Here is a 61,505-nt window from a genome sequence, read left to right as displayed (position 1 = left end):
TTATGAAAACAAAAGAATTGGGGGAATCAATTTTTAGTCACATTTCTCTAGTAAAATCTACTGTATTCGTTAGAAAAATGTATTAAAATTGAAACTCTGCAAAAAAAAAAGAAATTTTGAAATTTCACCGACACTTTGTTTTAATTCCTGTGAAACACATAAAGGGTTAACAAACTTCCAAAATGCTGTTTTGAATACTGTGAGGGGTGCAGTTTTTGAAATGGCATCATTTATGGGGGTGTCTCACATACAAGTCCCTCAAAGTCACATCAGAACTGAACTGGTCCCTAAAAAAATCAGTGTTTGAAATTTTCTTGAAAATTTGAGAATTTGCTATTCATATTTGAAGCCTCCTAGTGTCCAAAAAAATGAAAAGGAGGTTGAAATAATGATTGCAACATAAAGTAGACATATGGTCTTTGTTAGTTATTAACTATTTTGAGTGGTATGTTTATTTGTCTCACAAGCAGAAAAATGTGACATTTTGCAAATTGCTAAATTTTCCATTTTTTCACGACATTTTGGTATTTTTCACAAAAAAACACAGACTGTATCGACCCAAATTTACCACTAATTTGAAGTACAATGTGTCACGAGAAAACAATCTCAAAATCACTGGGATAAGTAAAAGCAAAAAAAAGTTATCCCCACTTAAGTGAAACATGTCAGATTTGAAAAAAATGGCTCTGTCAGGAACGCAAAAACTGGCTGTGTCAGGAAGGGGTTAAGGGAATGCTAAGTGATGTCCAATGGCGTCAAGATATTCCATTACAGGGACATGTCCATACTGTGAAAAACAACGCTGAATTGACTCCTCACGTTCTTTCTAGTCTCTCCTTGGGGGTGTTCTTGCAACATTCAAAACTACCTTCTGGATAAAACTAGCTGTGACTTTCTGTTCTTTATGTAAAAACGTGATGAGCTTGTATACACCGAACTTTTTTTCGCTAAGAAGTATGTTCCATCTGCGATGCCAACCCTCCAACTTATTTTGGGTTCGGGGTATTCCAGATAACATTGAGTCATAGATGGACCATATGTCTGGTGGAAAAAGAGGTGCTGACCGGGTAAGGCTTCGTGTGCGATCTCTTAGACGTCCCAATACATATGTCTCCTCAAAATAAGTTAACACGTGGGAAGCAATTGCAGGCATTTCCCCTTTCAAAACTTCAAACGCAGCTGGAATGTCATCTTCCGGTAGAAAAGCAAGTGCTTGTAGGCTCTTTAATTTCAATGCAAGTGCATAATCCTTTGCATAATCAACTGCAAGTCCATGTGCTTGAATCTTTCTCCAAATGTTTTGGGAAAGATGAAAGAGGCAACACTTGTGTGTGCTGCTTGGAAAAACATTCTTTGAAGCTCTGATTGCTGAAAGTTCGAAATCCGTTATTATATACATTGGGGCAAATGGAATTCCCAAATCAGTTCCAATGTCTTGAAGTTCTTCAAAAAATCGTAAATAGCATTCCTCAGTCTTGCTGCTTAACAGTCCATAAACAAGTGGTAAAAAGCGCTTTGATGTTTCATGTGTGCCAACCATAGCATGTATGGAATAGATCTGGCGAAATAATGTCGGGCAAGTCTTGAAAGTTCCGTCCATTACCCAATACTGTGCTTCATGGAGCTTCCTCAAGTTCTCTTCTGTACTAAATAAAAGTACCCTTTCATTACCAACTGAACTGTCCCTTAAAAAAAATTTGGTATCCTCAATGTATTCCAAATTATGAGGAACATTAATGTCCTCCAGGATGGTGGGTTCGGCAGGGCAATCTTCCCTCCTTACCCTTTTTACTATTTGACGAAGGGATTCCCGGTTGGGCAAACACATAGCACTTGTAGAGGGCATATCCGCTGTTACATTTTGGATAATTTGTGATGGTTCCTCGGTGGTATCCCTGGCACGTTGCTTTATCGCTGCCTTAGCAACGGCCACAATTGTCTTCTCCGGTCTGGGAGCATGAGTATGCTCACCGTGCCTATTAAGTTGGTGAACTCCGGCCACAATCGTGGTATTGGCGTAGGCTGAACAAGGGCCTGTTGTTCTTTCTGTGCAGTGCCAATAGACGACGTCTCCCTTCTGCTTATTCTTGGCAAGTAGATAGCCGTTTACGTTGAGTAACATTCCTCTCCGGGACGGAACAAATGTAAATTCGGGTGCTGGTGCTGGTGATATTGTTGCTGCTGCTGCTGCTGGTGCTGGTCTCGATTCATCTGCCAAATAGCTGTAGCTGTACCACAGAATACTTGATCCAAAATTTCAAATATGAATCCGGGACATTGAATGTAGGTATTTTTATAGTGTTTGAAATGGGCGTTAGTCTTTCGAAGTTAGAAAAAAACCTAACCCAATGAAAAGACTTCATTTCAAAAAGTGGGCTGGTTTAAAAAGTGGGCTGGTTTAAAATTAGCCGTTACGACTTGAACAGGTACTGTAATTTGGTTTGAAAATAAAATACGAAAATGCTGAAAATGTTTGATTTTAGTTTAGAGGGCAACTTTAGGGTGCAACAGGGGTGAAGGAGGATGCCAGGTGCTAACCCTAATGAAGGGGTGATAATGCGGGTATCAGTGCTAGCATAGAGGTGAGCGGTACCGCTTCATTATGCTACTTGTGGTACTAAATTACAAGGGACAGTCGGGTGAACACTGGACATCTGTAGGTATCGGGCGCATCATATATATATACAGAAAAAGGGATGTCAGGGTAGAAATTTGTGGTGTCTACATGTACACAGCTATGGGTACACTTAGGGGTGCAGCATTCAAAGTGTTGAACTGTGGTGAATGCGGATGCCGTGGACCCTATTCCCGGCTAAATCCAACCTCCCCAAAGTCACACAGCCTCCCATCTACATTCAGTCGCATAGCTCCACTCTAGCGCTTTGCCTGGCTCGATCATGACTGTGGCACTACAAGTGCCAGAATGACATGGCACTGCGGAGCACTGCAAACACCAATTACACTGTAAAGCATGAAGGATTGCACCCATGGGATCCTTCCATCTGCCTAGCTGACTCCCCAAGCCTAACACTAATGAATGGGTGTGCGGGTATCACTGCTAGCATAGTGGTGAGCAGTGCAAGGGCATTATGTTACTTGTAGTACTATATTAAAAAGTAGAATAGTTTCTGAGGTGTAGCTAAGTCTATATGTATAAAATGGGGTGTACAGGGCAAGATTTGCGGCGTCTAAATGATTCTCCGAAACAAAGAAATCAAGGTGTATTGTAGGTACAGTAACCATGAATACAATTCGATTATAAAAATTCAATTAGCAAATGAGAAAATTATGTGAGCCCAGTAGATATACAAAAGACTGAGGCGCCAGGAGTGTGACACATGCTTTGGTTTAAGCTAACTGTGAATACACTTTGATTACAATAATGACATTAGAAAACTCAAAAGATATCTGACCAAGATATAAAAGATATCTGTCAAGATATACAAAAGACTGAGGCGCCAGGAGTATGACACATGCTTTGTTTAAAGTAACCGTGAATACACAGATTAAAATAATTGGTACTTATGTAATATCTGGGCTCCCGTTTTTCTTATGAGACCGCGTCCCCTCGCGGGGCTCGCTGCGCTCACCACGCTTCGGGCACGGTGGCTCGCTGCGCTCGCCACACTATATAAAATCAACTCCATGCGTAGTTGGATAGTAGGGGTATGAAAAAATGGGGTGCATTTAACATGGGAGCCCAGATAATACATAAGTACCAAATAATTATATTAGCAAAATCAAAAGACATCTGACCCCAGTGTCAAGATATAGAACCGATTTAGGCGCCAGGAGAATGACCCATGCTTTTAGGAGACATGATTTTATAGATAAATTGGTGTAGGCTGGCACAAGACATTTTTATTTATTTTTAAATTTCTTTATTAAAGCGCGCACATATTCCGCAGCGCTTTACAGAGAATATATGAACATACAAATCAGTCCCTGCCTCAGTAGTGCTTACACTCTATATTCCCTTCCACATGTGCACAAACAAGACATCACATCAGTCCCTGTCCCACTGTATTCCCTAACACATGTAGGCAAACACATTTGGATCAAAATAGGTGTAGCGGGCATATAAATGTAGACGGGAGGCTGTGTGACTGTATGGGGAGGCTTGGAAAGTCTGCATTTAGCCGGCAATGGGGGTGCCGTATTTTATGGGTGCAGCTAGGGAGATGGAGGGATCCCAGGGGTGGAGCCCCTCCTGGGTGAGGGTTTAATGGGCGTGTGCGGCGCTGAAGAGTGGCAGGTCATTCTGGCACTTGTGGTGCCACAGTCATGATAGGCCCCGGCAATACGCTGTGGAGCTAGGCGACTGAATGTAGGCGGGAGGCTGTGTGACTGTATGGGGAGGCTTGGGAAGTCTGCATTTAGCCGGGAATGGGGGTGCCGTATTTTATGGGTGAAGCTAGGGAGATGGAGGGATCCCAGGGGTGGAGCCGTTCCTGGATGAGGGTGTAATGGGGGTGTGCAGTGCTGAGCAGTGCCAGGTCGTTGTGGCACTTGTGGTGCCACCAGGGCCGGTGTGAGTCATGTTAGGCACCAAAGTAGGGAAGTATGCCTCTAGGGAAAGTGTGGGGGAGGTCTCAGAGGTTGCACAGCAGCCAGCTGCATTAAGTACAACAGGGATGCTCACAGACATGCTAGAATATTGAAAAGGCCGACTTTAGCGCCCCCCGAGATCGCGGCACCCTAGGCAGCTGCCTACTGGGCGCGGCAGTCATGATAGGCGCCGGCAATGCGCTAGAGTGGAGCTAGGCAACTGAATGTAGGCGGGAGGCTGTGTGACTGAATGGGGAGGCTTGGGGAGTCTACATTTATCCGGGAATGGGGGTGCCATATTTTTGGGTGCAGCAAGGGAGAAGGAGGGATCCCAAGGGTGGTGCCCTTCCTGGGTGAGGGTGTAATTTGGGTATGCGGCGCTGAGCAGTGACAGGTCATTGTGGCACTTGTAGTGCCACGTTAGAATACTGCTGTACAACGGGAGTATAGCGGCGTGTAGATTTAGACAGATATGGGTGGATTTAGGAGCGGTGCAGCGTTGACAGAGTGGTGATGTAGGGTATTAAGGGTGTCATTACCATCATGAATGGGTGCAACTACAGTACAGTAAGATGTTAAGCTATAAACGGTCGACCTTGTGTACGGCGACCTAAATAAGTTCGACTTATAAACGGCCGACCTTTCACGCGTCGATGAAATAGCGTTCGATGTAATGCGGGTCGATGTTATGTTTATCGACCTAGTTGTTGTCGATCAAAGTACTGTCGATTTTTTGTTTTTCGATGTTCTGAGTTTTGACCTAATAGTTATCGATGTAAGTACGTATTGCGGTTCGAACTTCGTTGTATCGACCAAGTAGTTGTCGATATAAGTACTGTCTATGCATTGTGTGTTCGATGTTCAGTGTTTCGACCTAGATGGATTCGATGTAAGTCTGTTCGATGTAATGCATTTCGATCGTCCGTTTGTCGACCTAGTTGAAGTCGATGTAAGCTTAGTCGATGTAAGGTATGGTCGGCGTTCTATGTTTGGCGATCATGTTAATATCGATCTTATGTAACATTCGACCTAAAATGTTTCGATGTAAAGTAACTGTCAACCAATGGAGTGTCTGTGAAATGGTGTCGATCTAAGTTCGTTCGATCTTCCCGTGATCGACCAAAAGACCGTATACCCATCGCACACGATTTGGTCGCATGCGATGCGATTATCGCGTTGCATCGCGTTGATTGTATGCCTTAAGTTAAGGCATACAATCAAAAAATCGGGCGCCCAGATAGTACATAAGTACCAGATAATTTACTCCAGGTAACGCCGGTATATACAGAAAAGTAACAGCATAAGGTCACAATTCGTATGCAATCTATGTACATTCGCTATTCAAGATAGTGCATACACCTTAAGTATCCACGTGTAGCCAAACAACAGTGGCCCCAGGTAACGTTTATATGTAAAGAAGAAGAAGGAACGACTCTCTTTTTTGTTGGGGCACTCTTAGTTATTGATTTTGTCTAATTATCTGTACAGTTATGATTACTAGATTATCTAAGATGAAATATAGATGGGATTGAGGGTACTAGCTCAGGAATAGGGAGTAAAGTGGGTAAATGCTAGTTGCACAATATGTTAGAGGGTGGACTGTTCCACCCCAAAGTGAGTTCTGAACGTTTAAAAATTAGCTTTTATTAGGTATAAGGTAAAATAATTTCTAGACAGACATTTACAGACATTTAACACAAAACATGTAGACAAATTAGGGTAACACTTTGGTGTCTGTGCCCTTGGGGCACTGTGTCCTCCTGTGATACCTCCAATGAGGTTGATTATGTACAAATTCCCTGGTGGAATTGAAACCCCCTCTGAGGTAGGTTGCGTATTTGAGTCTCTATCACTTGCCAGTGGTGGCTCAATCTCTGTTTGAAAGGTCCCTCGTTTCCAGGGGGGACTTGATAATAATAGCGGGGTCAAAGGTTACTAGGTACATACAAGGACAAACACATGGCATGCTATATATCTAACAAATATGGTCAAAGATTACCAGCATGAACTATAAACCCATGTGACTCAATTTTCCTCTTTTTGGCGAGGAAATTATCCACAACGTTTAGCCCAGAAAAACCCCTTTGGGTCTTTTCAACCTTCCCTGAGAGAAAACACAGTGCAGGCATCAATTTCTAGATTAGGTCACAATGTTACATTTCCTGAACAATAATGTTCCCAGCAGGATTGACCTTTGTACAGAAATTGACTACAGTGTATGCAGTTTTATAGTTTATGTGCTAAATGCAACACTACACCATTCTAAAACATAGAGAATTGTGATTGAATCTATGCGCAAAATAAATAAATGCTTAGGAGGAGGGGATCTCTCAATAGGTCGTGGGTCTCATTTACTCATACAAGAGGACATAAAATGCTGGCCTGCAGTGGCCTGGTTACCAACAATCCCTTGGAAGGGTGAGTATTTGGTTGTTCAGCCTCCCAAGCAAACACACAATCTGTCTCACTAAATCACGTGAGAACCGCACAGTAAAGAGGCTGATTAAAGTGAAGCTTCACTAAGTTTACATATTAAATTTGTGAAATAATTTAATAAAAGGCACATCTCAAACACAGGAAAGAGGTAGCAGTATAAACTAACTAATTCTCCAGCAAGGAGACAGGGATAGGGTTGAAGGGAGGCGAAGGGAGGGTGGGTGAGGAGAAAAGGCAAGAGGGGATGAGAGTGGGGTATAAGTTGGGGTAGGGGTCCTGGTCTGCCCAATGGGTATGGGTGGTCCCACCGACTTTATATACCCATAACAGAAGGGAGAGTCTGGTTCAAGGCAGGAAAGTCTCCTTTTCCCCTCTAGCAGGTTATCTGCTCCAACTGCCAGCTGCCACTCGGTAAGAGTGGGCTTTTTTGGGTATTGTGGGGGATGTTGCCAACCTTGTAGGGTATCGGGTCAGGGGTGAGCAATGAAAGACTGCTCAAGGTGATCCTGTATAGTAAGCGGCTGCTGCCCAGCCTTTATACCTGTGGGCTCAGGGTGGAATACTGTTCTATGGGAGAGGTCCCCCTTCTCTCACAGGACCTTCATACGCCCTGGGCCGGTTACCGTCAGTTTGTCGACGGACCTCAAAGGTATGGCGGGTGAGCGGGCTTACGTTGGCGCAACAAGAGGGATATGTCACCAGAGCAGTCAAGTGGGGAAACTGCTGTCAGGGCAGACCCCCGGATTCCCCTGTTTGGATAGTTTCCAGTGCAGGGTGAATCGTGGGTGCTGTGCCTGGATGAGTGTTCCCCGAGCAGGGAGTAATGCCCTGAATAGTATATAGTCAGTGCTGGGACAGGTGTGCTGTAGTCCTCCACATGTGAAACGTCACTATTGGTGGAGGTTGAGCAACACCTATCAATAAACCAGCTAGTAGGAGGCAGATTGTCAGGTGAGCAAGAGGTGAATGGAGATTATGGGAAAAACGGGGGGAGAGGAATAAGGGAACGAGAGAGAAAAGAGGTGGGTGACACAGGTAAGGAGAGGTAGCGGGGGGATGCGGGAGAAGGTGGTACCTTCCTGTGTACAGCGTACACACATGTGGCCCTTGGGGCATCTCCTGCAAGGGCTGGAGGCTGCGCGAGACGGCGTCCTGTGTCTGCACCTGTTTATTCAGCTAGCTGTGCGGGCTGCTTTGTAAGAGGCGGGAGGGTACCTGGGGAATCCCCCTTGAGCGCGGCTTTAGGCTGATCACTGCCCGATGCTGCCGGAGTCTTCAGCAGGCTCAGGTGGCTTCTGCGGGGGACACGCAGTGTTGGTACTGCTTCCCCAAGGTTGCCAGGCGGTGAAGTCCACGAGCGGTATCGTGTAGTCAGCGTAAATGCTGCTGCTGCGGGATACGCTGGGTAGTAGCGTCTATCCCTCTGTCTCTCGCGTGGATGCGGCTGCTAAGGGAGGCGCTTGGTGGTAGCGTCACTCCCTAAAACCACCAACGATCGTTTCACCTATGGGCTTCGTCAGGGTGTGTGTCAAGGGGCCTGTTTGCCTCCTATTTAGCCTGTGGCTGCTGTCGTTTGATTGGTTGTGCTACTGATTCTCCAATGAGTCTCACTTGAATGCTGAGGTTAGCAGAGTAGCTTGTGACATCTGATGGTATATTACAGTATTAAGGGCTCAGTGCCCGTGCTCCATTATTGGGTATATGCGGTATTTGTTGAAAGTAACTCTCATTACTAACGGAAATGTTTTTTATTGGGGTTATTTTGGTAACAAGGGTAGTGCCTTTTAGGCACTATTCGGAGATGGGACAGGGCTGTATATCTCCCCTCCCTGGTATCCTGACATAGGGTGTATAGTTATTGCGGCTTGTATCTAAAGGAGAAGAAAGGCACCCGTGTGCTGTTTATGATGGTTTATCTAAGCCAGCGGGGGAGACCTGTCCTGTTGGAATAGTTTATGGCGAATTTACAAAAGCAAAAAAAAAAAACGAAATACCCCATTCTATGTACAGTGCTTGACGAATTTCTAGTGTGCTCCCTAGGGGCCTCTTTGGTTCTTGACTCTGTGGGACATTATAGCTGTCCTAAGCCTTCTCAACATACCATATCATGAAGGGTTTACCTGTTAAAGTAGAAAAAGTACTTCTACCTGTCTGCTGGTAATGCTAGGCGGAAGGTTAACTAATGGGATTAGTCCCTAATAGGATTATACTAATAACCCAAATTTTGTATAAATGGATGAAGGGGAGGGACCAAGATTTAACCCAGGGGTGTGAGGTGTGCTCCAATAAATGTATAGGAAGGTAATGTAATAACCAAACAAAGGTCCCACTAATATTCAGTGGGATGAGAGTGTATACATGGTGAGTGAAATGGAAAGTGCATGAAAACAGTGGTGCGCAAATAAACACAAAAGCTGACAACCAGTGAAAAACAGGTGGGGGGGGGGGGTTATTTTTTGAGATCACATATGAGTACTGTGATGATGAGGTGCGGTGATACTTATCCAAGATTGGGGTTAAGTGATAGTGTCACTTTACACAGAGAGTGGGCTGCCCATCTCTCCTGTGTGACTAGCCGAAAAATGTGTCTAAAGTGTATAAGTTTGACCCTCCTTATTCATCTCTGATTGTGAGATGAGTATGAGGGAGAGGGGGGGAGGGGGGGGGAGAAAAAGGGGGGGGGGGCATGTTTAGGTGGACAGTGAGAAGGGGTATTATTGATAGCCCCAATTGTGATAGTTGCCGTTTCTGGCGTGGGGAGACTGAGGGAAATGGGAAGAAGGGAAGAGAAAATTATTTAGGGGGACAAGAGAAATAATTTATTTATGTATATTTCCAAGGAAACAATGGTAATAATTATAGAAAGTAATAGCTTCCTGTGAAGATGCTCCTAAGAGACATGAGAAGGACTAGGTGGTATGTTGGGTACTTTAGGGTAGGTCCCTTATTGTCATATATCTATGGCCAGAGAGGAATGAGGCTGGTAGATAGCTGGAAAGAGACGGTTTGGGCCAGATGTGGCATCCGGTTGTCCCCAGAGGGAGCTTGATGGATATGAGGGGGGAAAAGAACAATTTATTGGGAAGCGGGGTAACTATAGGAAGGCTCCGAAGGTATTATTTTCGTTCAATCCGTGTGGATTGACAGTGTTTAGATCGAAAATCCACCTGCTTTCTCTGCGCAGTAATTCCTTGGTAAGGTCTCCACCTCTTATACCTAGTCGGACCTGTTCCAGACCAAAAACTCTTAGATCCAGTGGTGATCCTCCATGTTCGGCAAGAAAATGCCTGGCCACTGAGGTACGTTTTTTAAATTTAAGTGCATCAGCATGGGCGTTCCTGATGTTGCCGGCGTGTTCTAATATGCGCGTTTTGAGTTTTCTGCTCGTCATTCCTACGTATCTCAATCCGCAAGGGCATTCGAGACAATATACGACCCCTATAGTGTCACAGGTCATATATTGCTCTATGATTACTGTTTTGTCAAACCGGTTTGTCACCCTATTGATTTTCTGGATGTGGGTGCACGCTTTACACTTGGTGCAAGGAAAGGTACCTTTGATCTTAGGTTTCAACTTAGCTGTCCGTTGAAAATGGCTTTGCACCAGTGTGTCCCTGAGGTTCTTGGCCCTCCTCCAACTAAATTGTGGTTCTCTGGCGGTGATTTCTCCTAGATCTGGGTCCATCTCCAGGATGTGCCAGTGTTTGCGGATGATATTCTGCAGATCCTGCCACTGATCACAAAAATTGGTGATAAATCTGGTGGCTGGTTCAGTGGTGATCTGTTTTGCAGTTGAGAACAGAAGGTCCTCTCTTCGGCAGTTCAGGGCCTGGTATCTGGCTTTTTTAATTGATCTTTTGCTGTATCCCCGTGCCTGAAGTCTGGAGGCCAGTTCTTCACCTTGGCTGGCATACATGTCCTTGGTGGAGCAGTTTCTCCTGAGGCGCAGGAACTCCCCCTTGGGGAGATTTTTGATGGTCGGGGGGAAATGGGCGCTGCTAGAAATTAAGAGACTATTCGTTGCCGTTTCTTTCCTGTATAATTTGGTTTGTAACAGGTTGTCCTCCGAACGGTATATTGTTAGGTCCAGGAATGTAATTTCATCACGATGAATAAAATGCGTCAGCCTAAGATTCAGGTCATTGCTGTTAAGAGTGTGGATGAATTGGGTCAGGCTTGCATGATCTCCCTGCCAGATCACCATGATGTCGTCAATATACCTGACCCAAGACACAATTTGGTTGGTATATGTGTCGTTGATCTCAGAGAAGACGTATTCACGTTCCCACCACCCGAGGAACAGGTTGGCATATGTGGGCGCACAGGCCGCGCCCATCGCTGTTCCTCGGGTTTGGAGGTAGTACTTGTCGTCGAATGTGAAATAGTTATTCTTGAGGACAAATTCTAACAGTGCCAGAAGGAATTCCCCAAATTCTGTCATACCCTGCATGGTGAGGAAGTATCTTATTGCTTTTAGTCCAAGGTCATGTTCAATGCAAGTGTAGAGTGATTCCACATCCAGGGTGGCTAGGAGTTGACCCTCTTCCAGTTGTATATCATGCACTCTTTTGAGGATGTCCCTGGTATCTTGGACATAGGAGGGAAGTGTCAGGACGTGGTGTCTGAGGTGTTTGTCCAAGAATATGCTAGCTTGCTCAGACAGGCCCTGGATACCCGACACGATGGGTCTCCCTGGGGGGTTCATCAGGTTCTTATGTACCTTGGGGAGCATGTAGAAGGTGGGTGTTTTTGGATGTTCTGAAACTAGAAACGCGTGTTCTGTTTTGAGAATCACCCCCTCCTTGTATGCTCGATTTATGAGCCTGTCGTACATGCTTTTGTAGGTGTTCGTGGGATTAAGAATGAGTTGTTTGTAACACTTTTGATCTTGGAGTTGCCTGTTGGCCTCCCTCATGTACATGTCCTTGGGCCATAAAACTATGTTGCCCCCTTTATCAGAGGGTTTGATTATGATCTCCTCCCATGATGAAATGTCCCTCAGGGTATGTCGTTCTTCTTGAGTCAGATTGGTATTGTAGTTTCTGCGTGTGTCAAGATGACCCATGAGGCCGTTCATGTCTCTGGACACTGTATCAAGAAAGACTTTAATTTCTGCACTAAGATGTTCTTGTGGCATGAAGGAACTCTTTCTCTTCACAATGGATCGTCCGAGTCCTTTGGTTTGGGAAGTGCCTGGGTCCTGTAACTCTTCTAGGATCTCTATCATCAGTTGGTCTTGGGCTGAGAGTTCTTCCTCTCCCTGAGATGGTTCCCCCTGTGCTTGTGAAAGACTGGGATCGGTCTGGGGTAAGGTAGTTCCTCTCTCTTTATTAGCAAAGAACCTTTTTAGAAGTAATTTTCTGCCAAATAGACGCAGATCCTTCTCCCATGTGAAGCGGTTCATCTGTGTATTGGGGGAAAAAGATAGACCCTTGCCCAAGACATCGAGATGTTCCTTCGAGAGTTCCCGTTTGGAGAGATTGATCACTGTGAGAGGTGTATCATTTACTGGTTCTGTTTCCTGGTCCTGGAGGACTGTCGCTGCGGTAGTGGTGGGTCCCAGGTTCTCCAGTCTCTTCTTCTTCTGTCCTCGCCGGATCTTCCTCTTCCTGGGTTTCGGCGGTATCCCCTGCCACTGGGGCCTTCCTCTAAAAAAGGAACCTGGGATCTAAATGTGGATGAGGGGGGTTCATCAGTCTCTGAGACATGCGTTTCTGATGAGCTATAGTTATGTATATATCGTCTGCTCTGATTACGGTTTGGGTTCCGCGTGGTGGAGGTCCATTTAAAGATGTTACCATTTGCAAAGTCTTTCTTGTCTCTCTGATATTTGCTTCTCTTCCTGTCAATTATGGTATCTTCGTACCTCTTGAGTTCTTCTTTGTTACTTTCAAAACTCTTCTGGAACATGAGATCTTTTTCATATGTCTCCAATTTGGTCCCCAACTCTTCTATCTGTTTTTCACAGGTATTCAAAGTGAGCATGCTGTGTTTCACCAGGATCCCCATCAGATCGTTAGAGCATTTCAGGAGACATGTCTCCCATTCCGTCCTTAGAGCATCCGTGGCCAGTTCAAAGGTGGGAAAGATGCGGGGTCGCAAGCCCCTTGGTACTATTTTCTGTTTAAGATAACTGTTCAGTGTGGATATCTCCCAATTAAGCCTGATTTGTTTCTGCATGGAGTTTTTCAATGACATGAGATCATCCTCCCAAGTGGCAGTGTGAGTAGTCCCCAGGGGTGTTGACGGAAAGATATCGTCCAAGTCATCGTTTGTACCCCTTTTAGATGAGAGTTCTTTTCGTAGGCTGAACGCCATTATGGTCTCCTATTTATGAGCTAGTTCCGTCCCTGGGTGGTAATGGTATAATCTGTTTCACAACAGTTAGAGATTGAAGTACCGTGCAGACTGGTCACTTTTAAGAATCCTGGGATCACGTTTATATGTTGTATGATGGTACCGGGGATAAAATCTTTCAAGTGTACCTCTGGTCTATCACAGGTGGGTTGCCCGGCACAGATGCTGTATAAACGGAATCGGTACATCTGTCAGAATGAACTTAGGTCTACAGTCATTAGGTCGACTGGCAGGAAGGTCGACCTGATTTAAGGTCGACATGGGCCAAGGTCGACATGACTTAAGGTCAAATTTGCATAAAGGTCGACATGCGGAAGGTCGACTGGTCATAAGGTCGACATGGGTTTTTCAGTTTTTTTGACCGAATGTCGACACAGTCGACATGGACACAGTTGGCAATGAGAATCGGACCCTCGCTTCGCTCGCAATGCTTCGGGCACGGTGGCTCGCTTCGCTCGCCACAGCTTTAATAACCTCCTCCACGCCCTAGTGGATGGTAGGGCATGAAATACCGCCTGTCGGCACATGTCGGCTCAAAAAACAGTGAAAAACCCCATGTCGACCTTATGCCCAGTCGACCTTCCTCATGTCGACCTTTATGCAAATTCGACCTTAAGTCATGTCGACCTTGGCCCATGTCGACCTTAAGTCAGGTCGACCTTCCTGCCAGTCAACCTAGTGGGGTCGACCTAATGACTGTAGACCTAAGTTCATTCTAATAGATGACCGCTTCCCATATAAACTGGTATGTGATAATCCACAGCAGTGGATTTACCGCCGCGTTCTTAGTACTCGCAGCTTACCCGTTCCCAGGGAAATCACCGCGCTGGTTTCTCCGTGGAGATGCCGGAGGCGCCGCTAGTACGCTTCAGTACTGTCAGCACCTCTGTGTGTAACAGGAGCAGACAGCTGTTTCACTAAGACAAGCTTCGTCAGTGCTACTGGACGAGCTGCACATCACAGGGTTTTAAATCCTTGCCCTGTGATTGGCTAGAAAAAAATGGGTGTGTTTGTCTATCTGAGTTAAGTGGTCGGAACGCTGGAATGGCTAATTGTAATGTGGTTTCTCCGTTGTGTTAGAGAGTACAGATTGTGGTACTTTTGTATTATCTGGGCTCCCATGTTAAATGCACCCCATTTTTTCATACCCCTACTATCCAACTACGCATGGAGTGGATTTTATATAGTGTGGCGAGCGGACGCGGTCTCATAAGAAAAACGGGAGCCCAGATATTACATAAGTACCCAGATTGTAATGTGTGTATGAGACTATGGATGTGGTTTTATTAATTGGATATGTGAAGAGATATGTAATTTAGTTCTAACTTTCATTGTGTGAAATAAACGGGGGAATTGGGAGCACGGACTAATACAGTAGTAGCGCACCAAGTTATTTGAAGATATGGTATCTAAGTGTATCCGCAAAATATGTATGGATCATGGATATCATGGTGTTCTTAGACATGAATGTTCATCAGCTACTACAGGTCTACCAAAACACCTTTTATACAGATGGGGCAGGTCCCATCTTTGCAGGGGATGGCGACGCCGACGGAGATTGAGACGCGCGTGCGTCTCAGCCAGGTGGTGAGCCAGGCTGCTGGCGGATCGCCAGCGCTGACGTTCTGGCGATTCGCCAGCAAAGAAGAAGCCTGCTCCATCTGTACATCAGAAATGAATGGAGCCTATTTCTGTTCCTTATCCTCCTTCTGTGGAGATTGATGGATAAATGGAAAAATGATGTATATATATACACGCTTGATGTGTACATTTAGCAAATTTATATCAGTTGTTACTAATATATGTTATTATGTGTGTGTATATATATATATATATATATATATATTTTTTTTTTTTCTTCTTTCTTTTGTCAAATACCATTTGTGGCAGAATAATTAATGCATATAGCGCAGATGAATATAGTTTTTATGTCTGCTGGTAAGTACTGTGTATGTGTTTATAAAGAGTTGGCGTGTTTTGTTCCAGTATCTAGGGCAAGAAGTGTGAGTGAGATGGGTTGTTGTAGTACCCGTGTTGTGTGGTGGTGCTTATAAGAGAATTGGACTATGCGCATTTACTAATAAATGGGCGGTGAGTGATACTTAGATGGGTAATAGGTACAGTAAGTAACTTATGTTGGTATCTAGGTGGTCATTGTTATTGTTTATTGTGTAATATGGATTTAGATGTGACTTTGGGAATGGGACTGTGACAAAAAGAGAGGGGAATTGGAGAATAGTGGTTAGTTAAAGGTTTGTTGAGATCCTGTGATCGTGAGAGTAAAGTTCTACTAAGTATGCCTCTTGGGGGAGTGGAGTGTGGGGGAATGATGAATTAGTAGCATTTCCATCCACTCCATACACTAAGTGAATATATGGGTGATCCTAACGGTGTACATTGTGTCATTGTGCCTTATTGCCAATCACTTTAAAGGCAACATTGTAATACTTTGTTCTATAAATTGTGCAGCAACCAGAGTGTTCAGGACACTGACTATGATATATACTAGTAATGGAATGGCAAATGCCATCAATAAATGATTTATAAGTCAGTGTTCCCTGACACTTCTCCAGCTCATGTTACCGCAGGGATTATCATCCGTATAGCACACGGGGGAGATATATTGCTCAGCCATATATTGCTCAGTTTCTCCTGTTCATCAGCAACCAGAGATGCACCAAAGAAAATGTTCCTGCGACCAGCGATCACCACAGGGGCAAAAACGGGAGCGCGCACCCGGCGATATATCGCCGGTGCACACTCCCATTGCGAGCAATATGGTCGCTCAGCAACCATATTTCCCGTGATTTTGCACAAAATCGCCCCCGTGTGTACATTCTCTTAAATGTGCACATCTCATTTCTTGTATTACTGACATACTTTCATTATTAATTCCCTATTGCAAAAGTAATACAATTCTTTACAATAAATGTATCCTTCAGGGACACTATCTTGAACACAATTAATAAAAGGTGTATTACTGATACCTGGTTAACCAGTGTGCTGAAGGTAAGCAACACTGGGAGAGATAAAGTATACAATAAAGTTATAGTTCCCTGACACATTTTTCAGTCTACCTACAGTACATAGAGACTTGCACGTTAAGAGGACTCCAAGGGGCACTTACTAACGTGCACATTTATATTCCATTCTTTTGATTAAAAAACTATAAAGTGACACCTTGTACCAACAGTTTATGATATAATTGACACATAACAATAAAGCAGTTAATTGCAATAGTAAAACAATATATAGCGTGTCAAAATGTAATTCTTTATGGTTATAAAGGAGTTTGGCTTAAAAATCTGTCCAATTGAAACCTAAATGTATCTCAACACACACGTGCAATTTTAAAACGCACTTCCCCGCACCTATATGTGTGTTTATATTTTGCTTGTTTTATAATTAAACTAATAAAAGTTAGATTTTAGGACTAAGTTTTTTTTTCTGATTAGTGCACCACAACAAGACAAATATTTCTCTCTATCCCTTTTTTGTGACCATATACTATTTGTCAGTGGTGGCACACCCCAGATTTGAATCCAGTGATAAGGCTTTTAGGATTATAAACAGGGGACCTTGTTTTGTAACCATCTTTAATTGATAAGATACACAGTCTTGTGCGATTGTACCCAACCTCTCTGTCTCCATATCTCGTTGGATCAGGGAGACTATTCTATTCGCTTACAAGCAAGACGACAAGAAGGCACCTCCTATTGTACAGGCACATTCTACTCGGGCAGTTTCCACTTCCTAGGCTAATAAGGCGAAGGCTTCAGTAACGGAGATTTGCAGGGCAGCAACTTGGTCATCAGTTCACACCTTTTCAAATCATTATGCTCTTGATGTTTCTCTTGCCCACTTTGGGAAGCAAGTGCCTCCTGTAGAACAGTCTGGTTGACGGTCTTCTCAGTAATAAATATTTTACATGCAGTATTTAGCCCTTCTGTCTGTTTACTTGGGCTCTCTAGGAAGTATCGGTGAGTATAATTCACCTCTTTACAAGCCTTGCGGCTTTGCAAATGTAACAGGTGCCTACTTGGGTGTAGTGCTTAGCTGCACCCACGGGGGCAGGTCAAATCTCCTAGATGAATATAGGAAAAGAAAAAGATGGTGAAGCGCAAGAAAAAAAAATTATGATAAATGGGGTATCGGGGTATCACAAGATTATATTTTTTATTTTGTTAATATAAAATCTAATAAAACACTGTAAATATATATATAAAAAAAACTAAAAGAAAAGGTTAAATGACAATAGCAAAATATACTAATTGAAATAATCAAATTCAGGTATAATAATGGCAGTACAGCTGGTGTAATGGTTACTGCCTCACAGCACTGAGGTCATGGTTTCAATTCCCACCATGGCTTTAAATGTGCGGAGTTTGTATATTCTCCCCGTACTTGCATGGGTTTCCTCCCACAATCCAAAAATATACTGGTAGGTTAATTGGCTCCCAATAAATTAACCCTAGAATGTCTGTGTGCATGTGGTATCGAAAATAGATTGTAAGCTCCACTGGAGCAGGGACTGATGTGAATGTTCAGATATTCACTGTAAAGTGCAACGTACAATGTATGCGCTATATAAGAAACTGTTAATAAGTATACAGCCTTCTTTTCCACTGCATAATTTGTAATGAAAATTTCCTTAATAAAAATATTCAGTATACTTTTTACTATACAGGGTGTCCTGCATCCTTGTGCTTAGCGTGTGTTATAACATAACTACACATCAACCCTCTAGTGCAGTGTATAACTCCCCTTTCCTTGTTTAGGAGTGAACACAGTACATGTTTGAAGATGTGAGTTAGTAATGACTACACCTGTGTACCAGCTAACTCACATTTTCAAACATGTGCTACGATCATTCATAAAACACATTCTACAGATCCACTGATAGTCTGGAAAATATGAGCGGTTGGTAGAGAGAGGACCAGTTTGGTCACCCCTGGACTATTCATTTACTCATTTGGAATGGAAAGTCCAGGCCTTTAAGACGTTAGCCAATCTTAGGCATGTTGACAAAAGGGAACTCATACTCCCATTGATCAGAAAAACTCATCTGTTGTGGAGACGTATGGTATTGTTCCTAAAGTACACAATAGGCATCTAATGTTCGGTTATATTTATTTTCATTACCTGGGTGTGTAAGTAATAACTGAACAAAGGTTGGCAAATCAACTTCTAAATTAAAACTAGTGTGTAAATCATTGCTCTTCAGCTCTCAAAATCAAAATGGATCCTCTTGTTAGAAGATTTGGGCAATTGCCTTAATTGAAGCTTTACATAGACCAGCCTACATCTGGCATCTGAGGTTTTTTTTTGTAATGTGTGGAAAAATCAAGAGCAATTGCTTCAGTTATAAAGCCACTGTTGTGCTTGCGATACCTACAGCATTGCAGGATCATATTTATTCAAGGTTTATGAAGCTTCTAGATCACCAATTTGCATGGTGGGATACGGTCATTAGGTCTACAGGCCTTAAGTCAACACCTGAAATAGGTAGAAAACGGGAAAGTAGACAGTCAAAAAGTAGACATGAGTTTCACAGGTTTTCTTAACCAACATGTGCAGACGGGTGGTATATCATACCCTACCCTCCACTACGGTACCGTGGGAGAATAAAATAGTGCCTGAAGCATGGCAAGGGGATGTGGAACCGTTGGACAGTGTCCATGTTGACTGTCAACATTTGGGACAAAAAAAAAAATAGGAAAAATTCATGTCTACCTTCCCATTGTCGACATAATGCTGGTGTCGACCCAATGCACGTTGACCAAAACACTTTTGCATTAGGTCACCATAGCATTGCATATTAAGGATTCACAAAACTGCAAGAGATCCATTTTACTGCATACTGGATTTCAAAACACATTTTTTAAGCAAACGATCAAAACCATGTTGCACTGCAGGTGGGGAAAATGTAACGTGCAGAGAAAGTTATACCCCTTTTACACCAAAATCCATTTACCTCCTCCTTGGCTCTGCTGCGGTCTGCACCCACAACCTCCATACTGACAGGACGTTGCTATCAGGAGGTTGGGCTCCCCCACTGTAATAACGGACCCCTGGTTGTTTGACCCAGCATACCTGTTTACACTGCCCCACAACCCGGGTCCTTCCCAGGTTCTACCCGGGTAGGATTCCTTGGAAAATTAACCTGTTTTTTTTTTTTACCCGTGTCAACGAGGCAAACAAACCCTGAGTTTTTGCAGTGGTGTAAAAGGAGTATTAGATTTGGGTGGGGTGTGTACAAACTGAAAACTATATTGAAGTATAAACCCCACAAAAACAAAATAACTCACCCAAAGCTAATTATTTGCACATGTTGCAATGCAGGTAAGGCCAATTTCAGATTTTGTGGTCCTGACGAAGCTTACTGGCGAAGCATACGCCGACCATACACTCCGCAGTGTGCTCCCACTTCCCTCTCCCCCCATGAATGCATTTTGATCTGTTTCTCTCCATTTAGCGGTATCCACAGCGGCGTGCATCCAAGCACTTACACGGCAGGCAGACGCGGTGCACACCGCAGTTCTGATGCCCAGCACACCGGCTGACAGTCCCACAGACTGACTCAGACCACTACGTGCAGTACAGTGCGAGCCGGCTGTGTCATTCTCAGCCGGAGTGACGAGAGCGGGCGCAGCGCTTCTCAATTAAACGCTGTGAATCCTGCTGTCCCGGCTCACAGACCGGACTCAGAGCACTGAAATTACAGCTCACTTAAGCACCATCCTGGTATTGCAGTGACCACACAGCTTATTGCTGTCTCTGGCACTGATACTTTTTTGAGCACACTACATTATAAACGCTCATATCTGCATATGCTTTAATTATACCAGCCTGCTGGGTGAGACCATAAATCTTTGGTTACCCTCACACCACAGACAAAATTGGTATACAGGCACCCTTGAACCTAATAGGTGCTTAAAGTGATACCGCTATTTAGTACTTGAAAACTGGGAAAATATATATCAACCAGTTCCTATTCTGGAAACAGTGAATGCACTAAACACATATTAAAGTGTTGACATTTATACGTATAAAAACATTGTGAAGTGGGACCCCACGGAGTCAAGGATATCTTCATCCTTTTTTTACTTGTCTATGTTTAATGTGTGTATTGTGTCTTATATTTTTGCCAAAAGTTTTTAAAAAATTATAAATAAAGGTTACTTATTAAATTTTCTCTCTCTCGGTGCATCAAAGTGACATCCTTTTCTTGCTTTACAAGAATTTGTCTTTTGCTTCAAACTTATGTCCCGTGATAGCACACCCTCAGCATAAATATTTACGTATATAACACTATCATTTGAGGAGTCACCTTACACTAACTCTACGTATACTCTTCCTGTGCGATTAACCCTGTCCTCCCTTTGTCAATTTCAGATTTGATTGCAAAGCACATTTATTCTGCAATGGACACAACAATGTTAATTAGGCGTAATCTGTTATATGGTCAAACTGTATTCAGTGGTAGTCTCTGTGAAAGGTATATTATAGGATAAGACAGAGGCTTCAAACAAATCTGGTTCCTCAGAAACGTACATTATCTAAACTCGGAGAACACAACATACCAAAGGAAGCAAGTACAATTAGTTTTATTTAACATTAACCATTTTCTATTATAAAATTTGTGCACTTTTATTTTGGGCCGAAAAACCCTAGTTGGTAGATCAGCTCCAGTTCCCTTTACAAGAAAAAGAAAAAAAAAAAGTTAATAAAAAACAAACACCGACTTCCGGTTCCGGCTCCTATGCTGCTGGCAGCAGACTAGGAGAGCTCCGCTGTCTCACCCGGCTAACTCACCGTTACAACCCGCTTCGGCGGAAATAACAGGGCAGACTGCCTAGCCCAGTGGTTCCCAAACTGTGTGCCGTGGCTCCCTGGGGTGCCTCGGGTTGGTGGTCCAGGACCAATTCAAATTATTTATGATCATTTATTTATGGACAAAACCAGTGCTGGTGGCTGCCAATTATAACATGTGTGTACAACAGAAGCAATTCCTGCCCTTTAACACATAACTGAACATAATAGGCACATATAAACACAATCTACTTAATTTTACATATATTTTTTGGGGCCTGGGGTGCCGCGGAAAAATTCTGATTCTGTAGGGTGCCGTGATTTGAAAAAGATTGGGAACCCCTGGCCTAGCCCAAGCTGCCCGCTGACACCAGGCATCGTATGCAAAAGACCCCGGACTCCTCCATGCCCTCAAAGCCGCAGCGCTCGAGGTCTGAACGCAGGGCTGAAAAATCCAACATGGCGGCCGCAATGCATGACACGCTGCAGGACGCCAGAGATGCAGTGCTCTGAGCCTTCAGACTCAGAGCAAGGTAACCAAACCTCACACCGCTCCAGATCCCCACAAGCGAAACCAGGCAAGGGGGGTACCCCTGTAACATACGAGGACATCGTAAAAGCCATACAGGTCACAATGCAGCCCATGATGGATGCGCAGGCTGCTAAGTTTGACAAGGCAGTCCTAGATATAAAGTCACAACTGCAAACAGTAACCAAACGCCTCTCCATCACAGAAAACAGGGTGGGTGAGATATTTCATGACGTGGCTGAACTTAAAAAAAAAAAAAAAAAAGAGACACAGCAACCCTGTCTAAAGATTACCTGCAGGTTATTAACAAACTAGACGACTTAGAAAACCGTTCCCGGAGAACAACCTCCGCGTGACAGGGCTGGCAGAATCTCTGAAAGGAGAAGAACTGTATAAATTTCTGCAGGACACACTCCCAGAACTACTGGGAATCAGTGATATATGTGGGGAGATGGTAGTGGAGAGGACACACCGCATTGGCCCCATACAGAAAGGAGCAGGAGGAAGACCCAGGGTAGTCATATTCAAAGCCCTGAATTATCAATATAAAGAGGCCATCTGGCAGGCGGCCAGGAAAAAAAAATCAGATCTAACATGGGATGGTGTCAGGATCAGACTATTCCAAGATTATTCAGCAGAGGTAACCAGGGCAAGAAAGGCGTTCTCACCGATCTGCACAAGTTTATTCAAGGAGTCAAAGAAATTTGCCCTCCTATACCCAGCCAGGCTACGTGTATTTGAGGGGGACACGTTTAAAGAATTCTCCACCGCAGCAGACGCAGAACAGTACTTGAAAGGAGCATCTAGTGGAGGCACACCACCCAGTCCCAATGTTGAATAGTAAATATCCCCAGCACACAATGACTAAGCATAAGTTAAAAACCATGTACCTGCCCTTGGACAGATGTTCACTGGCCCCGGAGTGGCATGAAACTGGCACTGAACGGAAAGGTTATATAAGCCGCTCACAGCCAGGAACAATGGAGCATTGTAGCCCCAGGGGGTGGCCGAAATACATATTTCTCACCATGACATACTAAACCTTTGCAGTAAATGGCTGATGCTGGAGGCCAGACAGCGACAATAAAGGGCTCTTACACAGGAGAAAGGGCCTGAGATACCACCTATTGGTACAGTTACAGTTATGACTAAACATAGAAGCCAGGGTGAGCAAGGAGTACACCCAGGTGATATACAGTTATTTAGTTATAAGATAGAAATAGTACGGAAGTTCGAGTTAGAATGGTAGACCATTGGGGAAATGTTTTCCCCCGGGTCATGCAAATGTTGTTCATGTGGTTATACATATGTATATGTAAATGTAAGTCTGTCATAGAGATTAGTTTTTCCCCCATGTATCTTCCTCCCCCACCAGGTCCCACCATGCCCCCCCCCCCCCCCCCGGCTTCACAGGGCAGGAATCCTACAAGCTAAATTTATGGGTAATCTTACTGCTGGACTCATACCTAAAACATAGGGTTCCTCATGAATGATCTAAAGGTCGGCACATGGAATGTGGGAGGATTTCATTCTCCAATAAAACAGAAGAAAGTTCTAAGATACCTAAACAAAATGGCATTAGACGTGGTCCTCCTTCAGGAAACACCTGCTAACCCCCGAGGTTAATAAATTGAACATGATGGGCTGGACGGTTGCATCACATGCCTCCTATACCTCCAAGGCACGGGGGGTAGCTATATTAGTCAAACAAAATATACCAATTACCATACATGAGTGTATCCAGAAGGAAGATTTGTTATAACCGACACCACAATATGTTCCATGAGAGTGGTGATTGGCAAAATATATGCTCCCAACGCATATTCACAGGAATTCTTTCAAAAGATCCTGACAAAATTAACAAATTATGTAGGCACACCCCTGATAGTGGGTGGTGATTTTAACTTCGTAGCGTCCGAAACAATGGACAGGAACACACCCCGTGCCTCGAGAACTAGGAAAATTAACCTGGGGATCCCTGAGTTGATGAGGGAATTGCAGGTGGTAGAAGTCTGGAGGGCGTGCCACCTGCTGGAGAGGGACTACTCTTGCCTCTCTGCGGCCCATGGCACGCTCTCCAGACTGGATTATATACTGATGTCCGCTGGTTTGTTCCCTAGAATTGTAGATGCTAAAATGGAAGCCATACATATTTCAGACCACGCTTTGTGTTGGTTCAAAATGTCCATCAGCACAGATAAAGGTCCCATACGTCAGTGGAGATTCCCCTCACAAATGGCCAACTATTAAATTTAGAAATATGCTTGATGCTGCGTGGATGGACTACAAGTTCAACAATGCAGAATGTGAAAGCAGGGACCCCATCCTGTTCTGGCAGGCAGCGAAACCTGTAATAGCGGGAGTCATCCAATCATACATGAAGTCCCTAAATAAACAAAACAATGCAGAATACCTAGACACCCAAACCAAACTCACAGCAGCATACCAGGCATTTACGCTAAATCCCAACTTGGCAACTAAACAAAACTATTACTATCTAAAAACGGAATTCGACAATATATTGTCCAAATTGGAAAATAGGTACACCTTTCATAGGGAAACAGCATTTTATAGATTTGGCAACAAGTCAAGCAGATTAATGTCACATTTAATAAAAGGCAGACACCCAGCCACAGTAATACCCCCTCTGAGGAACCGGCAGGGGGAAATGGTAAAGACAAACGCACAAATCACAGACCTGTTTAAAAAGTTCTATTCTGAGCTATATTCCAATCAGAGAGTAGACATGGAAAAAAAAAACACCAGTTCTGGTCAGACATATCACTACCCCAGATGACGCAGTCCCAGGTCGCCTCGTTAACATGCCCCATCACAACCGAAGAATTACAATCAGCAATAACTAGCCTAAAAAGGTGGAAAAGTACCAAGCCCAGATGGCTTTTCTAACGAATTCTACAAAATACTATCCCCCAGAATAGCAGACCCAATAAAAAACATGTTTAACCCCTTCCCGACATTTGACGTAGATTTACGTCATGGTCGGGAAGTACTTCCCGACACATGGCGTAAATGTACGTCGTGGCTTTAAACTGTCACCGCGTCTATAGACGCGGTGACAGTTTAAACATGTCTGCTGTCCCTGACAGCAGACATGTCCCTGCATGCCCAGGGGGGGCTGCGATGCCGCCCCCCCGTCGGCGATCGCTGTGATTGGCTGTTCAGTGTGAACAGCCATTCACAGCGTTTTCTGTGTCACCGGCGAATAACGTTCGCCGGTGACACGGGATCGGAGGTGATTGCTGTACTTTACAGCACCAACCACTGCGGGGTGTAAGGGTGACACTGGTGTCACCCCACCCGCCCCCAAAGGCCGTGATTGGTTCGTCGGACCGACGAACCAATCACAGCCATGGAGGGGGGTTTAAACTAACGGTGACTGCACTGCAGACGCCATTCCGGTCTGGAATTGCGTGCAGTGCGGTCACCGTGCCCAGCTGCCGCGATATACTGACCAGAACCCCTCTAAATACTTACCTGATCACTGCCTGGATCTTGCTACTACTTGTGACGTCCTGTGCTGTGTTGTGCTGCTGCGAGTTATGAGAGAGAGAGAGAGAGAGAGAGAGAGAGAGAGAGAGAGAGAGAGAGAGAGAGAGAGAGAGAGAGAGAGAGAGAGAGAGAGAGAGAGAGAGAGAGAGAGAGAGAGAGAGAGAGAGAGAGAGAGAGAGAGAGGCCTAGTGACAGAGAGTGCTTTATTTTGTGCTGCTGCAGTGTGATAGAGTTATAGTAGTACGTTTATTTATAAGGCGCCACAAAGTGTCCGCAGCGCCGTACATAGCAAACAAAAAAAAAACAAATTACAAGGTAACGTACAGGGTGTGTAGAAAGATACAGTATAAATAGGGGTATAGCTGGTAGAACTAAAATCAGCATCAGTTCAGAAGTAGGTGTCAAAATAGTCAAGGAGACCGAAGATGAAGTAGAGGAAGGGAAGAACAGGACCGGAGCACAGGTGAGGTAATGAGGTAGGGTGAGTATGTGAGGAAGGAGGGCCCTGCTCATAAGAGTTAACATACTAAAAATAGGTGGGTGGACGAACGAAATACAATAGGATAAGTAGGAACGGAGGGGAACGGAGGCAGGATAGGAGGATCAAAAGAGGTTAGGAGGAGGGATAGGCTAGTCGAAAAAAGTGGGTTTTGAGGGAGCGCTTGAAGGAGGTAAGGGTATAGATAGAGAGATAGAGAGAGATAGAGAGAGATAGTGACAGATTGTGCTATATATTTTTTATATAACTGACTGCTGCCCCCCCTTTTGTGCTGATCAGTATAAATTAACTGATCAGAAACTTTTTGGGGGCGCAGGTTTTTTTTTATATATAGATATACCTGTCAGTGCTGCTGCTGCAGTGTCATAGAGTGATAGATAGTGAGAGATAGAGAGAGAGATAGTGACAGAGTGTGATAGAGACTGCTATATTTTGTGTCTGCTGCCCCCCTTTTGTGCACCCCCAGCAACTTTTTGGGGGTGCAGGGGTTATTTTTCATATATATAACTGTCAGTGCTGCTGCTGCAGTGTCATAGAGTGATAGTGAGAGATAGAGAGATAGTGAGAGATAGTGACAGAGAGTGCTAAATTTTGTGTCTGCTGCCCCCGCCTTTTGTGCTGATCACTATATCTGAGGTGATCAGCAACTTTTTGGGGGTGCAGAGGTTTTTTTTTTTTATATATACCTGTCAGTTGCTGCCAGTTGCACTGTCAGTTGCACCAAAGGTTGTGCACCTGCTGCCCCTCACTGGTAATCAGTGTCGCATCACTGATCACCTTTTTTTTTTTTGTGGGTGCTGTGGGGTCTTTTTTAAATTTTTTTTTTTTTTTTACACACACTGTGATTTTGTGGGTGTCCTGTGGCCACTGTGCGCTGATCAGTGACGTACATCACTGATCAGCTTTTTCGGCACAGGGTTGATCTATTTTTTTTTTTTTTTGATCAAATTCCTGTTGCCTTTGAGCGCTGTTCAGTGACGGACGTTACTGACCAACATCTGTGCTCAATTTTTGGCGCAGGACCTTTTTTTTTTTTTTTGTATAAAGTATTTTTTTTTTCTGCACTACATACACACTACATACCCCCCGGGTTGAAATAAAGTTTGTACCCCCCCCTACACTACACGTGTTGAAACATTTCACTACCAGTAACACAAAAATAAAAATGTCATCCCAAATGTCATCCCAGTCATCCAGAAGAATGTATTCAGCGGAGGAGGCATATGCCATGCTTGCCTCTGACTCTGACACAGCCAGTGATGCAAGCGAGGAATTTGAAGGATTCGTCTTAAGCTCCTCTTCCTCCTCTGGTGATGAGGGACCCCCTCAAAGACGCCCCCGTAGAGCAGCTGAGACACCCCCCCCCCCCCAATAATTGATCTCGTATGGACCCCACCACCAGACAATTTTGAGCCCCAGGTTCCTGAGTTTTTGGCCATGCCAGGAATCCAATTTGATTCCACAGGTCTCAGAGAAATTGACTTTTAAATTATTTTTCTCTGATGATTTTATAAATTTAATGGTGGACCAAACTAATTTATATGCCCAGCAGTTTATTGCTCAAAACCCCACGTCATCATTTGCTAGGTGGACCCCTGTAGATGCAGTAGAGATGATGACGTTTTGGGGTCTGGTGTTTCATATGGGCATAGTAAAAAAGCCAGAAATTAGGCAATATTGGAGTACAGATGTTCTGTACAGCACCCCATTTTACCGTATGGCCATGCCCCGGGCTCGATTTGAGACGATCCTTAAATTTTTGCATTACAACGATAATGCACAGTGCCCACCCAGAGATGATCCCACCTTTGACCGGCTATTCAAAGTCAGGCCGGTCATTGATCATTTCAGTGCCAAATTTGAAGAGATGTACATCCCAGATAAATTCATTTGCATAGACGAGTCCCTTATACATTTTAAAGGAAGGGTTAAATTCCGCCAGTACCTTCCCAATAAGAGGGCAAGGTATGGCATAAAAATGTATAAGCTGTGTGAAAGCACCTCAGGGTACACTCACAGGTTTAGGGTATATGAAGGGAAGGATTCAAGAATTGAACCGCCAGAATGCCCCCCCTCCCTCGTAGGTGTTAGTGGAAAAATTGTCTGGGATTTAGTGCACCCCTTCCTGGATAAAGGTTATCACCTCTATGTGGATAACTTTTACACTAGCATCCCCCTGTTTAAGGCCCTTGGTTCAAGAGGTACAGCAGCTTGCAGTACTGTGCGCAAGAACCAAAGAGGCCTCCCAAAAACGCACATTGCCCAAGTAATGAGAAGGGGTGAAAGCAGGGCACAATCCACCGAAAATATGTTGTTGGTCAAATATAAGGACAAGAGGGATGTCCTTATACTGACAACAATTCACGGAGACAGTACCACCTCCGTCCCTGTACGAGGTACCAGTACCCACACCTCAAAACCTAATTGTATCCTGGATTACAATAGGTACATGGGCGGAGTGGATCTTTCAGATCAGGTACTGAAGCCGTACAGTGCCCTGCGGAAAACAAAAATCTGGTACAAGAAGCTGGCCGTGTATATCATCCAGATGGCACTGTATAACGCTTACGTGCTATTCCGTTCTACCGGCCAGAGGGGGACATTTATGCACTTTCAAGAGGAAGTCATAAAGGGCCTAATATTTGGGAACCAGCAGGCAGAGGGCCCCAGTACTTCTAGTACTGGCCCCCGTATTGTACCAGGGCAGCATTTTCCTGATGAAATCCCCTCCACTGGAAAAAAGGGCAGGACACAAAAAAGGTGCAAAGTTTGCTATAAAAAGGGAATAAGAAAGCAAACTATTTTCCAGTGTGACACTTGCCCGACAAACCCGGCCTATGTATAAAGGAGTGTTTTAAATTATACCACACATCTATGGATTATTAGGTTCATAATTTCACCGTGCTTCGGGGGTCTTGCTAATGCCACATAGCACCCACCAAAATTCCACCAGAATCTGAGCTGCAAAATCCAAAAATCACTCCTTCCCTTCAGAGTCCTGCCATGCACCCAAATGGTATTTTTTGGTCACATGTGAGGCATTGCCGTACTCGGGAGAAATTGGGGCACAGATTTTGGGGTGCTTTGTCTCCTTCATTCCTTGTGAAAATGAAAATTTTTTAGCCAGAACTGCATTTTTGTGTAAAAAATGTAATTTTGCATTTGCACAGCCCAGTTGTATCAAAATTGGTGAAACCCCTGGGGGTTTGAAATGTACCCTATACCCCTAGATGAATTCCCTGAGGGGTGTAGTTTGCAAAATGGGGTCACTTGTGGGGGGGTTCCTAAATTTTAGCATCTTATGGTGCCTAGAAACCTACATGGTGCCTAAAAAATAATCTCATAAAAAGGAGGCTCCAAAATCAAGTAGGTGCTCCTTCTATTATGAAGCCTGTGGTTTGGTCAACGTGCACACTAGGGCCACATATAGGATATTTATGAAAACAAAAGAATTGGGGGAATCAATTTTTAGTCACATTTCTCTAGTAAAATGTACTGTGTTCCTTAGAAAAATGTATTAAAATTGCAAATCTGCAAAAAAAATGAAATTTTGAAATTTCACCTACACTTTGTTTTAATTCCTGTGAAACACCTAAAGGGTTAACAAACTTCCAAAATGCTGTTTTGAATACTGTGAGGGGTGCAGTTTTTGAAATGGCATCATTTATGGGGGTGTCTCACATACAAGTCCCTCAAAGTCACATCAGAACTGAACTGGTCCCTAAAAAAAATCAGTGTTTGAAATTTTCTTGAAAATTTGAGAATTTGCTATTCATATTGTAAGCCTCCTAGTGTCCAAAAAAATTAAAAGGAAGTTGAAATAATGATGGAAACATAAAGTAGACATATGGTCTATGTTAGTCATTAACTATTTTGAGTGGTATGATTATTTGTCTCACAAGCAGAAAATTTAACATTTTGCAAATTGCTAAATTTTCCATTTTTTTTACGACATTTTGGTATTTTTCACAAAAAAACACAGACTGTATCGACCCAAATTTACCACTAATTTGAAGTACAATGTGTCACGGGAAAACAATCTCAAAATCACTGGGATAAGTAAAAGCAAAAAAAAGTTATCCCCACTTAAGTGATACATGTCAGATTTGAAAAAAAAGGGCTCTGTCAGGAACGCAAAAACTGGCTCTGTCAGGAAGGGGTTAATGAAATAATGTCAGGAAAGCCAATACCACACCACTTTAATTCAGCACTAATCAAAGTTCTCCCAAAACCGGGCAGGAACCTAGAAATGCCAGAATCATACCGCCCAATCTCACTATTAAATGCGGACTACAAAATACTCACCAAAATAAAAATTATCATGCCCAGCCTAATACACCCGGTTCAAACCGGATTCATTTGGGGGAGACAATCAATCACTAATATTCGCAAAGTACTAGCCATACAACAATGGGTAGAATTGAAGAAGACAGAAGAAACTAATATTATATTATCACTAGACGCTGAAAAAGCTTTTGACTTGGTGACCTGGGACCATCTGTTCACGACACTAGGAAAATTTGGGTCATCCCAAGAGTTTACACATTTATTACAAAATCTGTACACCACCCCCAGAACGCAGGTAATCGGAAACTCCCACCTGTCATCCTCATTCAACATAGAGAGGGGCACTCGTCAGGGCTGCCCATTATCTCCGTTCTTGTTCGCATTGGCACTGGAGCCCCTGGCGGTGGCCCTAAAAAACCTCACTTCATTTGAGGGAATAACGGTGGGCAAAAACCAATGCAAGATAGCATTATTCGCGGACGATATGCTATTGTTCATATCTAAACCGGTGAAGTCAGTCCCAGAAATAGTAAAAGTCATAGAGAACTTTGGATCCTTTGCTGGATACAAGGTAAACTACACAAAATCAGAAATTCTCCCACTGAGTGGGAAAACAGAAGAATTCAAATCTCATCCAACCTTGGCCCAATTCCCTATAGCAAAAGAGTCAATAAAATACCTGGGGATACATATACCAAGGAATTTAATGTCACTCTACGACCTAAATGTAAAACCGGTAATTTCCAGGGTGGTGCAAACCATGACAAATTGGAGGGATTACCCCATATCACTAATGGGAAGAGTAGCGGTGCTGAAATCAATCATTTTCCCAAAACTAGCTTATGTGATGCATATGTTACCTATAATTATAACAAGAGCTGACATTTCAAAGGTAGAGAAAGAATTTAAAAGATTTCTATGGGCAGGTAAAAAACCAAGAATAGCTTTTGCAAAGATGCAATTACCCAAATTGGAGGGGGGACTAGCGGTGCCCGACCTAGCCACAACAAATAGAGCCACGCATTTTAGGTATGTGTCTGATTGGACATGGAAACGTTCGGTTTTCATAAATTACGATTTGGAAATGGAATTATTCTCCCCTTATTCACCAATTGCTTTACTGCACTCCCCAAAGAAAAAACTACCTCCTCAGGCCTTATATAATATTTTATTGACAAGCACATACATACATAGCATGGATACATAAAAACAAAAAATTGGGAAGAGACCCCTCATCATCCCACTTCACCACTCTGTGGGGCAACCCGCTGTTCATCCCGGGATTGCAAAACACAAGATATAACGGGTGGAGGGAGGCAGGTATCTGCTCAATCAGAGATGTCTTTGACCCGGGAGGGGGGTGCTGTCATTCTCAGCCCTGAAAGAAAAATACCCAATTACTAATGATCAGTTTTACATGTTCTTGCAGACGAGACATTTTATACAAACGATGCCTAACAGCTACTAATGACCCAATTCACTCCCTGCTGATTATGATGGGGACCTGTGTTTACAGACTAAGATACTACTACTTAATGGTGACCTAATCTAAGGTGGCAAAAGTATGGAGTAACACAACTAGAGCGTGGCAGAAAGACATCCCTGAGGTGAAAGACGAACAGATAATATTAAAACACAACCACGAAATATGCAAATACCTACACTCGGCCTCCCTGCAGGAAACACACTTCAAGCTAATCAGAGCTTACATATCACAAACACAAAGGAAACGCATGGTACCTGAAGAATCTGGGGCATGCCCCAAATGCTCAGCTAGAGAAGCCACCTTCTATCACAATATATGGCAATGCAGGAAGATAGCAGTATTTTGGAATAAGGTTGTTAATTTTATAAATAAAATTTTTCACATCTCTGTTAAAAAACACCCACTGGCATGCCTGTTTGCAAACCTGTCGGTCTGGGAGCTAGGGCAAAATAAATAATACCTACACTTAGTCATCATAACTGTCGCACAGAAGTGTATAATGAGACACTGGATAAAGAGATCAGCCCCAAGGCTGCAGGAGGTGTCGAATATGTTAATGAAAACTGTGTACTTTGAACGTCAGGCCACTTTGCCTGATATAGAAAATGGTATAGGAAAATTTCACAAAAAGTGGGGTATGTATCTTGAATCGGTAGACTCTTCTACCAAAGAACACATTTATAAACTGTTTGAGAACACAACGTGGTCTTTGTTGAGACAAGCAGCTGGAAATAATTAAAACAAGAATTGCTGTGGAATACACTGTAATAGGGTAAAATGTTGGAAGCTATAAGCGATGTAGAAGGGCATGAGAAAATAGTTTTCATAAATAGCACATCGTATATGATACTAAGTATCCCAGGAAACTAGAAATTAATAGGAAAGAATGTCTAGCAGATAAGGCCTGTCTGTGAATCCCAGCTTAGCTTTCAGATAAATGCCATTTACTATTGTGGGACATATAAACAATGGGGCCAATTCAGCCAACGCTGCAAAAATCACTATCAGGCAATTGTCACACTACTGTGCACGTGTTAGTGCCCACAGTACACATGCTCTGTGCATTTTGCTGACCAGTGAAGCATTGTTAGGGGGGGACACACTGTTACGTTTGCCGTAAGGCCTGGAGTATAGGTAACGGGAGATGGGGGAAGGGAAGTCAGGCATGAGCCCGTAGCCGGGACCGCCGGTCAGGACAGCCACAGCAAAACCTACGCTGACTCTGTTGAGAACCCCGGGCAGATGACAAATCCCTGCGGGAACTAGGCTTCACCTGTGGCCGCCGCGTCCGAAGGAGTGAGTTAGGCCCGCTCCAACCCCGATGCAGCTAGGTCTATGTGTGGACAAAGGATAAGGGATCGCCAGGGGTAACTCAAAAGGATAAACTATCTACAGGACCTGGCTGGAAACAAACCCCTGTCTGCCGGCACCTGGCCGAAGACGGGAATGCGACCTCGTCGCAAACACCTGGGATGTTGGACGGGGAATCACCATAAAACAAAAGAGTACAAGGAAGCGACTCCCCAAAGCAAACACTGGGGAATGGAATAACGGATACCCTGCCTAGCACAAAATGATTAAATGGAAGAAGGGACGGAAAGAGAAGCTGGAAGCAGTATAGGCAAAAAAAAAAAACATACGCTGAGCCCACGGCGGGGCTGGTCCAGCATCCTGTAAGGGGAACCGCAAGCAGGACAGGCAGGCACTACCTAGGAGCAGGTCCAGGGAAGGGAGGCTGTAGGAAGCGCTCAGGACCGGGAACACGCAGGAGAAGCGCTATAACCAGCGTCTGTGCCCAGCAGACGCCGGCTTCTTATTCAAATTCCGCGCTGCCTGAGTGACGTCAGGCTCGCGCGAGAGTTGCGGCCGGGCGGAAGCCGGGGACGTTGCCTAGCAACGCCCCGACGCTCTGCCTCAGGAGGAGGCTTGGAACGCATCGGCAGCACTGCTGCTGCACTCCCCACTCGCCGTCCGTCCGGGCACTGAGAGCACCGGACGGCGGCGTGCAACACACACATTATGCAGGAATGTCCAAACCAGTTTTGAGGTGGATGGGTGACAAAAAAATGGCAGCGTTGCACCTTCCTTTGCAGCCAGTCATGGTTTTTTGCTATGTGACCACAATTAGATTGCAACTCTCATTCCAGAGCGTCCTTGCCCTGCACCGGGTGACTGCAGCTGCAGTTTTGCTATCTTAGCAAAAGTGCAACTGAAGCAGACCCTCAAACCACATCCCAAACTCTCTCCCACACACTCAATTACTTATACAATGCCATGAATTAAGGTTCCGACTAGGATTGACATGCATGCAGCCAACGGGTGACAGAAGTCACTTTAAAAATCACCTGATAATGGACACCAGCAGGAAGCCTATAAAGTGCTCCAACTGCCTTTATAAGCTGTAATGCACAGCAATCCCAGCCTGTCAGATACAACTGTCCATACTAGTCTATATACCTGATCAGTGGAAAGACTTTTATTGCAGGTGCAATTCAGCAACGCCGCCTCATACTTCTCCTCCATAACCTTCAGCTCCTTCTGCAGACTTTGCCTATTGTACAAAAGGTGAGAGATTAAACCAGACAGGGCAGCTGAAGGAGACAATGCTGCTAACTGCAACAATTCATACACCTCATTCAGGTTGTTGGACTTACAGGTCTTCACTATACAAATTTATTTAAAATAAACAAAAAAGGAAGTTTCTGGTTTAATGTCCTAGGAGACACTATAAATATAAAGGGTACTTATGTAATATCTGGGCTCCCGTTTTTCTTATGAGACCGCGTCCCCTCGCGGGGCTCGCTGCGCTCACCACGCTTCGGGCATGGTGGCTCGCTGCACTCGCCACACTATATCAACTCAATGCGTAGTTGGATAGTAGGGGTATGAAAAAATAGGGTGCATTTAACATGGGAGCCCAGATAATACATAAGTACCATATAAATGCATATGCAAGATAGTCAGCAGCAAACCTAGGGATTGGTTTCATGTTGAAATTCACACACAAAAAAAAAAAAAAAAAAAAAAAAAAAAAAAGGTGCTCACACTAGAACGATTTTTGGGCCGATTTCCGATAATTGGAAGATTTCGGTCCAATGCGCGCTCCTGTGGATCTTTTGCTAAGTCTTCTGATCTTACATGCTGCATGAAAGATCAGAAGATTTAACAAAAGATCCATAGGAACACACATGGGATCTTAAGAGAAATCTTTGGTAAAGATGTGCGCTTGCCTGAAATGTTTTGTCCAGGATGGACAAAAAATTTTCAAGGCTAATTTATGCGCACATCTTAAGATCGCAGATCTTTCTAGTGTGTGGGCACCTTAAGACAGGGTTTGACAATTATTTTAAAAATCTAGGAGCCAGGATGAAAATGTAGGAGCCAGAAAAAAAATAGTGACAGTGTGCACCGAAAAGTAACACCATTATGCCTATTACACGTCACATACCCATTACACATACCTACATGCCACAATGCCCATTATGCCACACACTGAAAAACCTTTTGCATATTATACCACACACAATAATGCCCATTACATATACCCCACACACCGTAATGCCCATTACACGGTAAACCAAACACCATAATGCCCATTACATATATTACCACATGCCATAATGCCCATGGCATATTATGCCACAGTGCTGCTTACCTACATGCTCATTGCTATGGGTTTGTGGCTTGATGCCAGGCAGGGGCAGACTCAGAAAAAAACCCTCTGTTCTCTGGAGCCTCTGCATAAGCAGCGGGTCCCCGTGGTGGGTTATAATGTTTAATGCAACAGCCAGCATAGTGGCAGCCCGGTAAAACACGGGAGATTGACAGGGAGAGGCAGGGAGCTGGCAGCAGCGTCTCTGTAAGCAGCGGGTGCCCGTGGCTTGCTATCCTATCAGCACTTACAGCAGCCTTGGGTGCCTGTTTCAGACACGTAAAAAGATGGCGCCATGGTGGGTTAATGTTTACTATAACAGCCAGCACGGCGGCAGCCCGGTGCAGAACTCTCCCGGCTGCCACTGTATCAGAGCAGGTCAGCAGCGCGCCTATTTCAAAGCTCAAGCACGGCTCCCGATTAGCTCGTGTAATAGGCGCGCTGCTGACCAGCTCTGACGCAGCGGCAGCCGGGAGAGTTCTGCACTGCTCTGCCGGGCTGCCGCCGGGCTGGCTGTTATATTGAACATTAACCCACTGTGGCGCCATCTTTTTACGTGTCTGAAACAGGCACCCAAGGCTGCTGTAAGTGCTGATAGGATAGCAAGCCACAGGAACCCGCTGCATACAGAGACGCTGCTGCCAGCAGCCTCTTCCTGTCCATCTCCCAGCAGCCAGGACCCGGGATAGTTGTGAACTACGCAGCCCGCTGCTATCAAGCCACCACTCTGCCCGGGGGTTCAGTTTCCTGGCAAATCTGGTCGCCAGGAAGCAGAATCTGGTCGCCATGGCGACCTGGCCCCCGGGTTTTGTCGAGTCCTGCCTTAAGATTTCCTGGCCATGGATGGGGCACTTACTTGAAGCATTGCTCCCGAAGTTCCATGTGCTGTTTACATTCAGTTAACAGGTCGAGCTTTACTTGCTGTTTAGCAATTTCCATAGCTCTCAGCCATGCCTAGATGAATAGATTTTATTTAGAATATGATGTTGCCCACATCTAATATCCCCCCAAATAGAACATGTCTAGGGGAGAGAGTACCGCATAATCTTCCTTTTTGATTAGGAAAGAATTGTCATCATCATCATGCTGCTCCTTGCTTCTTGAAGCCTCGCATGTATCCAGACTTTGATCCTGATCACATGAAGAGAATATTCACAATGTATTAGTAGTTTACAAGGCATACTCCAATACAGTCATTGATAAACACTTGCTGCACGGATCCCCAATATTTCACAACACCAGATCTATGGATATTTGGATACACCCCTAGCCCCAACACTTTACCCCTTTTAGCCCAATCTTCACATTTTAATCCACCCAAAAAAATAATCAGTAACATGCCAGAATTGCAGTCATGCGACGCACACCCGCTTCATCACCGTTCATACCTTTTGAGCAACTCCTGGAAATTTTAGAACATTAAGAGTCTCGTCTGTTAAAACAGAAATAACGCATCAATAATTCTTTGCTTTTGTTATACTCTGTTCTCAAATATTGTTATTTATTGCTGCAGGTGGCGTTAGCTTGTTGCACAAGCTACTAGCCACGGCGTATGAGGCCTACCCCTTGTAATACGCAGCAGGTGTTTGTTAGAAACAGCAACCATTATGGCCATCATGACTTGCATAACATTATAAAATGGCTGAAGATACAGAACAGTGCTGTAAAAGTGATTTCTCATAGAGAATTGTTTTTGGTTTTAGAAGCTTAAGAATGTGATGTTGACAGTATAATGGAGCAAGGACAGACACCTAGACTCCACAAACTTATCAATATGGGAACAGGGCCACACATGCGTAGACCCCAAAGGCCACAGAATCTTTGCCTAGAAACAAGGAAGTTGGGTGTTGGGTTAATTATGACATCATGATTGAAAGCAGAGCTTGCCAATAAGATTTAATGCTTATGAGTAATTAATGTGATTAAGGTTTAAATATCAGAGTTAGAGAAGGAGGAGGCAGGCAGTTGAGGAAGAACAAGCAAGCACAGGGGGCTGGAGGTAACTATGAAGGAGGTTTAATCATTGCCAATCACTGTCCTTGAAAGGGTTCCATTTTGATTTGATTTAGAATTACTGTTTAAGTATTATCTAATCCAGGGGTTCCCAATCTTTTTTGAATCACGGCACCGTAGAGTATCAGAATTGTTTCACGGCACCCCATGGCCAAAAAAAAATCAAATTTAGATTGGGTTTACATGCAATTCTTAGGGTCAGTTATGTGGTAAAGGGCAGGATTTGCTTCTGTTTGTACACATTTTATGATTGGCAGGCACCAGCACTGGTTTTGCTCATTAATAACAAACCATTAAAAATTTTGAGTTGGTCCTGGACCACCAACCAAGGGCACCCCTGCATGTGTCCCGAGGCACCCCAGGGAGCCACGGCACACAGTTTGGGAACCACTGATCTAATCAATTTTATGTTTCTTGAGTTAAGTCTGCATTTGCAGATACCGGTAATGAAGATATTTTTCAAGTAAAGCATGGTCATATATTTTATAAAAAGGTTGTGTTGGTGTGCAATCATTTCAGCGTTGCCGTTATATTTAAAGGTAAGTAAATATATACAATTTTGGGTTATCAATCTTAGCTAATCCTTATCATTCATATCTATGCATTATCATAAGCAGAGGCAGACTGACAGATGTTAACAATCATGGACACTTTTCCTTTGCCACTGAAAAAGCTCTGAAGGTAGTATGTAAGCTTGCTCTCTAAATGGGACATGCTGCTGGGCCCTAGACAGACAAGGTGAAATGGTCATTACTATAAGGCCTATGCACAGGGCAATTTCAGCCTACTTTTTAAGCAATCTGACTAGATTGCTTAGATAATGACCCTATATCGCTCCGTGTGTAGGGGCCATAGCAATAGGTGGCCTCACACATCAATGTTACCCGGTCATGAAGAGCCTGCACGCAGGATAAATCTAGTCAGATCACCAGTCAAGGCCAGTGTTCTCTGAGCGATCTGTGACAGATCGCTCAGCACACATTGCTGTGCCGCGCTGTGTGCCGAGCGACCTTGCACCACTCAGCTCAGTCGCCCTGTGTGTAGGCCCCATTAGACATGAAGGAGATAAAGTAAAAGTACAGATTATTGCTTGCTAATAGGCTTTCCTCTACTCCACCATGGCAGCATACTCCTGGGTAGATATCGGGAAAGGAAACAAAGACACTGGCCCTATATAAGGACCGCCCCCACAAGGCTCTGTGTCTTCAATTTTCAAGCTTTATTTCAATCATACCGTATATAACATAATACGCTCCCTCAACACCTTAACCCGCAGGGCTGGGAAAACAGCTGCCATGGTGGAGTAGAGGAAAACCTATTAGCAGGTACTTTCCTCTACCTCCCCATGGCAGCATACTTCTGGGTATACCCTAGCAGTTCATTTCACTGGGCAGGTACCAAAATAATATTACATCACTGGAAGGATACAGGTTAATTCACCTTTGCTTCTCTGTATGCGCAGTCCTTTCTTTTTCTCTCTTTTTTTTTAAACTACCGCGCTAAGAATATTTCTTCCGAGTCTAGCATCTTCAGAAGCCACCACATTTACTCTGTAATGCTTGGTGAATGTATGTACTGATGACCAACAAGCTGCTTTACAGACTTCTTCCAATGATGCTGCCCCTTTTTCTGCCCAAGACGCCGCTAAGGCTCTTGTCGAATGTGCCTTCAGCCCCACTGGAAGTGCCAATTTCCCGACATTATAAGCCTCAATGATACAGGTTTTTATCCATCTGGATAGTCATTTTTGTAGCTCCTAAGCCTTTCTTTGCACCCTCTAGCACAGGGGTGGGAACAATTTTGGCTAGGGGGGGGGGGGGGGGGGGGCGCTTAACACTTTCAGAGAATATTCTAGGGCCGCACACATATATGTATATATGGCGTGGTCCGACAAGCGCAAAGGGGGGAGCGGCACTCAAGGGTCTGTGTAGCGTGAAATAATCAGTCCAAGAAGTGACCAACATTTCGGTTTTAATCAAAGATCAGTTTAACAAAAGAATAAAACATACCTTTTATCCTGCATTGTATTATTGTTATTGGACATCATGCCTTTGATGCAACACTTGCCAGTTATTTCGTTTTTTTCAGTGGCTTTGGATATACAGGTTCAGTTGAACATTGGTGCATGAACCATCAGAGTGGTCTGATAGCGATAGATTTGCTAATACGGTGGACAGCCTTAGCGCTGCATGTACAGACCACTTGAGTTGATCTCTGATCCTGTGCCCCATACTTATGATCGTACATTCTGGCTCATTTGCTTTATCGTTCTGTTTGTAAATGGTTTGTTCCATGTTGCATTTTAATTGTATGTCACTTTATTTAGATGTGTTGCCCGGCAACCCGCCCTCTGAACCCGGAAGAGCAGCACTGTCAGTCTCATCACACTGCGCCCTGGAACGCACGCTGCTGTTTGGTGACGTCTGAGGGACCCGGAAGTAGGAGGCGGGCGGCTGATGCACTGTGCAGGATAAAAGGTATGTTTATTCTTTTGTTAAACTGATCTTGACAAAGGTTTGATTAAACATTCGTACATAGGAAACACTTCACATGCAATACCACAGGTGTCATACCTATTGAGATGTCCCTGCAATCTAGAGTATGTGGGGTGAACCGTTAAGTCTGAGTGCCAGACTGTATGAGCATGTGAGGAACATAAAAAAGAGGTTTCGATCAGCACAGTGTGTCCTCTCATTTCAAAGCCAAACATCACTGCAATCCCAAGGGTTTGCAATTCACCATTATAGAAGCACCAAAGAAAAATAGGAGGGGACTTTGCTCAACAACTTGACAGAAGAGAATTATTTTGGATTTTCTAACTGCAGACACTAGCACCCAAAGGGCTGAACATAGACTTTAATCTGGGGACAGTCTCCAGAAGATATATGGCATCACCCACAGAGTAACCACCAGAATACGACATCTCCAAAGGGGACACAAATACACCCTTTAGAGAGATCACTGCCACATCTGTATACCTACACAGATAGCGCAGAATTATTACACTGTCCCCAACAATTGGTCGACATGGTGTGTCAACAGTGTATGCACACAATGTCGATTACGAACCTCCATTAGCAATCCCAGGGCTGCACTCAAAATGACCAACATATGCACACACTGCATTGAGACTTTCGCTGTACAGAAAACTGACATAGAACTCCATCCAATGAGGTGATCACACAGCCATTCTGACGGACAGCTCCTGGAACCCATGGCCACCACCCACTAAGGGGGAGTGACCAACAACCCCTATAAACACGGCTCACCAGCAACACCATGTATCCTTGAGAAAGGCCCCACAAGGGCAGAAATGCGTTGGATCACACACCACAGCATCATCCTCCAAGTCTCCTCCCGTCCGGGAGTTGAGCCCACCCTGCTCCACCAACCAGCTCACGCTTCCGACTGCGCGATCCCCACAGAACCCAGAAGTGCGGCTGCTTGCTGTGGAAGCGGCATGGATCGACAGCCGGCATCCTCCCCTGAAGCAGACGCCGGTAAAGTCTCCAGGCCATGGACAACGCCGAAGGACCCTCCAGACGGGAGAAGAACCAGCGGGTATCAGGTACGTGCACGGTGCACCGCCGGAGGTGCTTGGGACGCCAGCCTTCGATGACACCCTGTCACCTTCCTTGACCCAAGACTGCATTTCCCTACAGGTGACTGCCACCAGCTTGCTGTGTCCTTTAGCCCTGCCCCGGCTATCAACAGCTGCTGCAACACAGATCTTACCAGTACAGTAATTTTGTGCACCGTTTTCAATAAATACATTTTATTCCCACTACTGGCTCACGATGTTTCAGGATTCACACACGACACATAAAACTATTGTGAAAACTGTTTCTTGCAGTATACCTGAGCCATTGGTGCACCTAGACATGTAAAAAGTGCACATAAACATACCCCAGAAGCTCCAATCAGCTCTGGTTTTCAAATATACCGGGTTGGGAGCGTTTCCACTCATACTGCTTTCACATTGCAAAAACCTGCTTTCAACCCGATTTTCTAAACGTGTCTTAAAACTGGTCAAAAGACAGTTAAACCCCTTTCATATTGCATGATGTAAAGGTAAATGCAGTTTAAATACCGTTTTGTACCTTTCAGATTATTATTTCTGCTATTGGAAAAGGGGTATAAGTGGTAAATGACTGGTATAATATGTAGTATAAGCAGGAATAGTACCAGTGCCACCTAGTGATCACTATAGAAATTGCACTAATGACGTCACCGTTTTGAAGCAGGGTGCCATGATCAAATACGTAACATTGCTCATTTGTATTTTTATTAATTTCACATGCACACAGGAATATACATAGGATAAGAAGATACAAGGAGATATGATCATGTCATTTTTGCTTATGTTTTAGATACACCATAGAGTGCATCGCAGTGTTGCCCGTCCAACATGATGACCCCAGAAGAGAGACGGAGAACACGCTGGTGGGCGGATGCGGGAGCGGGCAGCACCGGGATGGGTGAGTAACACAAATGTATAAATGTATGTCATTTGTCAATGTTTTAATGAGTATGTCCTGAAGACGGGCTTGGCCTGAAACGCCGTAGGCACTAGTAAAACTTCGGGGTTTTTTTTGCACAAGACCTGGAGTGACGTTCCTCTTTTGACTGCTGTACATGTGTGGGGGCAACCTCACAAACGGACGAGCACCCGGGCAAGTACAAGTTTGATATGGCGGGCAGTGCCGATCCCTTGTAAAGACTAAAAAAAAAAAAATTATAATTATATATATATATAGTAATAGCCGAGATCCTGGCACTCTGGTTACAACAATCAAAAACTTCTTCTGCGGTGCCTTCCCCTGGACGGTTGTCCCAATCTACCTGGTGTAACAGGCGGCACTCGCTGGCTGTAAATAACTGAGACCACTCAGCGGTTCGTTAGGGTTAGTAACCCTGATAACGAACCGCTGAGTGGTCTCAGTTATTTACAGCCAGCGAGTGCCGCCTGTTACACCAGGTATATATATATATATATATATATATATATATACATATACATATACATATACATATATATATACATATACATATATATATATACACACACACACACACACACACACACACACACATAAAATTGCTCCTTACTTTTAATTACTGTTACATTTTCCAGTGCCTGAGAGGGGGGAAGCCAGGAGAGAGGAGAACTAGCTGCATATCTGCACAGTAGCTGCTTGAGTCTGCCAAAACTAGAGAGCTCCCACCCTGCACAGCATTACTGGGCTCTGGGAGGGGATGCAGTGACGTGGCGGCCACACCAACCAATGGCGGGGAGGCAGCTGCCGCGTCCTCCCACACTCCCAGTAATGCTGTGTGCAGTGCAGCCAGGCATTCATGTTGGTGGCTGAAAATCTCTGCACGCAAAATCAGCTGGTAAAATGACAAGCGGCTTATGCTAGTCGGGCCACTTGTCATAGTAATAAAGGTCTGTGCGGCGGGCCAGACATAAGCGTCTCACGGGCCGCCTGTTGCCCACCTTTGCGCTATCATACAGTTTCTTTGATTTTCTCCAGGACTGCAACCTCTTTATGTAGATCTTCAATGCTCTGCTCACATCCAGATTATGAAGTCTTGCCTCTTTGGAGTTTGTAGGATTTGCACAAAAAGATGGCAGAATCATCTCCAGGTTTATATGGAATTTTGAAACCACTTTTAGCAAGAAGTGAGGATTTGTCCTCAAAACTGCCCTATCTTAAAAAAAGTTAATTAAAGGTTCTTCTGCCCACAAGGCCTGTAACTGAGACCCTCCTTGCAGAGGTAATTGCTACCCAAAAAAACTACTTTGATTGTAAGAAACTTCAACAACACTTCCTCTAGAGGCTCAAACGGAGCTTCCGTCAACACATTTAGAACCATATTGAGGTCCCATGGTGCCAAGGGATTATGGAATGCCAGTCTAATTCTCTTAATTGCCTGCACAAACCTTTGTATATATTTATTGTCTGCAACTTTCATATCTATCATTGCACTATAGAGCAGATATCTGTACTCTTCGTGACCTTGCCAAAAGGTTCTTCTCGAATCCTGTTTGAAGAAACTCCAGAATTGTAGTTACCATTCTCTCATTTTTGTTGCCTGACTTACAAAAATGCATACTTCCTCCATATTCTGTAGTATGTACTTGTATGTTGAGGATTTTCTTGATTTTAAGAGGGTACCGACAACCTTCTCAGAAAACCCCCTTCTTAATGTCCTGGCCTCAGTAACCAGGCCGTTGGCTTCCAGTTGTCTGGTTGTTTGATAGTAACGGCCTTGCTGAATTAGATCTTTGTGATCTGGTAACATCCATAGTTCCTCTGCGTTAATTTGGCAAACCATGCCCTTCTCCTTTATCTTGTTTAGTAGTCTGAATAACTGGAAATGGTGGAAACACATAAGACAGTTCTACATCCCAAGTTGTCATCAACGCATCTGCTTTCCATGACCCTGGCTCCCAGTGTCTGGAGATTTAGCATGGTACCTTTGCATTCCTCCCTGTTGCCATCAAGTCCACCTGTGGTAGACCCCATATTCTTATAATTGTTGCAAATATTTCTGGGGAAAGATCCCACTCCTGGAGCTATTCTGTTTCTGCTATCTGATTCTCTTTGCCCGCGATAAAGACAGCCTTGAGACTCCTGACGTAATGTTCTGCCCATTGAAGAACTTTTGCCGCTTCTAATTATTAGGGCAGTATTCAATGTGAAAGTTCTCCGTGCATGGAGAGCGTTTTATTTCGCTCTCCATGTTCCGGAGCCTCCTGCTCCCACTATTCAATGTATTTAAGACTCGCCGCCACTCGCGGCGAGTCTTAACCCCTGCAGCAGACGAGCGTCCGCGGCAGGGAGCCGGGGGACGGAAGCAGCCAGAGAGATTAAAGTCTCCCTGGCTGCTCCAGAGGAATGTGGAGGGCAGGTGGGCTCTCCGTGACCCAGGCAGCCCCCCCCCTATAGCCAGCGGGGGACCCAGTATTCACTGCATCCGATCGTGCATATTAACGATCGGGTGCAGTGAATATATGAATATGTAATGAGCGGCTCGAGCGCTCCGGCCCCCTGCTGGCTGCACTGTAAAAAAAATTAAAAAAAAAAAAAAAGTAAATTTTTTTTTTATTATTAAATATATATTCATGTGCAATATATATTCATGTGCTATAAGCACATGAATAAAAATAACATGCCCCTTCACAGAAAAAAAACTGATTTTTTTGACACCAAAAAAAAAAAAAAAAAAAAAAAAAACACCTTTTAGTTTAAAAGTTCACATTCCAGCTCCCCATCAAAAGATGGAGAATTGCTACACGGAGAAAATCACTTCGAAAGACGGAGAATATTTCACATTGAATAGGGTTGCTCGCTTTTGGAGAGCAAAATGCTCCGTCCAAGGCGAACAAAGCACAAATTCTCCACAAAACACGGAGAACTTTTCTCATTGAATACTGCCCTTAGAGTTTTGCTTCTTGTTCCCCTTGCTTGTTTATGTACGTCACGACAGATCACAACCTCCTTATTTATTAAAGGACTCTGGAACTTCAGGCATGCCATCACTGCCCTCATGTCTCTTATATTAGAGTGGGCTTGGCTCATCTCTGTACTCCATTCTCCTTGTGCTGTCCATTGTTCGCATACAGCTCCCCAGCCTGTTTTGCCGGCATCTGTTACCAAAATTTGCACTCCTGTTGCAAAAGATCTTCCCTGGCTCAATCTTTCCATGCTGCTCCACCATTTGAGATCTGCTGTTACCTCTTGATAAGTAAATCTTTTGCATCTCCGTCCCAATGTCCTAGAAAAGTTGTGTAGCGACCGTATAGAAAATCTGGCCCATGGTATAGTGTCTAACGCAGCTGACATGAGACCTAATATTCGCATGCATTCTTCTGAATGCCTCACTTTCCTAAAAGACTCCTTCTTTGTTCAGTCTTAAACATCCATCTTCCATGCGAATAAAGTTAACGGAACTTGTATCCAGAATAACTCCTAGATACTTTACCCTTTGTGAAGGCTTGAGGTGACGTCTGGTAAATTTATTAACCAACCATGCTTTTTCAGGTAATCTAGAACCAGCTTTGTATGTTGAACCGCATGTACTTCTGATTGTGCCATAAGTAGATCATCCAAATACGGCCAAATTGACACCCCCTGTATTCCGAGGTTGGCCTCTAGTACTACCAGTATCTTTGTAAAAGTTTTTGGTGACGTTGACAGGCCGAATGGCAGTGACATGAATTTGGTAAGTAATTCCTCTTAACCGAAATTGCAGATATTTTTGGTGTCCTATAAATATTGGAATGTGCACGTAGGCATCTTTTAAGTCTATTGTTGTCAAATATGCTCCTTTTTCGATATCTGGAAGAGACGACCTGATGGATTCCATTTTGAATTTTTTTACGTGAACATATGCGTTTAGTCTTCTTAGATCTAATATGGTTCTTAAACCCCCTGAGGGTTTTTTTTTTTACAACAAAAAACCTTGACTGCCATCCTCAGTTTTCTTGCTGCTTTGAGACTATTTTGACTACACCCTGGTCCACCATTACTTGAAGGCTGGTGAATAGAGACAATCTTTCCTCCCAGTTCTTTGGAACAGGGGATTCTTCTATCCAATCGCCCAGCAGATTGAAAAAATTATATTTTGGAACCAGAAGATATGACCTCTAGAACCCACATATCTTTGGTCGATCGGTACCAGACTTGCTTGTAATGCATTAGCTTGCAACCAACTCTTTCTCTGGTGTCATTGTGTCTGACTGAAGGCAAATCCGCCTTCTCTGCCCCTTTGGCCACAAAAAAGTGGTTCTATTCCCAAACCATGGCCTAAAATTTCTGCCAGGCCTATAAGTCTTTGCTTCCTTGTAGTCTGTCGAATAACAAGGACTTTTGTTGAATTGACCTCTTCTTGTAGTTTTATCCTGGGGTAACCACACAGACTTACCGCCAGAAATTTGGGTACTTATGTAATATCTGGGCTCCCGTTTTTCTGATGAGACCGCGTCCCCTTGCGGGGCTCGCTGCGCTCGCCACGCTTCGGGCGCGGTGGCTCGCTGCGCTCGCCACACTATATAAAATCAACTCCATGCGTAGTTGGATAGTAGGGGTATGAAAAAATAGGGTGCATTTAACATGGGAGCCCAGATAATACATAAGTACCGAAATTTGTGATAATTTCGTCCAATTGTTGGCCGAACAGATATTTTCCTTGAAAAAGGTAAATGATATCAGCTTATTCTTTGACTGATTGTCAGCCACCCATGGCTTTAGCCAGAGGGCTCTTGTCACTGCTGTTGCGTTTGATCTCGCTGCCAAAACACATCTTGAGAGGCGCCGCAGAGAAATTCCACCGCCATTTGAATATTCTGAACCATCTTCCATCAACTCTGTTCTCTTTATTCCGTCTAACATATCAGACTCAAGGTCCTGACACCAGGACTTTAGATGTTATCGCCATTGCTGAGGATGCCTTTATTGCAGCTCCAGATGTTACATGCTGCTTTCTTAAATTCATCTCTATTTTCCTCTCCATAGAGTCTTTAAATACATTCGCATCCTCCAGTGGAAAGGTGCGTACACATGTACAGATTTTCTGTCTGATCTATCTGGTGGGAACAAAAACCTGGAAATGTATGGGAGCATATGACATACTGCTCCCATACATTTCCAGTTTGTTGTTACCACCAGATAGATCAGACAGAAAATCTGTACGTGTGTATGCACCTGAAGAGTAGTTTTCCTTGATATGCGGGCAATGGCGGCGTCTACTTTTGGTGCTTTTCCATGTTTTAACCAGTTCTGGGTCAAACGGGTACATCTTTAACACCCTTAGTGGCACTGCCACTTTATCTGGGTGAAGCCACTCCTCTTCCACCACATCTTTTAAGGTTTTGGAAAATGGAAATTGCTTCACCTTTTTCTTCTTATCTCTAAATAGGTCTTGAAGCTTCCCCTCTTCTTCTCTTCTAAAGGGACAAAAGGTAATCGAGCAGATCTGGGTTAAAATCGGTTTCTTTTTCCTGAAATAATTATCCCTCTTCCTCTGTCCTAAATGCCGGGCCTGCCTCAGATTCATCTGAATCTGTAATCACGTAAAGTAGAACTCCAATGGCGCAAATCTCGTAATATGACTGATTTCCACACATATAAGACTAGCTACCACTCCTACTGCAATGCTTTGGACACTGCCAAACATATTACCACTCTCTCTCTCATCCCTTCTCATGCCACCAACCCTAAATCTCTTCTGTACCCTCCCCCTCCGGCTACCATCAGTGCACAAGAACTTGCCTCCTACTTTAAGGACAAGATTAATAACAGATGAAATGGTATGCTATTCCAAAACCTCTAACCCTCTTTCTTCCCCACCTGAACCCTCTGAATCTCTTCATTTGAGCCCACAAATGAAAAAGTATCCACACTCTTATACTCCTACTCTACTACCTCTCCTCTTGATCCAATACCTAATAATAATCACCATTCATAATAAAAAATTAAATATCACTCATCTTTAAATCCTGGCTTACCCTGATTTCCTTTGCTGCCTTTTATCCTCCTCCATTATGCCGCTATTTGGCTTTACAGCCTAAAGCAATAACACAATCAATATTCCTCCAAGCATAGCATAATGTACTCCTCCAGCCAAAAGCTGTCTCAGGAGTCTTACCAGTCTGCTGGGTCAGAAGTGCAAAAACAAGACTTGTAGTCACCGTCTCCACGTTTTGCCGCCGGGTATGCCTGTGACTCCGGCTTCTACCATCGGTATCGGTTGCTGGGCGCGTTCTTATGATGCGTGCACGCTCCGCCAGCGCCTCCCTGCCGCATCACGCCTTCTGACGTCAGATGCTGGCCGGGACAGTACACACACCATCCACCTTCGGCCAGATCACGCCTCCCTGAGGTCAGACGCCAGCCGGGATTGCGTGCACCATCACCTCAGGCCGGGTCACGCCCCCTGACGTCAGCCGAAGAACAGCACTGCCACGAGTGCCCGCAGGGCCCTACCTGGACATCCCGGGTTACCTTCTCAGATGCCAACCCCTGTGTCCGGAAGGCACCCCGCTCCTCTTCAGCCTAAAACGCCTGCTCCAAACTTGGTCACCCAGCAGACACAGGTACCACTTACTGCACTCGACAGCGGGGTACCTATTCCATATACATGCCTCAACCCCAACAGCACTAGGCAGTGGAAAAAAAAAAAACACTGATATGTAGGAGGAGCTTATATAGGGGGCAGTGGGGTTTTTTTTGGGTTTCCTTTCCAGTGTACTACCCAACAGGACTTAATTCGGTACTTGTGAGTTATCCGGGCTGCCGATTTTGTCCTTAAGTTTGGTTAACTTAAGGACACCCGACCGACGCCCGCGATTTAGCCCCAAATCGGGGGCATCGCGTCGGTCGTGGCCGTTATAAGGGGCCGCGACGCGATGCCCACGATTTCCCATACACAGTAATGTTAAAAGACACGATGGACCCGATTTCCCATAGACAGCAATGTTAAAATAAAATGACAATGTGAAATTGGCCAATATGTTTTTTAAAAAAAAATGTTTCATGGCCCCCCACCACCGTTAACGCCACCCCGCTATTGACGCCAACCCGAAGCGTGGCGAGCGCAGCGGTACGCGTCCTCTGACCTTTTCATGCCCTACTATCCACTAGGGCGTGGAGGGAGAATAGAATAGTGTGGCTCGCCACGCTTCGGGCTCAGTGGCTCGCCACACTATTCTATTCTCACTCCACACCCTAGTGGATAGTAGGGCATGAAAAGGTCGGAGGACGTGTACCGCCGCCCCTCGCGGGCTCGCTGCGCTCGCCACGCTTCGGGTTGGCGTCAATAGCGGGGTGGCGTTAACGGTGGTGGGGGGCCATGAAACTTTTTTTTTTTTTAAAACATATCCAATGTGAAATGGCCAATTTCATTGTCATTTTATTTTAACATTGCTGTCTATGGGAAATCGGGTCCACCGTGTCTTTTAACATTACTGTCTATGGGAAATCGTGGGCATCGCGTCGCGGCTCCTTATAACGGCCACGACCGACGCGATGCCCACGATTTCGGACGCGATGAAAAAAAAAAAAAAAAAAAAATCGGCAGCCCGGATAACTCACAAGTACCCTTAATTCATTAGTGGCTGCCATGGGGAGGAAGAGGAAATAATATCATTTTAATGCACCAGAAGGATGAATAACATAGCCTAGAGCAGGCACATCCAACCTGCGGGCATCAGCTGTCGTGAAACTATACATCCCAGCATTCCCTAATAGCAGAACTATGGCAAGGCATGCTGGCATGTGTAGTTTCACAACAGCTGGAGGGCAGGTTGGACATGCCTGGACTAGAGGTTCACAAACAGTACCCAAGACTCCCTAGTGGTCCAGATTTTAAAGGAAAACCAAGTTTGTGCACAGCTTATTTAATTAGTACCTTTGGGTACCTCGAGGACTGGTTTGGGAACCTCTGGTATAGGTAAAAAGGTATAGGAACTCCAGTTAAACAAAGTGTTTACTTAGTAATGTTCATTTCCAGTCTCATAAGCACTTTGATTGCGCATATAGCCTTCCGTGATATGAGATTCAAAGCAATGAGGTGAAATAGCGCAATCCTGTTTAAGCATCAACTCTGGAGTGCCAATGCCTGAGAGAACCACTGCTCTATACACAAACTATTTTGAATCATGGCACCCTCGAGTATAGTCATTTTACTCTAGGGTGCTCAAACAAAGGGAACACTTCAACACCACAATGTAACTCCAAGTCAATCACACTTCTGTGAAATCAAACTGTTCACTTAGGAAGAAACACTGATTAACAATCAATTTCACATGCTGTTGTGCAAATTGAATAGACAACAGGGGAATATTATAGGCAATTAGAAAGACACCCCCAATAAAGGAGTTGTTCTGCAGGTAGTGACCACAGACCACTTATCAGCTCCTATGCTTTCTGGCTCATGTTTTGGTCACTTCTGAATGCTGGCGGTGCTTTCACTCTAGGGGTAGCATGAGACGGAGTCTACAACCCACACAAGTGGCTCAGGTAGTGCAGCTCATCCAGGATGGCACATCAATGCGAGCTGTGGCAAGAAGGTTTGCTGTGTCTGCCAGCGTAGTGTCCAGAGCATGGAGGCGCTACCTGGAGACAAGCCAGTACATCAGGAGACGTGGAGGAGGCCAACAACCCAGCAGCAGTACCGCTACCTTCCCTTTGTGCAAGGAGGAACAGGAGGAGCACTGCCAGAGCCCTGCAAAAAGACCTCCAGCAGGCCACAAATGTGCATGTGTCTACTCAGTCAGAAACAGACTCCATGAGGGCCCGACATCCACAGATGGACACCGTGCAGGACATTTGGCATTTGCCAGAGAACACCAAGATTGGCAAAGTCACCACTGGCGCCCTGTGGTGTTCACAGATTAAAGCAAGTTTAAGTGACAGACGTGACTGAGTTTGGAGACGCCAACGAGAACATTTTGCTGCCTGCAACATCCTCCAGCATGACCGGTTTGGCAGTGGGTCAGCAATGGTGTGGGGTGGCATTTCTTTGGGGGCCGCTCAGCCCTCCATGTGCTCGCCTGACTGCCATTAGGTACCAAGATGAGATCCTCAGACCCCTTGTGAGACCATATGTTGGTGCGGTTGGCCCTGGGTTCCTCCTAATGCAAGACAATGCTAAACCTCATGTGGCTGGAGTGTGTCAGCAGTTCCTGCAAGATGAAGGCATTGATGCTATGGACTGGCCTGTCCGTCCCCCAGACCTAAATCCAATTGAGCACATCTGGGACATCATGTCTCGCTCCATCCACCAATGCCACAGACTGTCCAGGAGTTAGCGGATGCTTTTGTCCAGGTCTGGGAGGAGATCCCTCAGGAGACCATCCGCCACCTCATCAGGAGCATTCCCAGGCATTGTATGGAGGTCATACAGGCACGTGGAGGCTACACTACTGAGCCTCATTTTCACTTGCTTTAAGGACATTACATACAGAGTTGGATCAGCCTGTAGTGTGTTTTTCCACTTTAATCTTGAATGGGACTCCACATCCAGGCCTCCATGAGTTAATAAATTTGATTTCCATTGATAATGTGTGTGATTTTGTTGTCAGCACATTAAACTATGTAAAGAACAAAGTATTTAATAAGAATATTTCATTCAGATCTAGGATATGTTACATTCGTGTTCCCTTTATTTTTTTGGGCAGTGTGTATAATTATTATTATTTTTTGGGGGTTAACCTCTCCTTATAAATGAAGCCTCCTGTATGGTTCTAAATAGTCATGGTCTGTGCTAGTTATACCTGGGTGGTGTCAGCCTCAGATTCTGCCAATGAAAATACCTTTATTCGGAGGTCATCCATCTCTTGGGGTCCATAGTCTGTGTCCTCCCCAAGATTGGAAAGCCTAGGAGGCGCCAGATGGTCTCTGGTTGGCTCCACACTGAGTACAGGAAGGGAGAGGGAACAATTACTTTTAAAATTCTGAAGACTTGACACTATCCTCCCAATTATAAAGTCCTATAGTTAGACAAACTATATACCCAATTAAAGATTTGGAATAATAATAATAATAATAATAATGATAATAATAATTTTATTTATAAGGCGCCACAAGTGTTTCGCAGCGCCGTACAAAGGAACAATACAGGGAGACAAAATTTAGCATAGCATTGAATAAATAACAAAAATACAGTACAAATAAAGAGCACCACAGTTCAAAACACATTACAGCTTAAATGTAAGTAGTGAGGACCCAATCAACATAAAACTAGAGTCTTGAGGCCAATGATGGAGATGAGTATGAAGATGGTCACTGAGTGTTGGAGTAAAGGAGAGCTGTGAGTGAAATGTGAAGAGAAGTGGGCTTTGACAACAGGAGGGAAGAGGGCCCTACTCAGAGGAGTTTACAATCTAGTAGGAAGGGGAGACAGACAGATTACAAGAGGTGCAAGCGAGGGGGTGGTTATTAGATAGCAGGATGTAAACAGGCAAGGGGTCGGAGAACTAGCTGGTTTATGCAGTGGAAGGGTACACTTTGATGAATAGGTGAGTTTTCAGTGCCCGTTTGAAGCTTTGCAAGGTCGGGGAGAGTCTAATGGAGCGAGGGAGTGCATTCCACTGAAGGGGTGCAGCACGGGCAAAGTCCTGTACTCTAGCATGGGAAGCAGTGATCAGGGTGGAGGAGAGACGACAGTCGTCAGCTGACCGTAGAGGGCGGGAGGGTGTATGAATGGAGATGGTTAGAGATATATGGAGCAATGGAATTAGAGATGGCCCTGTATGTGAGTGTGAGGTGTTTGAAGAGGATTCTGTAGGGGAATGGAAGCCAGTGCAGATTTTGTTGAAGGGGAGTAGTAGAGTTAGAGCGGCGGGAGAGGAAGATAAGCCTGGCTGCAGCATTGAGGACAGATTGGAGAGGAGCTAGTTGGGATTGAGCGAGGCCGGTGAGAAGAGCATTACAGTAGTCAAGCCGTGAGATGACTAATGAGTGGATGATCAGCTTAGTTGCACTCTGAGAGAAAGGGCCTGATGCGAGCAATGTTGCGTAACTGGAACAGGCAAGAATGGGCCAGGGCTTGGATGTGGGGTGCAAAGGAGAGGGAGGAGTCAAGAGTGACACCCAGGCAGCGGAGTTGGGGAACAGGGGATATTATTATTAATAATAATAAAATATTTTTGCATGAAGATAGATGGCACTCTGGGGTTTTCTTTATGAAAATAAATATAATTCAAGGCATAAGTGAGGCCAGAATGAATTATTTTTATTTTCACAAAGAAAGCCACAGATTGCCATCTTTCTTCATGCGTATGTATGTATGTAAAATTACACACAATGGAGTTTTACAAGGTGCTTCCAACAGGTCTTATTTAAAAGATCAACACTATTAGAATTGCCAAGTTTTGCAGTCTAATACTTTGTAAATAAACCCAAATTGTTACAATTTGCTTCTAAAAACAGCAGGTTTGAGCGGCTTTCTGCACAAAGCCAAAGCCACCCAGTGTGTATGCCCCAACGATGAGCGCTGCTGCTCACTCCCGCAACATCGCCGGGAAAGCCGTTCATCTGCTGGTATTATCAGCAGATGAGTGGCTTTAAGAACGGCTTCGCTATGCAACGCCGTCCTCCCCCCCCCCTCAGTCGGCGCCGGGCAAGGGGAAAGCCGCTATCATCACTGTCCATACACGCTGGGCATAGTCGCCCAGTGTGTATGGACCTTAAAACAAACCATGTTGCAAATAATTTAACAAATACAGGCATGCCTTTGTTATAAACATCAACTTTGGCTGGAAGTTGGACACAATTATCTGCACTAATTGCTACAGGCAGGAATCAAAGCTAATCAATTATCACCACAGCAGAACTTTCTGTCCATGTCTCCAGAGGCTTAAACACCTGTGTCAAGGCAGTCTCCTGCTGCGCTGCCCAGACCAGTGAACTCCTCCTCCCTGTACCTATTCCAGGTGCAGGGAGGAGCAGCCCTGGCCAAGCAGCAGCAGTAGGGATGGCCATCGTTGCCTTTGCCATCGATGCCAAAAGTGCAACTGCCCATCGATAGTCTATAACCATTCTATGGATATCGATGGTCATCCATTTTCTCTGATAGAGTGGCCTGTGGGCCAATCAAAATGCAGGGGTGGGGCTTTGCAGGTGTCACAGGCGGAGCTATGCTCCATGTTGCAGCACTGTAGGGAAAAAGCAAAACCGAAACTATTCGTTTAAGCTTTACATCGATGGTGGGAAACCATCTGGTTCTCGCCCATCGATGGCAAAACTATTCGACATCGGCCATAAACCAGCGATGATTTCTAATCATCGATGGCCATCCCTAAGCAGCAGTAGGGGTCCAGGGAGGGAGAAGGGACCCGCCGCACATTGCAAAGGACAGCTCTTAACGCAAGAGCGGTCCTTCCCAATAGTTATCACATGTGATCATTATTCCTGCAGTAGCCAGCGATGTGCAGCAGAGAGGGGCAGCGGATGTTCGTGCATCCCACCCAAAATAAGGACAGCTGACAGTGGGAACAACCTGTGGATCCCCAGGTGAGAGCACTTGCACTACAATATCATCATACCCTGGCAGCTTAAGTTGGCGAGGGCATTTTAGGACATGTACTTCCATCAGACAGCTACAGGAATTCATGGTGCTAGCTGCAGGGTACATACAAAGCAGCTGACTGGTTTCTATCCGCTACATACCTTAATGCAGAGCTTCCCACACAGGTTACACCAAACTGACCGTCACCTGTGCTTAAGCATGGGTATACTTGAAAGCTGGCTGGGTTTGGGTAAAACTACCATTACATACATACACATGCCAATCAGCAGCACTCACACGGCACATAGCTCATCCCCCTCAGCAGTAATCTCTCCGGACTCTGGTCGCCAATGCGTCTCTCCGGGCTCGGCACCTTCCATCTTCCACACTGACCGTCGCCATCGTTGCGACGATCTCTTTATTTATACGGTAGCGGCTCCTGGAAAGGAGGTTTGATGACGTCACTTCCATGTGACTGCTGTCGTCATTAGGGGAAGCAGCCAGCACGCAGCACAGTTTTCCCGCTGCAGGAAACAGCGCGTGCGTGGTTATGAGTCCCACGACGGCATCAGGTTGGTACACTTTCCCGGGAGTTTATCACACTTGCGGCACCCCACGTTTACACTCCCCCCCATCTATGTCCCTGGTGTGTTAGATGGGTGGAGGGAGAGAGAGTGCACGAGCCCCGGCTTTCCTGCCACCGCTGGGTATTGGGGAGGTGTGCCTGTTGTCGGGAATTACATTGGGGAGGGGTGCACAGGTGCCTGGTGTCCTGCCGCCGCTGGGTATGGGGGAGGGGTGCACTGCTGCTGTGTTTGGAAGGGGAGGGGGGGGTAGAGTGCACTGTCGCTGGGTTTGGGAAATTGGTGAGGGGTGCGCAGTGCGCTGATGCTGGGTATGTGTGTGGGGGGAGGGGGGGTGCTCTGCCACAGCCGCCGCATGTGGGGGAGGGGGAGTAGAGTAGAGTGTGTGTGGGGGGGGGGGGGGGATATACTGCCTCTGGGTATGTGGGAGTGCGCTCTGGTGGGGTGGGGGGGTGTTTACTCCCGCTGGGTTTGGGAGATATTTGGGGGGGGGGGGGGGGAGTGCAATGGTGCTGAGTGTCTGGGGGGGAGGAGGGATATACTGCAGCTGGGTATGGGGGGGAGAGGGGTTGTGTGTGGGGGGGGTATACTGTCACTGGGTTTGGGAGATAGAGGGGAGAGTGCACTGGTGCTGGGTGTGGGGGGGGGGGAGAGGGATATACCGCAGCTGGGTATGTGGGGGGGGGGTTTGCGGTGCACTGGTGTTGGGTGTGTGGGGGGGGGATATACTGCAGCTGGGTATGGGCGGGGGGCACGGCACTCTGGTGCTGGGGGGGTTGCGGTGCACTGGTTGGGTGTGTGTGGGGGATATACTGCCGCTGGGTTGGGGGGGGGGGGGGTGCACACTGGTGCTGGGTGTGTGTGGGGGGGGGGGATATATTGCCACTGGGTTTGGGAGATAGAGGGGAGAGTGCACTAGCGCTGGGTGTGAGATGGATGGGGGAGAGAGTGCACTGGGCCCTTGTGTATTAGATGGAGGGAGAGAGTGCACTGGCGCCTGTTATTTTTTGCGATCTAAGAGGATAAGAGTGCGCTGGGTGTGGGAGATGGAGGGGGGGGGGGTGGCCTGGCATTAGGGGTGGGAGATGGCACCAGTTCACCCCCTACATCCCCCACAACCGGTGCCAGTGCACTGTCCCTCCCCCACACCCAGCAGCATGCACTCCTCCCCCCCTCCTCCCCAGCCAGCTTTAAACAGGGTAAAACCTACTTTACCCACCCTTATGTTGGCACCATGTAGAGTTAAGCCCACTTGCCAAAGAACCATGCAACCTTAAAACACTCCCCTTACAAAAGCACCATGCTGTATTAATCCCCCCCATATCACAGCACATTGCGGCATGCTGAGCGATTGTGCTGTAGCACGTCGCTCAACCAAAATCTGGGTCGCCCTGTGTGTACGGTCTGACGGAACACTTGCTTCAGGGCCATCTGGTGCAGGTACAGTCCGACTATACGACAATTGTCACTTTTGTACATCATCAATAGTGTTCACTCTAGAATTTTTTTAGGGCAGGGTGCTGACCACGGGAAGGGCACATTTTTCAATCGCGAGGGCACATTTTTCAATCGAGAGGGCACATTTTAATTTAAAAGGTCAAAATGGTGACACCTGATCTTCAAACCATCAGCACGTTTATGCTACAGTATATAACCACCTTGTGACACCTGAGCATCACACCATCACCACATTTATGTTTTATAATCTTGTGACACCTGAGCATCAGACCATCAGCACATTTATGCTATATAACCATCTTGTGACACCTGAGAGCGTCACACCACCAGCACATTTATGCTATATAATCCATCCTGTGACACCGGAGCGTCACATCATCAGCACATTTATGCTATAGAACCATCTTGTGACACCGGAGCGTCACACCATCAGCACATTTAGGCTATATAACCATTTTGTGACACCTGACCGTCACACCATCAGCACATTTATGCTATATAACCATCTTGTGACACCTGAGCGTCACACCATCAGCACATTTATGCTATATAATCATCTTGTGACACCTGAGCGTCACACCATCAGCACATTTATGCTATATAATCATCTTGTGACACCTGAGCGTCACACCATCAGCACATTTATGCTATATAACCCATCCTGTGACACTGAAGCGTCACGCCATCAGCACATTTATGCTATATAACCCATCTTGTGACACCTGAGCGTCACACCATCAGCACATTTATGCTATATAACCATCTTGTGACACCTGAGCGTCACACCATCAGCACATTTATGCTATATAACCATCTTGTGACACCTGAGCGTCACACCATCAGCACATTTATGCTATATAACCATCTTGTGACACCTGAGCGTCACACCATCAGCACATTTATGCTATATAACCATCTTGTGACACCTGAGCGTCACACCATCAGCACATTTATGTTATATAATCCATCTTGTGACACCTGAGAGCGTCATACCATCAGCACATTTATGCTATATAATCCATCTTGTGACACCTGAGAGCGTCATACCATCAGCACATTTATGCTATATAATCCATCCTGTGACACTGGAGCGTCACACCATCAGCACATTTATGCTATATAATCCATCCTGTGACACTGGAGCGTCACGCCATCAGCACATTTATGCTATATATCCATCTTGTGACACCTGAGAGCGTCACACCATCAGCACATTTATGCTATATAACCATCTTGTGACACCTGAGCGTCACATCATCAGCACATTTATGCTATATAATCCATCTTGTGACACCTGAGCGTCACACCATCAGCACATTTATGCTATATAATCCATCCTGTGACACTGGAGCGTCACACCATCAGCACATTTATGCTATATAACCCATCTTGTGACACCTGAGAGCGTCACACCATCAGCACATTTATGCTATATAATCCATCCTGTGACACCTGAGCGTCACACCATCAGCACATTTATGCTATATAACCTTTTTGTGACACCTGAGAGCGTCACACCATCAGCACATTTATTGCGATATAATGCATCTTGTGACACCTGAGCGTCACACCATCAGCACATTTATGCTATATAACCATCTGGTGACACCTGAGCGTCACACCATCAGCACATTTATGCTATATAACCATCTGGTGACACCTGAGCGTCACGCCATCAGCACATTTATGCTATATAATCCATCCTGTGACACTGGAGCGTCACGCCATCAGCACATTTATGCTATATAATCCATCTTGTGACACCTGAGAGCGTCACACCATCAGCACATTTATGCTATATAATCCATCCTGTGACACCTGATGTCACACCATCAGCACATTTATGCTATATAATCCATCTTGTGACACCTGAGCGTCACACCATCAGCACATTTATGCTATATAATCCATCCTGTGACACCTGAGCGTCACACCATCAGCACATTTATGCTATATAACCTTTTTGTGACACCTGAGAGCGTCACACCATCAGCACATTTATTGCGATATAATGCATCTTGTGACACCTGAGCGTCACACCATCAGCACATTTATGCTATATAACCATCTGGTGACACCTGAGCGTCACACCATCAGCACATTTATGCTATATAACCATCTGGTGACACCTGAGCGTCACGCCATCAGCACATTTATGCTATATAATCCATCCTGTGACACTGGAGCGTCACGCCATCAGCACATTTATGCTATATAATCCATCTTGTGACACCTGAGAGCGTCACACCATCAGCACATTTATGCTATATAATCCATCCTGTGACACCTGATGTCACACCATCAGCACATTTATGCTATATAATCCATCTTGTGACACCTGAGCGTCACACCATCAGCACATTTATGCTATATAATCCATCCTGTGACACTGGAGAGTCACGCCATCAGCACATTTATGCTATATAATCCATCTTGTGACACCTGAGCGTCACACCATCAGCACATTTATGCTATATAATCCATCCTGTGACACTGGAGCGTCACGCCATCAGCACATTTATGCTATATAATCCATCCTGTGACACTGAAACGTCACGCCATCAGCACATTAATGCTATATAACCATCCTGTGACACCTGAGCGTCACGCCATCAGCACATTTATGCTATATAACCATCTTGTGACACCTGAGCGTCACACCATCAGCACATTTATGCTATATAATTCATCCTGTGACACTGGAGCGTCACGCCATCAGCACATTTATGCTATATAACCATCTTGTGACACCTGAGAGCGTCACACCATCAGCACATTTATGCTATATAACCATCTTGTGACACCTGAGAGCGTCACACCATCAGCACATTTATGCTATATAATCCATCCTGTGACACTGGACCGTCACACCATCAGCACATTTATGCTATATAACCATCTTGTGACACCTGAGCATCACACCATCAGCACATTTATGCTATATAATCCATCCTGTGACACTGGAGCGTCACACCATCAGCACATTTATGCTATATAACCATCTTGTGACACCTGAGCGTCACACCATCAGCACATTTATGCTATATAACCCATCCTGTGACACCTGAGCGTCACACCATCAGCACATTTATGCTATATAACCATTTTGTGACACCTGAGAGCGTCACACCACCAGCACATTTATGCTATATAATCATCCTGTGACACCTGAGCGTCACACCATCAGCACATTTATGCTATATAACCCATCCTGTGACACCTGAGAGTCACACCATCAGCACATTTATGCTATATAACCCATCTTGTGACACCTGAGCATCACACCATCAGCACGTTTATGCTATATAACCCATCTTGTGACACCTGAGCGTCACACCATCAGCACATTTATGCTATATAACCATCTTGTGACACCTGAGAGCGTCACACCATCAGCACATTTATGCTATATAACCATTTTGTGACACCTGAGCGTCACACCATCAGCACATTTATGCTATATAACCATCTTGTGACACCTGAGCGTCACACCAGCAGCACATTTATGCTATATAACCATTTTTGACACCTGACCGTCACACCATCAGCACATTTATGCTATATAACCATCCTGTGACACCTGAGAGCGTCACACCATCAGCACATTTATGCTATATAATCCATCCTGTGACACTGAAACGTCACACCATCAGCACATTTATGCTATATAACCCATCTTGTGACACCTGAGCATCACACCATCAGCACGTTTATGCTATATAATCCATCCTGTGACACCTGAGCGTCACACCATCAGCACATTTATGCTATATAACCATCTTGTGACACCTGAGAGCGTCACACCATCAGCACATTTATGCTATATAACCATTTTGTGACACCTGAGCGTCACACCATCAGCACATTTATGCTATATAACCATCTTGTGACACCTGAGAGCGTCACACCATCAGCACATTTATGCTATATAACCATTTTGTGACACCTGACTGTCACACCATCAGCACATTTATGCTATATAACTTTTTTGTGACACCTGACCGTCACACCATCAGCACATTTATGCTATATAATCCATCCTGTGACACCTGAGCGTCACACCATCAGCACATTTATGCTATATAATCCATCCTGTGACACTGAAACGTCACGCCATCAGCACATTTATGCTATATAACCATCCTGTGACACCTGAGCGTCACGCCATCAGCAAATTTATGCTATATAACCATCTTGTGACACCTGAGCGTCACACCATCAGCACATTTATGCTATATAATCCATCCTGTGACACCTGAGAGTCACACCATCAGCACATTTATGCTATATAATCCATCCTGTGACACTGAAACGTCACGCCATCAGCACATTTATGCTATATAACCATCCTGTGACACCTGAGCTTCACACCATCAGCACATTTATGCTATATAATCCATCCTGTGACACCTGAGCGTCACACCATCAGCACATTTATGCTATATAACCATCTTGTGACACCTGAGAGCGTCACACCACCAGCACATTTATGCTATATAATCCATCCTGTGACACTGGAGCGTCACGCCATCAGCACATTTATGCTATATAACCCATCTTGTGACACCTGAGAGCGTCACACCATCAGCACATTTATGCTATATAATCCATCCTGTGACACCTGAGCGTCACACCATCAGCACATTTATGCTATATAACCATCTTGTGACACCTGAGAGCGTCACACCATCAGCACATTTATGCGATATAATGCATCTTGTGACACCTGAGCGTCACACCATCAGCACATTTATGCTATAAAACCATCTGGTGACACCTGAGCGTCACGCCATCAGCACATTTATGCTATATAATCCATCCTGTGACACTGGAGCGTCACGCCATCAGCACATTTATGCTATATAATCCATCTTGTGACACCTGAGAGCGTCACACCATCAGCACATTTATGCTATATAATCCATCCTGTGACACCTGATGTCACACCATCAGCACATTTATGCTATATAATCCATCTTGTGACACCTGAGCGTCACACCATCAGCACATTTATGCTATATAATCCATCCTGTGACACTGGAGCGTCACGCCATCAGCACATTTATGCTATATAATCCATCTTGTGACACCTGAGCGTCACACCATCAGCACATTTATGCTATATAATCCATCCTGTGACACTGGAGCGTCACGCCATCAGCACATTTATGCTATATAATCCATCCTGTGACACTGAAACGTCACGCCATCAGCACATTAATGCTATATAACCATCCTGTGACACCTGAGCGTCACGCCATCAGCACATTTATGCTATATAACCATCTTGTGACACCTGAGCGTCACACCATCAGCAC

At 44.9% G+C, this 61,505-nt stretch overlaps 1 protein-coding gene across 1 annotated transcript; it reads right to left on the bottom strand.

Moving 5' to 3' along the window:
* Positions 1-31,127: 31,127 nt before the first annotated feature.
* LOC146025601 (uncharacterized) lies at positions 31,128-54,620 on the bottom strand. The gene is made up of 6 exons (XM_083155528.1): positions 54,443-54,620; positions 51,450-51,549; positions 36,155-36,247; positions 35,973-36,070; positions 33,922-34,015; positions 31,128-31,356 (listed from the first exon to the last, which is right to left on the bottom strand). The coding sequence occupies exons 1-6, from the start codon at positions 54,523-54,525 to the stop codon at positions 31,351-31,353; spliced, it is 474 nt and encodes a 157-aa protein (XP_083011654.1). The 5' UTR covers positions 54,526-54,620; the 3' UTR covers positions 31,128-31,350.
* Between the last annotated feature and the right edge of the window lie 6,885 nt (positions 54,621-61,505).

The sequence above is a fragment of the Crinia signifera genome, chromosome 8, assembly GCF_055691185.1.
Source record: "Crinia signifera chromosome 8, ASM5569118v1, whole genome shotgun sequence".
In the NCBI taxonomy this organism is placed as follows: domain Eukaryota; kingdom Metazoa; phylum Chordata; class Amphibia; order Anura; family Myobatrachidae; genus Crinia; species Crinia signifera.
The sequence above is the reverse complement of the archived record's forward strand: the minus strand, read 5'-3'. Positions and strand labels throughout refer to the sequence as shown.

What these genes read in the sequence shown, in the direction of transcription:
- LOC146025601 (XM_083155528.1), bottom strand. Translation starts at nt 54,525, where the DNA reads ATGGAAGGTGCCGAGCCCGGAGAGACGCATTGGCGACCAGAGTCCGGA. An exon ending in TGGATGACCTCCGAATAAAG is followed by an intron (nt 36,248 to 51,449) that starts GTATTTTCATTG and finishes TCATGTGATCAG; the next exon opens with GATCAAAGTCTGGATACATG. An exon ending in TCAAAAAGGAAGATTATGCG is followed by an intron (nt 36,071 to 36,154) that starts GTACTCTCTCCC and finishes CTATTCATCTAG; the next exon opens with GCATGGCTGAGAGCTATGGA.